This window comes from Pseudophryne corroboree, chromosome 2 (genome assembly GCF_028390025.1).
Source record: "Pseudophryne corroboree isolate aPseCor3 chromosome 2, aPseCor3.hap2, whole genome shotgun sequence".
Taxonomy (NCBI): Eukaryota; Metazoa; Chordata; class Amphibia; order Anura; family Myobatrachidae; genus Pseudophryne; species Pseudophryne corroboree.
Genome location: NC_086445.1, coordinates 462,924,476 through 462,996,564, shown reverse-complemented (window position 1 = coordinate 462,996,564; position 72,089 = coordinate 462,924,476). Strand labels below are relative to the sequence as shown.

At 45.8% G+C, this 72,089-nt stretch overlaps 2 pseudogenes; both read left to right on the top strand.

The window, feature by feature from the left end:
* The first annotated feature begins 12,586 nt into the window (after positions 1-12,586).
* LOC134996698 (gem-associated protein 4-like) lies at positions 12,587-66,819 on the top strand (annotated as a pseudogene).
* A 68-nt stretch (positions 66,820-66,887) lies between these two features.
* LOC134996682 (gem-associated protein 4-like) lies at positions 66,888-68,242 on the top strand (annotated as a pseudogene).
* The last annotated feature ends 3,847 nt before the right edge of the window (positions 68,243-72,089 follow it).

The following is a 72,089-nucleotide window of genomic DNA, read 5'->3' as shown; positions in this document are numbered from 1 at the left end:
CACGCTATAGGCTGCCGACTAACGTAATGATACGCTATCAGTGTAGCGGACGCTCGAGACCACGAGGAGATCACGAGCGGCGCTGACGCTCACAGAGTTAAAACTTTGTAACAATATCCTAAACAATGTACTTATATTGTAAACCTTTGTGCAGTGATAAGGTGTAAATGCAACACAGTGTAACCTTGTTAGTTAGAAAGCTGTATGAGCGATTCTTACGCTCTGAGAACCCTTTAGCAATATAATAAACACTCAAATACCGGTCTACGGGTCTAACACCTTTTAAGGGAATGAATGAACGTTCAATTGCAAAAGAATACACAATACAAGTTATACACTACCAAACTAACATAAAATACCTAACCGAGTTACTACACGTTAAAATACAACAAAGACACAATTACATTTAAGGGGGAAGGAGAGAGAGAATGGCTTACAACAAAATAGGAGATAAATATGGTTGCAGAGAACTTACGCACAAGGGGAACAATCGCAAGCGCCTTTCTGGATATCCAGCTCCCGATTATCAGTGATGAGAACCGTTGAGAAGAGTAGAGAGCTGGCCCAGATCGGCTTGTCTTTATATACACTTACACACAGTACAGTACAATGGTCCCTACATTCTTATTGTTCATTGGACACAGGAATTCGTCTCTGCATTATAACAAAAGGTCATAGGTTGGTTCATACAGGTGGGCTGTGACTATTTCAAACTGCTCAGGTGGGAGGGAAACTGGGTTTCCCGCCGCATGGGTAATAAAGTGCAAATATAGTAAATGTCCATAAACTTCTTATGTCCATAACTATACGCACGAGCGAGTAATCCGCTTCAAACCAACACCGGAATATTGCTAATTATATTCTCTTCCGATGGATACTAAACACCACTGTGTAACCCCTGTCTGACCCTTCGTATCAAACAAAGAGGAATCTCTTTGTCCCCGAACATGCTATATTAACTAAACTTTCAGATTCTATCAAAGGGACCATAATCTACAAAATACATTATATGACTAAATTATGTTATGATTCAATCGCCCGCTAGACGCACACAAACTCTACCGTAAATGTGCATACCGTGCGCCCGCGAGTGCACGCGACCGCGAGTATACGCACGCACGGGAGAGCTCATGCTCGTGCAGCGTGCACACGCACGAGGTGCATATATGGCAATGTGCAGCGTGATATTTTTCTGACTTTGACAGTCCACCCTTTGGCAGTCACCAATAACTGCCACTTCCTAAAACAGTTCAAAAAGAGAAAAATATATGTCATGTATAATACATTTCTATGATTGGGTAGGGGAGAAGAGGAGAAGGTGGGAAAACGGTATGACCTAGTGAGATAGCAGAAGCATGTGTGTATGAATCCATGTTTGGGGGGTCATGTATCATCGTGCCGTACGTGTTTTAAATCAAGCTTCGAGGTATTGCGAAGTATACATTTGAATTCCTTCTTATCCCGTATCAAGGGTCTGTGGATGGGCTGTCAAACTTTACCGAGCTCTTTTCGGCTTTTGGTTGCAACAAAATGGGGGAGCACATTTTAGTTGATGATACATGAATAGGGGGAATTGTGAGTGCTGATATCTGTGCCTATATTCCCTATCGACTATGTGTGTTATTACCTGAAGGTTGTAGAAATGAAGATAAAGAGCAATTATGGTAAATGCAGTCGGAAACTATGTGAGTTTAATGTACATTTGCCGATTGAGGTCTTGTCTGTGTCTTGTCTTGTCTTGTCTCGATGTACATGTTGACTGTAGTCTCCCGATGCTTTTGCTATAAACGGTGTGCAAAAAGCTTTCTCAATGTCCATAGACTTACAAAAAGTGTTGGGCTAGCGTAAAGTTAAAGTTACTAGGGATTTGGGGGTCTATGGCATAGTCCATCAGTTGTCTGTGTAAAAGGTTGTCAAATTCTTCTTCCAAGCGGATGTCTTTGTACCTTGGAGGAAAACAAAGGAGAAACGGGTGAAAGAAACGGACCGTGGAATCACATTTTCATCACAACATTGTCTCAATGGTTGGGTCGTAAATCAAATCAGTTGTTGTTATTACAGTATCTTCACTTCTTAAACTCATCACTCGGGCGCTACGTTTACACTTTGTTAAAACCCGAACGCATCTAAATATCAGACCGACCAATATGATGACACCCAGAATACACAAAAGAAATTTCCCTACATCCATGATAATACCTTGGGTCCATTCTCCTAAACCAGAGAACCAATTTCGTGGGTTCAACCATGTCACCCAACCGGTCAGCTCATTACCCACAGCGGCAAGGGTGAGATTGTGTTTCCTTCGGAACTCCCATTTTAATTGCAAAATATCATCCATCTTTTGATCTATGACCTCGGCCGGGTCCTCTGTGCTGTTTGTAATATACGTGCAGCACTTTATTCCATACTGAGTCGCTAGGGTAACACAATACCCGCCTGTCACAGCTGTGAGATAATTGAGAATCATCCTATGCTGAACCAGTTCTGTTTTATAAGCTTGGAGCTCCCTTCCGGTATACCTGAATGTGTCATCATACATTTCAGTGATATTGTCTATATAAATTTGCAAGCGCAGATATATATTTATAATTTATCACTCCTCTGGCGGTACGAGTGATATCTAACGCGATTAGGAATTGAATCCCGGTGGATTCATGGATCAGGTCAGAGGCCGGATGCTCTGTTCTTTCTATCAGGTGCCGTTTAACGATGTGCTCGTAATGAGTGTGAGTATAAGGAGCTTGGGCACTGCGGTGAATATCCTTCATTTTAGTGTGGGATACGGTCATTACCTCAGGCAGTACTTTTCCAATATAACATAACCCTTCTGAGTTTGGGGCAAGCCACTTATACGCCTTCCTCCCGCATATGAAGTATGCATCATCGGGGAGAACATATGGGACGGAATAGGACATTACCATATTACAAATTTTCCATATGAAATCTCCTAACCCTAATTCTCCCATCTGTTTAGTACACGTATCTGTTTGTACGATATGTGCACAGTATCCTGGTGATACTTCTCCAACTCTCATGATCCTACTTCCTAGGGTATACCTATATCGGAAATATTTTCCACTACCAGCTATGTGGCGTATAAGTTCTGTATCTGTAGGCATTCTATCGGCTCTGTATGAAAAGGTCATGGTTTGGTTGTTCCATGACACTTCCCAATTTCCCGGCTTTCGGGGATTGGAAATGTTAAAACATACTAGGGATCTATCCACATGATATTGGTGGAGCTACCGTCTGTTCTTTATCACGGGACCTCTCTGGATCAGCAACCTTCTTACAATGGGACGAATGAACCCAAGTCTCTCTCTCGGCAACCTTCAATGCTGTCGTGCTAATCAATAAGACTTGGTATGGTCCTTCCCATCTGTCAATAAGGCAACCTGAGCCAACCCACCTTGTAAACCGTGCGGAAGAGACATGTCTGGTTTGAGCAGAATTTAGTAAGGCTGACACCGCATGAGGTGTATGGATTGTGAGGTTGTGTCCTAGCAATACATCTTCGCTTTTCGTTACTAGCAATGCTATCGCAGCGACACTTCGCAAGCATGTGGGGAGGGATCGTGCTACCGTATCTAGCTGAGCGCTGTAGTATGCTACCGGCCTGCTGGCATCACCGTGCTTTTGGGTTAGGACGCCTGCCGCGCAACCAGCACTTTCTGTTCCATACAGCTCAAAGGGTTTCCCATAGTCTGGCATACCTAATGCTGGTGCCTGCGTTAGGCACTGTTTAAGTCTCTCAAATGCCATCTCGGATTCGTCTGTATGCGAAATCCGATCATGTTTGTTTGATGAGACCATCTCCTGCAAAGGTAATGCTAGAATGGAAAAACCTGGGATCCAGTTACGGCAATACCCACACATTCCTAAAAATGTTCTGATCTGTTGCTGAGTTTGTGGCAGTGTCATGTCTCGAATTGCTTGAATTCTATCAGCGGTCAGGTGTCTCAGTCCTTGTGTCAGACAGTGTCCCAGATATTTTACTTTAGTCTGGCATAATTGCAACTTGTCTTTGGAAACCTTGTGTCCTGTGTCTGAAAGATGAAACAGGAGCTGTTTCGTATCTTTCAGGGACGCTTCCAGTGAATCTGAACATAGTAGTAAATCATCCACATACTGGATCAATACTGATCCACTCCCTGGTTGGAAAGACTGTAAACAATCATGCAAAGCCTGTGAAAATATACTTGGACTGTCTATGAAACCTTGTGGTAATCGAGTCCATGTGTATTGGACTCCTCTGTATGTGAATGCAAACAAATATTGGCTGTCAGGGTGCAGAGGTACCGAGAAGAAGGCGGAGCAGAGGTCAATAACAGTGAAAAATTTCGCAGTGGGAGGGATTTGCATAAGGATGACAGCTGGATTTGGCACTACGGGGAACTGACTCTCAACTATTTTGTTAATCCCCCTTAGATCCTGCACTAGCCTGTAACCCCTCCCCCCACTCTTTTTCACAGGGAAGATGGGACTATTGGCAGTGCTGGATGTTCTCACCAGAATGCCCTGTTGTAGCAAGCGCTCTATTACGGGGTATACTCCTAACTCCACCTCTGGCTTCAGAGGGTATTGTGGGATTTTTGGAGCTACTCTACCATCTTTTACTTGCACAACTACTGGAGCTACGTTTGCCATTAATCCAGTGTCTTGTCCATCTTTAGTCCAAAGTGACTCTGGTATTTGGGATGTCATTTCTTCTACCTGGGATGAACTCCTATTTATCATAATGGTATGTGACATTAATTTTGATGGGGAGTCTAGCATGTCTCGTACTTCCTGAGCGTGATTCTCAGGTATGTCTAAGAATACACCTTCAGGAGTACAATAAATGACACACCCCATTTTACACAATAAATCTCTTCCCAGGAGATTAGTCGGTGCCGATGCAGCCAGCAAAAAGGAATGCTTGGTATGCAAGGGCCCTATTGTAATCTCTGCTGGTTTGCTAACAGGGTAGTGCTGTACTACTCCCGTTACTCCCATGGCTGGAATTGTCTTACCAGTGGTTCTCATGCCCACTGTCGAATTTATCACTGATTTGGCCGCCTCCGTATCTACAAGGAAATTTAATGATTTACCAGCTACATCAATTGTGATCTCGGGTTCACTTCCAAGACTTGCAATCAATTTCACTGGCTGCAGATTACAGGTGTGGCCACACCCCTATTGGGTATGGTGACCTCCCTGAATCGCGCTGGCAGCAATTACTTGTGGTGGGGGTAGATGGGAACAATCAGAGATTTGCCAGTCTCTTCTTGGGGGATACCTTTTTGTTTCCCCTGCATGTGGCTCATAGCTCCGCCCTTTCGGTCCTTGATCCCAATGTCTCGTATCAGGTCGTTGTCTAGGGGATTGATATGAATTTTGTATTTGTCTTGCTTTACAATCACGTGACATGTGTTCCTCTCTGTGACAACTATAACATTTTATACCTCTTGACTTACCCACAGGGGTCACAGTTCTGGGCTGAGGTGGCCGGGTAGTGAGGGCCTGTATGCTTACAGCCATTAACTTATCACTCTGTGACTCCCTGTGTCTGATGATATTCCGATCATGCCCTGCAGCAGCCTCTCCCAATGCATCCACCGACATACCTCTCCAATCAGGCCAAGTGGTTTGTATTCTATTCCTTAAAACCTCCTTTAGAGCATCCATTAATACTGAAACAGCTACTTCCCTGTGGTGTACATTAATTTTAATGTCATCTATACCAGTGTACCTAGCCATATCCTGCAGAGCCCGGTGAAAATACTCTGGTGTGGATTCACCTTCTTTTTGTTTTATTGTAAAGATTGTATTCCACTTTACTACTGCAGGAAAATATACCCCTAACTTTAAGTTGATTCTTTTTACATTATCCTGATTATACTCGTCTGTTAGTGGTACTTCCTCATCTAACTTGCAATCAGCAATAAACTTTAACGGATCAACACTGGGGGGTAAACATGCCCTCAAAACTGTCCTCCAATCTTTGTTATTTGGCTCTGCAGAATTTCCTAGCTCCCTAATATACTTTTGACATGCAACTAAGTCTTTCCTAGGATCAGGGAATTCAGACATCATTGATCTTAATTCTGCTCGGGAAAAGGGACAGTGCATGGCGATGTTTCTGACAGGAGTTGCTCCTGAAGCTTCGGTTTTCCCATTTGGCACTGCTATTACCCTAACGGGATTAAGTCCAATAACATCATTCTGAGTAGATTCTACAACATGTGGTGAAATGGTTTCAGCATAGTGTATGGTGCCGTACTTACCAGTCGATACGACCTCACCTGTCCCTCCGCTAGGGGCCTTTGCTACTAATCTTACGGGTTGGGTCGTGCCCACTGCTGTTTCTGATATGGTGGCTGCTAGGGAGAGTGCTGATATTGTTGTGGGCTCATCCTCTTGGTCACAATCCTGGGGAAAGTTCAAAACAGGGTACAACTTGCACGGATTAGTGTTAGCATTAATTACTTTGGTTACATTATCCTTAACTTCTACACATTTAACATAACCCTGAGTGCCATTCTCTGCAACCAATTTCTCTCCAGGTATGTACGGTGGTGGGGGTGCAGTGGCTATCAGTTTCCTGATAGGGTTAGATCCAGTGGCTTGCGCCAACCCCCTTTGTATTTCACCTTCCTGTTGCCACAATGTTAAATAATCATAATGTTTAATACGCCTTTTTGAAGATTTAATCAGGCAAACTCTTCTCCTTAAATTCTGTAACACTTCTGGGTTAAAACTACCTACCCGGGGAAACTTTTCCCCGTCATGCACAGTCATCCTTTCCCATTCATTGCACAACATTTTTGTGTGATGACCATATTTCTCACACATGATATACCTTGCCGACCCGATTGGTCGGTTTACCAAATCAACCTGAACCTGGGTTGATCGCCCCTTACCTGAACAACTGGCCCCCATCTCTGCAGGTGCTGCTTTCACTACCTCTGACTTCAAATAAGGGTCTTCGGCAACCCTTACAAAAACCAAGATGCTCGGGGTAAAGCTGCGGTGGGGGTTTTGCAACGAGGTCCGCCCACTTAACTCCGCCCACGCTGGCCAATACGGCGACCAAAGTTCCCAGAGGTTCCGTACCCAACCTAGGGCACCTAAGTACGTCTACTTGCTCGGGCGTGTGGGAGTGTCTTACCCTCCCCAGCAAGTATCAGTCGCTGGAATGTCCCTGAGTGATCAGGCTACTTCCCTTAAAATAAAAAAAATTACACAAATCACGTTAACAATGTGCAAGTAGCGTTCTTCTGAATTCAAGACACGCTAATGCACACAATCACATGCGGTACAATCGTATCTGCACACAAGCAACTAATCTTATGTGCGGAACGATCAGTGGAATCGAAAATTTCGGCTGCAAATTCCTTCAGCAATGAGCTTCTTTGGCCTATATGGGTCTCGCACCAACCCTCTTCGGTTGTGCTCTCTACTCTTAGTCTGCTGTACCTGAACCTCCTGGTCCTTGACCTCCTGGTCTGTTATGTACAGCAGACTCTACTGCTCATAAATATGTCGAGATTAACAAGGGACGCCTCCCAAGCCACCCCACGCTATCACTCTCGCTGGTGTACCTCTTTCTACTGGCCTATGGTTCCCACTTCCGTAATAAAAGAGAAATCTTATATATACACACTCTTACATTCGAACACTCTTATTTCTGTACAGAATTCCTTTCATTCAGTAATAGTCTAACCCAGAAGAATTACAACAGAGAAAGTCTTTTTTTCTTTTAACTTTAAACTTTTGGATTTGAGATAGATTTGCGTTATTTTCGCGTTACTTCCTTATCGCCTATTAAAACGATACTATCGTGCGGTTTGTATTATTTTGTGGGCGTATCCGTACGCTTCGTTGCGTAATATACGCTCCGTGCGTTGACCCTTGCCTTGCGTACGCCCTGCCCTTGTAAGGACACGTGTACGCAAACCAAGTACGTCCACAGTAACACACTACACGTTTATCAATGTGAATGATCTTTAACAGTAATCCTTCACTGAACACCACTCAAATTTCCCTTGTATTCTAGGCGAGATTGTGTGCGTGCCTTTTACAATTATTCCCTTAAATATTTATCCTTTAACTATTAATAACAACAAATGTCTCAACACGTTATCACTAGTGTGTGGCAATCAGGAGAATGAGGTACGGACAAATAATCCTAAACAAGGAATACAGGTGTGTGTGCTTATGCGTACGTTCGCAAAACAGAAACTAAACAGGTTTTAAAAGACAATAACGTACTGTTCCTACCTTTTGGTTCCGGATTCCTTCAGCATTCCTTACTACGCGAAGCAGACGCTTATCTGGTCAGCACTACGAGGAATATTACCTCCCGCCTTTTGCTGACCGATAATGTTTGCTGAAATTACCTAGTGCAGATATGTGAAGAGCGGGCGAATCCCCAATTGTAAAAGCCTAATATATATCCTATATAAAACACGCTTAAAGGTTAAAAGACACAGTACGCTATTAGAGTAAGTGGTACCGTAAGGGTACGTACTCAGCGTAGCGGACGCTTAGCCGTGGACGAGACGCACGAGCGGCACGTTCGCTCACGGCTTAATGCGTAAAGGCAAGCACGCTATAGGCTGCCGACTAACGTAATGATACGCTATCAGTGTAGCGGACGCTCGAGACCACAAGGAGATCACGAGCGGCGCTGACGCTCACAGAGTTAAAACTTTGTAACAACATCCTAAACAATGTACTTATATTGTAAACCTTTGTGCAGTGATAAGGTGTAAATGCAACACAGTGTAACCTTGTTAGTTAGAAAGCTGTATGAGCGATTCTTACGCTCTGAGAACCCTTTAGCAATATAATAAACACTCAAATACCGGTCTAAGGGTCTAACACCTTTTAAGGGAATGAATGAACGTTCAATTGCAAAAGAATACACAATACAAGTTATACACTACCAAACTAACATAAAATACCTAACCGAGTTACTACACGTTAAAATACAACAAAGACACAATTACATTTAAGGGGGAAGGAGAGAGAGAATGGCTTACAACAAAATAGGAGATAAATATGGTTGCAGAGAACTTACGCACAAGGGGAACAATCGCAAGCGCCTTTCTGGATATCCAGCTCCCGATTATCAGTGATGAGAACCGTTGAGAAGAGTAGAGAGCTGGCCCAGATCGGCTTGTCTTTATATACACTTACACACAGTACAGTACAATGGTCCCTACATTCTTATTGTTCATTGGACACAGGAATTCGTCTCTGCATTATAACAAAAGGTCATAGGTTGGTTCATACAGGTGGGCTGTGACTATTTCAAACTGCTCAGGTGGGAGGGAAACTAGGTTTCCCGCCGCATGGGTAATAAAGTGCAAATATAGTAAATGTCCATAAACTTCTTATGTCCATAACTATACGCACGAGCGAGTAATCCGCTTCAAACCAACACCGGAATATTGCTAATTATATTCTCTTCCGATGGATACTAAACACCACTGTGTAACCCCTGTCTGACCCTTCGTATCAAACAAAGAGGAATCTCTTTGTCCCCGAACATGCTATATTAACTAAACTTTCAGATTCTATCAAAGGGACCATAATCTACAAAATACATTATATGACTAAATTATGTTATGATTCAATCGCCCGCTAGACGCACACAAACTCTACCGTAAATGCGCATACCGCGCGCCCGCGAGTGCACGCGACCGTGAGTATACGCACGCACGGGAGAGCTCAACTCGTGCAGCGTGCACACGCACGAGGTGCATATATGGCAATGTGCAGCGTGATATTTTTCTGACTTTGACAATATCCCCACCAGACTCAGTTTTAGAAATGTGCCCGGACGAGACACAGGACACTAGGAGGAGCTCCTAGAGTGTTTCTCTGAAAGACTTAATGTTAGGTTTTTTATTTTGGGGAGATCTGCTGGCTACAGACTCCCTGCTTCGTGGGCAAGAGGGGAGAGCAGTCTAGACCCACTTCTGATGAGTTCCTGGGCTCTGCTGATGCTGACAGGATGCCTTCAGCACCTGAGGGGAGACGAACGCCGGGCTCTCCTGGATGCTCCCTCCCACAGCTTGCCGTCCCCCCTCTTCAAGCCAGAAGTCAGAAGACAGGTGAGTATAAGAGGAAAATACTTCTCTTCATCTAAAGACGGCATATAAGAGGTACCGCGCACCGGCTTTGCTCAGTGCGCGCCTGGCTCCCGGACAGTACACACCGTGGGTGCAGGGCGCTGGGGGGGCGCCCTGGGGAGCAAGTATATACCTCAAATAAGGCTGGCATATGTCTACAGTGCCCAGGCACTGCCCGCAAACCCCCGCCAGGATAAAAAGAAAAAAAATATAACAAAAAATGCGGGAAGAAGCGCGCCATGTTGGGGGCGGAGCTTCTTCCTCACTACTTACTCGGCGCCATTTCCTCCTCCTCACAGCAGTGCTGGTCCTTCCTCACAGGCAGCAAGGACCAGAGGGGCTAAAAACGAGGGGGGGGGAGCGGCAGTTTTTATTAAATATAAAAATGTATTGTCGCTGAGGTGTGGGCTGGATTGTCCCTCTGTGTTCCCTGACAGACTTTTCTTTAGGTGCTGTCTTATATATGGCTGTATATGATGTGTATGTACATAATGTTTATAACTATATATGTATATATGTTCAATGGAAAAATGTTGGTGCTTGTGTGTCAACATATCTGAAGCCGAAGTTCCTATCAGGAGGAAAATATAGTAGGGACACAATAATGTTATGAGGGTAGCCGGGTCGGCACCGCCGATGGCTCAGGGGTTAACTACTTGCAAAATGTGACTCTCCCATAGTCGGATTTTAATTATGGGATCTATAAAAGATTAGTTTTCTTGCAGATCCAGGACCCCACGAGGTCTCAATAATGTAGTTGCCCAGTTGACTGACACAGGTACCGACACGGGCTCTGTTCATGTGTCGACTATGCTGATTCCAGATTAGATGCTAAAATGGCAGTGCGATTTCAGTACATTGTTGTAATAAAACTGTGTTATATGATAAGGAAAAGAAACCGGTGTTTACATTTCCTCACTCTTCTATACTGAACGCTGTTTTTGCAGTAGTCTGGGACGGGTTCACTACGTCTGGGACAGCCCTGACAGAATAATCTCGATTCCTCGTAGGATTACAGTGAAGTCCCCATTTTTTCCCCTGCTGAGGGAAAACATGGGGATTGCCTCCCAAAGGAGGACAAAAATCTATCTCATTGTAAAATCAAGTGGCTCGGCCAGCCTCTGGTACAGCAGCCCTCAAAGACGCTACGTTACTATACATTATAATGGTACACAACTCAGTCTGATTATACTTTCTGTGTGGGTGGGTAGCGCCATTGAGACGCAGACAGAGAACTGGTTCTCTGATTTGGGATGCCCTGGATAGGGATAGCATCCTCTTGACGCTCGGTTATCTGGGACGCTACAGCGTTCCAATTGAAAACTGCGAGGGACATTGCCCTTTTATTAAAAGGTGCCATGTCAGTCGCTGTTAGGCGTGATTTGGGGGTTCACCAGTAGAATACTGTTGCTACCTCTAGGAATTATAGGGACTTTCTACCATATGAAGGTGGTGTTTTTTGTTTAGATACAAAGGCCGCGGGTAAGCCGTCCCCTGTTTGTTTACGGTAGGTTCCTACGCTACTACAGGTGACACACCACTATCATCTACAGTCCGATATATGCTAGAGAGGACAAAGTTTTTTCCTTCCTTGCTTCTAGGGTAGGAGAAAGAGAGAAAAAAAAAAAAAAGAGTACCCGCCTCCTCGGGTTCCCTGGAGCAGAAGTCCTCCCTGGCTTCTGCCAAATCCACCGCATGACGCCGGGCCCCCCTTTCAGGGGCCCGCACCGGTGGGGACACGTCTACAGCTTTTTCAGTTAGGTCTGGGTTCGCTCGGGTCTAGACCCTTGGGTATTGAGTATTGTGTCCCAAGGGTACAAAGTGGAGTTTCAAGACGTGCCCCCTCGACGTTTTTCATATCAGCCTTACCTGCTTTGCTGCAGGATAGGGCGCTGATCTGCGGTGCAGTACAAAATCGGGTTGTGGTCCCGGTACCCCTAGCGCAACAGCGGCAGGGCTTTTATTCAAGCCTGTTTGTGGTGCCGAAGCCGGACGGCTCGGTAAGACCAATCCTCAACCTGAAATCTCTCAATTTCTTTCTGAGGAAATTCAAATTCAAGATGGAGTCTCTCAGAGCGGTGATCTCCAGTATGGAGGAGGGGGAATTTATGGTTTCATTGGACATAAAGGACGCTTACCTTCATGTACCCATTTATCCTCCTCACCAGAGTTTCCTGAGGTTTGCAATCCAGGATACACATTACCAATTTCAGACGTTGCCGTTTGGTCTATCCGCGGCTCCGAGGATTTTCACCAAAGTAATGGTAGAAATGATGGTTCTCCTGCGCAAGCAGGGTGTTACAATTATCCCGTACTTGGACGATCTCCTGATAAAGGCGAGGTCCAAAGACAAATTGTTACAGGACATTGCAATGTCCCTGTCTGTTATGCAACAGCACAGCTGGCTCCTAAACTTGCCGAAATCACAGTTAGTCCCGACAACACGCTTGGTGTTTTTGGGCATGATACTGGACACGGTCCAGCAGAGGGTGCCTCCCTATGGAGAAAGCTCTGGAAATTCAGAGTTTGGTAAAACTCTTGCTGACACCAAAAACGGTATCCATCCATCAATGCATTCGATTGCTGGGAAAGATGGTAGCGGCATACGAGGCCCTCCAGTTCGGGCGGTTCCATGTCAGGGTGTTTCAGTGAGACCTGTTGGACAAGTGGTCCGGATCCCACCTGCATATGCACCGGAAGATAATTCTATCTCCCAACACCAGGATCTCCCTCCTGTGGTGGCTCAACAGCTCTCACCTCCTTGCAGGACGTCGGTTCGGGATCCAGGACTGGATCTTAGTGACCACGGATGCAAGTCTCCGAGGTTGGGGGGCAGTCACTCTGGGGTGACCTTCCAGGGAAGATGGTCAAGTCAAGAAACTCATCTTCACATCAACGTTCTGGAACTGAGGGCCATTTACAACGGCCTTCTACAAGCGGAACATCTTCTTCTAAATCTGCCGGTTCTGATCCAATCGGACAATGTCACGGCAGTAGCTTACATAAATCGCCAAGGCGGCACAAGAAGCAGAGCAGCAATGGCGGAAACCACAAAGATTCTTCGCTGGGCGGAGAGGCATACAAGCGCTCTGTCGGCAATATTCATTCCGGGAGTGGACAACTGGGAAGCAGACTTCCTCAGCAGACATGACCTGAATCCAGGAGAGTGGAGCCTCCATCAGGAGGTCTTCACGCTGCTAACAAATCGATGGGGGGTTCCCCATATAGACATGATGGCGTCTCGCCTCAACAAGAAACTTCCGAGGTATTGTTCCTGGTCCAGGGACCCTCAGGCAGACGCGGTGGATGCACTGACAACACCCTGGGTGTTCCCCTCAGTGTATGTGTTCCCTCCGGTTCCTCTCATCCCAAAGGTGCTGAGGCTTCTAAAAAGAACAAGCATACCGGCGATCCTTGTGGTCCCGGACTGGCCAAGGAGAACTTGGTACCCGGATCTTCTGACGTTACTGGTCGACGATCCCTGGCCTCTTCCTCTGCACGAGGACCTGCTGCGGCAGGGGCCGTTCGTCTATCAAGACTTACAGCGGCTACATTTGACGGCATGGCGGTTGAACGCCAGATTTTAGCCCAAAAGGGTATTCCCAGTGAAGTCATACCTACTCTTATCCTTGCCAGGAAGGGTGTGTCGTCGAAGCACTATCACCGTATTTGGAGGAAATATATTTCCTGGTGCGAGTCCAAGAAAGCTCCTGTGGAGATATTTGACCTTGGACGTTTTTCTCCATTTTCTACAAAATGGTGTGGATGCGGGCCTTAAATTGGGCTCCATTAAAAGTGCAGATTTCTGCTTTGTCCATTTTCTTTCAGAAACAATTGGCCTCACTTCCTGAGGTGCAGACCTTTGTGAAAGGGGTGTTGCATATCCAACCTCCTTTTGTGCCCCCTGTGGCACCTTGGGACCTTAACGTGGTGTTATCGTTCCTTCAGTCACATTGGTTTGAACCTTTACGTAAAGTGGAGTTGAAATTCCTCACTTGGAAGGTTGTCATTTTATTGGCATTGGCATCCGCTAGGCGAGTGTCAGAGTTGGCGGCCTTGTCTCACAAGAGCCCTTATTTGATCTCCCATGAAGATCGTGCTGAGTTAAGAACTCGGCAACAATTTCTGCCAAAGGTGGTTTCCTCTTTTCATATTAACCAACCTATTGTGGTGCCAGTGGCTACTGGCGCTTTGGCTGAGGATAAGTCTCTGGATATGGTCAGAGCTTTGAAAATCTATGTAGCCAGAACGGCTCCATTGAGGAAAACAGAGGTTCTGTTTATTTTATACGCTCCCAATAAGATTGGATGTCCTGCTTCCAAGCAGACCATTGTCCGCTGGATTTGTCAAATAATTCAGCAGGCTCATTCCAAGGCAGGCTTGCTGTTACCGAAATCGGTGAATGCCCATTCCACTAGGAAGGTGGGCTCCTCCTGGGCGGCTGCCCGGGGTGTCTCGGCATTGCAACTTTGCCGAGCTGCTACTTGGTCGGGGTCAAACATGTTTGCTAAGTTTTACAAGTTTGATACCTTGGCCGATGAAGACCTTAGTTTTGGTCTATCGGTGCTGCAGAGTCATCCGCACTCTCCCGCCCCTTTTTAGAGCTTTGGTATAATCCCCATGGTTCTTTGAGCGTCCCAACATCCTCTAGAACGAAATAGAAAATAGGATTTTGAATACCTACCGGTAAATCCTTTTCTATGAGTCCGTAGAGGATGTTTGGCGCCCGTCCCAGTGCGTACTGTATCTGCAGTGTAGTTCTGGTTAAACACAGTTGGTGTTATGTTTTTTTTTTCCAGCTTCTTGCTGAATCTTGTTCATGTCCGTTGACATGTGTTCAGTTATCTGCCATGTTGTACGGCATGCTTATGGCGTGAGCTGGTGTTGTGCTCACCTTTGTTGTTAAATCCTTTCCTCGAAATGTCCGTCTCGCCGGGCACAGTTCCAAACTGAGTCTGGTGGGGGATATAGAGGGAGGAGCCAGGTCACGCCCCTTTGAAAGTCTTAAAGTGCCCATGTCTCCTGCGGATCCCGTCTATACTCCCATGGTTCTTTGAGCGGCCCAACATCCTCTACGGACTCATAGAAAAGGATTTACCAGTAGGTATTCAAAATCCTATTATATATTTTAGAAACGAATAATCAAAATACATATATATAAAAACGAGTCTAGTACTCAAGGACAGTCATGTGATTTGATTTAAAAGGATATATTGATTTTCTCATAAGAAGCATAAAAAACATGAAAACATCCATAGCCTATAATCAATATTCAATTAAAACCTGTGGTAATGGATCCTGAAACTTGAAAACATGCGCTTTTTTAAGAGTCCTATTTTACCCTGTGTATCAGATCCAATACAATGTAACACAGTCCTTGCTGCAGAGGCTCTTCAGAAAGAAAGTTCCGTCAGTCACAGCTGTGCACAGCTAATTGATACTTTTGCATGCATGTATTTTGTAACTCACTGTGGCTTTCCAAACAAATTACTTTCATCTACTCGTTCCCCCTGGTTCCAAACATAGACAGCTTAATCCCTTCACTTCTTTGCTGTTGTTAATCAATTGGCGACATTTGATTTTTACCGGGATTAGTGGTTTGCTGTTGGTTCCAATGTCACTGGGGTCCATGGTTGTTCTCAGTCAAGGTGGTGGATGGGCTTCTCACTGTGTGTAACGTGTTTCTCCGCCTTTATAGTCTCTGTCGGCGGCTTCCTCAGACACAAAACCACTCTTTCGTGTTTTGGTTTTGGATCAGGATGACTTTTGAAAAAACATAAAAACAGCTAAAATCACAGAATTTGGGGGTAATTTTGCTCCTACGGTATTATTAACCTCAGTAACATCCATTTTCACTCATTTCCAGTCTATTCTGAACACCTCACACCTCACAATATTGTTTTTAGGCCAAAAGGTTGCACCGAGGTGGCTGTATGACTAAGCTAAGCAACACATGTGTGCGGCACAAACATCTGGCCCATCTAGGAGTGGCACTGCAGTTGCAGACAGGATGGCACTTAAAAAACTAGGCCCCAAATAGCACATCATGCAAAGACGTAAAAGAGGTGCAATGAGGTAGCTGTATGACTAAACTAAGGCACACAAGTGTGCGGCACAAACACCTGGCCCATCTAGGAGTGGCACTGCAGTTGCAGACAGGATGGCACTTAAAAAAACTAGGCCCCAAACAGCACATCATGCAAAGAAGTAAAAGAGGTGCAATGAGGTAGCTCTATGACTAAACTAAGGCACACAAGTGTGTGGCACAAACACCTGGCCCATCTAGGTGTGGCACTGCAGTGGCAGACAGGATGGCACTTAAAAACTAGGCTCCAAACAGCACATGATGCAAAGAAGAAAAAGAGGTGGAAGATGGAATTGTCCTTGGGACCTCCCATCCACCCTTATGTTGTATAAATAGGCCAGGCACACTTTAACAAACCAATCATTTCAGTGACAGGGTCTGCCACATGAGTGTGGCTGAAATGACTGGTTTGTTTGGGCCCCCACCAAAAAAAGAAGCAATCAATCTCTCCTTGCACAAACTGGCTCTACAGAGGCAAGATGTCGACCTCATCCTCCGATTCCTCACCATTTTCACTGTGTACATCCTCCTTCTCACAGAGTATTAATACGTCCCCACTGGAATCCACCATCACAGGTCCCTGTGTACTTTCTGGAGGCAATTGCTGGTCAAGGTCTTCCCGGAGGAATTTATCATTCATTTTGATGAACATCATCTTCTCCAAATTTTGTAGAAGTAACTTCCTACGCCGATCGCTGACAAGGTTACCGGCTGCACTAAACACTCTTTCAGAGTACACACTGGAGGGGGAGCAACTTAGGTAAAATAAAGCCAGTTTGTGCAAGGGCATCCAAATTGCCTCTTTTTCCTGCCAGTATACGTACGGACTGTCTGACATGCCTACTTGGATGCTGTCACTCATATAATCCTCCACCATTCTTTCAGTGGTGACAGAATCATATGCAGGGACAGTAGACATGTCAGTAATCGTTGGCAGGTCCTTCAGTCCGGACCAGACGTCAGCATTCGCTCCTGACTGCCCTGCATCACCACCAGTGGGTGGGCTAGGAAATCTTATCCTTTTCCTCACAGCCCCAGTTGCGGGAGAAAATGAAGGAGGAGCTGTTGATGGGTCATGTTCCGCTTGAGTTGACAATTGTCTCACCAGCAGGTCTTTAAACCTCTGCAGACTTGTGTCTGCCGGAAAGAGAGATACAACCTAGGCTTTAAACCTAGGATCGAGCACGGTGGCCAAAATGTAGTGCTCTGATTTAAACAGATTGACCACCCTTGAATCCTGGCAAAGCGAATGAAGGGCTCCATCCACAAGTCCCACATACTTTGCGGAATCGCTCCATCTTAGCTCCTCCTTCAATTTCTCCAGCTGCTTCTGCAATAGCCTGATGAGGGGAATGACCTGACTCAAGCTGGCAGTGTCTGAACTAACTTCACGTGTGGCAAGTTTGAAGGGTTGCAGAACCTTGCACAAGACGGAAATTATTCTCCACTGTGCTTGAGTCAAGTGCATTCCCCCTCTTTTGCCTATATCGTAGGTGGATGTATAGACTTGAATGGCCTTTTGCTGCTCCTCCATCCTCTGAAGAATTTAGAGTGTTGAATTTCACCTCATTACCACCTCTTGCTTCAGGTGATGGCACGGCAGGTTCAGGTGTGTTTGATTGCGCTCCAGTTTTCGTCACGTGGTGGCTGAATGCCGAAAGTGGCCCGCAATTTTTCGGGCCACCGACAGCATCTCTTGCACGCCCCTGTCATTTTTTAAAGAAATTCTGCACCACCAAATTAATTGTATGTGCAAAACATGGGACTTGCCGGAATTTGCCCAGATGTAATGCACGCACAATATTGGTGGCGTTGTCCGATGTCACAAATCCCCAGGAGAGTCTAATTGGGGTAAGCCATTCTGCAATGATGTCCCTCAGTTTCCGTAAGAGGTTGTCAGCGGGGTGCATTTGGAAATTTGCATTTGCATTTGCATATGGAAAGCGGTGATACATTGCATAGCCTGCCTAGGAACGAATTGGCGTTTGCAAGATGCTGCTCCTGGTGCCGCTGCTGTGGAAGGCCATACATCTAACTAAAAAGGTATAAATCTGCACAGGATATGGTATATGCAATATTCATTATTTAACCAACATCAAGCCTATCGAAAAAACAATAAATTCAGCAATAGGTTGGTGGTGCTCCCAGAGAATAGTTCTGTAAACTATGAAAAGGGTGTAGTCTTTTGAGAGAGCAAAAGACAAGAGCAACTATGTATCTTTTCCAGGGCACACTTATGAAAGATGAAAATATGAATATATTAATATTTAACTTTTATTAGGATATACTTAAAAAGAGAGGGAGAAGGCAAACTTTAACGTATATATAATAGTTGCACAAATGCTACAATTATCAGGCGAAGAAATAGGTAAATAGGTGAAAATATGGGTATTACCTTAAGAGAAATTCCTTTGTTTCCCTATAATGGGAAATATTTGTGGAAATAAAGTGGCTCAATTAGGCTCAGCTATATCGTGTCAGAAAGTCACAATTTAATATGAAGGGGAATTGGATATCTGGGTCTGTGCAAAAAACTGGATAAACAGAATTCGATTAGTGTGGAGACCACCAGGGAATACTAGGTACCGTAGGTATTTTATACCCTCACACTAATCAAATTCTGTTTATCCAGTTTGTTGCACAGACCCAGATATCCAATTCCCCTTCATATTAAATTATGACTTTCTGACACGACATAGCTGAGCCTAATTGAGCCACTTTATTCCCACAAATATTTCCCATTAAAGGGAAACAAAGGAATTTCTCTTAAGGGAATACACATATTTTCGCCTATTTACCTATTTCTTCGCCTGATAATTGTAGCATTTGTGCATCTATTATGTATACATTAATGTTTGCCTTCTCCCTATCTTTTTAAGTATATCCTAATAAAAGTTAAATATTAATATATTCATATTTTCATCTTTCATAAGTGTGCCCTGGAAAAGATACATAGTTGCTCTTGTCTATTGCTCTCTCAAAAGACTACACCCTTTTCAAGGCCATACATCTACCCAGTGGGCTGTCACAGTCATATAGTAATTAGTCTGCCCTGTTCCACTTGTCCACATGTCCGTGGTTAAGTGGACAGTGGGTACAACTGCATTTTGTAGGACACTGAGGACACGTTTTCTGACGTCTCTGTACATTCTCGGTATCGCCTGTCTAGTGAAGTGGAACCTAGATGGGATTTGATACCGGGGACACAGTACCTTAAACAATTCTCTAAGTCCCACTGAACTAATGGCGGATACCGGACGCACGTCTAACACCAACATAACTGTCAAGACCTCAGTTATCCGCTTTGCAACAGAATGACTGCTGTCATAGTACATCTTCCACACAAAGAACCGTTGGACAGTCAATTGCTTAGTTGAAGAAGTACAAGTGGTCTTCCGACTTTCCCTCTGGGATGACGATCGACTCCCAGCAGCAACAACAGCAGCGGCAGCAACAGCAGGTGTACCACTCAAGAATCCTCTGGAGGAATCTCGGTTAGGAGAGGACTCCTCAGTCTTGCCAGTGACATGGCCTGCAGGACCACTGACGTCCCTGACTGAGGAGGAAGTTGACGTTGAGGAAGTTGGTGGTGTGGCTTGCAGGAGCTTGGGTACAAGAGGAAGAAGAGATTTAGTTGTCAGTGGACTGCTTACACTCTTACCCAAAGTTTCACAACTTGACACTGACTTCTGATGAATGCGCAGCAGGTGACGTATAAGGGAAGATGTTCCTAGGTGGTTAAAATCCTTACCCCTACTTATTACAGATTGTCAGAGGCAACACACAGCTTGACACCTGTTGTCCGGATTTGTGGAGAAATAATTCTACACCGAAAAGGTGACTTTTTTGGTATTTTGCCCAGGCATCACAATGGGCTTCTTCATCGCATGGACAACAGGTGTCTCCCCCGGTGCCTGATTTAAACAAACCACATCACCATGAGAATCCTCATCATCAACTTCCTCCTCTGCGCCAGCAACACCCATATGCTCATCCTTGTGTACTTCAACAGTGACATCTTCAATTTGAATATCAGAAACTGGACTGTGGGTGCTCCTTCCAGCACTTGCAGGGGGCGTGTTGCGGTACTGCCGTATATGTCCAGCGGTACTGATGTATAAATCAAGTGATCCTGCCATATAATTCCAGTGGTACTGGCATATAAGTCCATTGATCCTGCCGTATAATTCCAGTGACCCTGCCGTATAATTGCAGTGATCCTGCCATATAAATCCAGTGATCCTGCCGTATAATTCCAGTGGTACTGGCGTATAATTGCAGTGATCCTGCCGTATAATTGCAATGTTCCTGCTGTATAAGCAGGCATGGCTGGGCGTTCGCTGGGCAGGTGTATGACGTAAAATCCGGACACGAATAGGCTGAAGTGATCGCAAGCACTGAGTAGGTTCAGAACTACTCTGAAACTGCTCAAACTTTTTTTGCAGAGCTCGGCTGCACAAGCGTTCGCACTTCTGCTAAGCTAAAATACACTCCCCAGTGGGCGGCGGCATAGCGTTTGCACGGCTGCTAAAACTAGCTAGCGAGCGATCAACTCGGAATGACCCTCATTGTTATATAACTCCAGAAAAATAATGGAGAACAAAAATTTGGAGGATAACATAGGAAAAGATCAAGAACCATTTCCTCCTAGTGCTGAAGCTGCTGCCACTAGTCATGACATAGACTATGAAATCCCATCAACGTCACCTCCCATTTATGCGGCAGGATCACTGGATTTATATGGCAGTACCGCTGGACATATATGGCAGTATCAATGGACATACGGCAGGATCACTGGACATATACGGCAGTACCACTGGAATTATACGGCAGTATCACTGTCTTTATACGCCAGCACCACTGGAATTATACGGCAGGTTCACTGGATTTATATGGCAGGATCACTGGAATTATACGGCAGTACCACTGGACATATACGGCAGTATCAATGGACATATACGGCAGGATCACTGGACATATACGGCAGTACCACTGGAATTATACAGCAGGATAACTGGACTTATACGCCAGCACCAGTGGAATTATATGGCAGGATCACTGGATTTATATGGCAGGATCACTGGAATAATACAGCAGGATCGCTGGAATAATACGGAAGGATCACTGGATTTATACGTCAGGATCACTGCAATTATATGGCAGGATCACTGGAATTATATGACAGGATCACTGGATTTATACGCCAGTACCAATGGAATTATACGGCAGGATCACCTGAATTATACGACAGGATCACTGGATTTATACTGAGGATCACTGCAATTATATGACAGGATCACTGAAATTATACGGCAGGATCACTGAATTTATACGCCAGTACCACTGGAATTTTACGGCAGGATCACTGGAATTATACGGCAGGATCACTGCAATTATACGACAGGATCACTGCAATTATACGCCAGTACCAATGGAATTACACGGCAGGATCACTGGACTTATATGGCAGGATCACTGGACTTATACGCCAGGATCACAGGAATTATACGGCAGGATCACTGGAATTATACGGCAGGTTGACTGGATTTATACACCAGTACCACTGGAATTATACGGCAGGATCACTGGATTTATATGGCAAGATCACTTCAATTATACGGCAGGATCACTGGACTTATACGCCAGTAGCACTGGAATTATACGGCAGTATCATTGGAATTATACGGCAGGATCACTGGACTTATACGGCAGTACCGCTGGACATATACGGCAGTATCGATGTACATATACGGCAGTACCACTGGATATATTCGGCAGCACAGGGACACCACCACTGGACTGATGCAGGACAACACAGCACCACTGCAATGGACTGGACTTATACAGCAGCACTGGCCATATGGCAGCAGAGGACACCACCACTTGGACTGGACTGATGCAGCACAACACACCACCACTGGACTGATGCAGGACAACACAGCACCACTGGACTGGACTTATACTGCAGCACTGGCCATATGGCAGCAGAGGACACCTCCACTTGGACTGGACTGATGCAGCACAAGACACTACCACTGTACTGATGCAGGACAACACAGCACCACTGCAATGGACTGGACTTATACAGCAGTACTGGACGTCACATGCAGACGCTCCGAAAACAAATATGTCCACCGACCGCCTGACAGCACACAGGGGTTAATCTTAGATCCAATGCCTCTGCAATCTGATTGCAGATGCATCGGAGGGCGGCCTCACACATGCTGGCGAGCGTTGCCCTGTGCTGGGTGGCCCCAGCATGTGTGGAGATGAACGCAGATCTGGATGCATATCCAGCAATCTGCGTTCATCTCTGAATAACTCCCTTTGTTTCATAGCTATTTACAATTAGGACATTCTCGCAAAAACATTTCCATAATGTATTTCTTATTGTTATTTGAGGAAGGCATGGGCCATTGACGTTTCTATCATAGGTGCAGGGGGGCCCACAACTCGCACACTGCACCCATGCTGTGTTAATACTTACCTCTCCGGAGTCTCACAACTATCGCTGAAGCTGCAGCAGCCACGGCAAAAATCAGTCCCAAAATGGCTGCCATGAGCACTAGGAAATGTCATGTTTCCGGATACTTGCGCATGCGCAGTAGACTCCGGCACATTGCCGAAGCCTATGGTACTGTGGAAAAGAGGGGGCCACCCAAGGTCTGCCCAAGGGCCCACTCCTCTCTTAAAATGCCACTGGCATGGGTGTTAATAATTTGGTGATGGTGGCTACGTTTTCCATTGCCAAACGATGGATCACTCCATGAGTCCCGACTCCCGACCATAAGAAGTTGGAGTGCTCTTGTTAAGTCCACAGTTGTCCATGAATCTTTCCTCTAAAACAGATGACAGTTCCCTCTTAAATTTGATCAGGTTTGGCCTTTATTGGAAAAATCTGAATATGTATTGGAAGAGGAGCTGTCTACTGTGTAGGTTTTGGGTATGTCCCACAGGTACCTCTGTAGTCTGTACAGATATCAGTTGCTTTATTGATGATAAGTGGTATGGGGAGACAATTACGTTGCCAACTGTTGGGATCCCAGCGATCAGGATGCCGACGCCAGAATCCCGACACCCGGGGAAACACCTGGAAAATTAGAAAAAACTGTGGATGCTAATTTTTACACAGATATACAATACAAGCGTGTATTTGCAGGAATCAAACCCTAGCTCATTGGCATGGCGTAGTGGTATCAGCGATGGTTGCCAAGAGAGATATGGAGACAGGTGACTGACACATGCAGTGACATATTGTAATTTGTATGTAATATTTTTTTTTCTTTTAGTGAGCTGTGTAGAACTCTGAACTGTGCTTTTTTTTGTGTACGTTGGAGACGCTGAGCCAATCTTTTTTCAGTGTTTAAATTTCTACTTAATGTAGGGATCATTTTATACAGCATACCAGGGAAACTTTCGGTTGTAAGGTATGCTGTCCCTGGGTGCCTGCCATTTCGGTAATTTTGTACTCCGCCCTGCAGTATTAATGTATTAAAACAGAACTACAATACTATATTTAATGTGCACCGGTCCGCTTGTCAGAGCTTGCTACGTTGTTCAGTATTACATAGTGCCATATCCATCCACTGTTATTCAGCACTGTACTGTAGTTTTTATTAGTGGAACAATCGCCACCCAGTGGTGAAACTCTGTATTGCATGCTGTGGATCCTCTTGTGCCTTATCACGCCTTTATTATTATTATTATTATTTATTTATTATTTATTACCAGTTATTTATATAGCACACACATATTCCGCAGCGCTGTACAGAGAATATTTGCCCATTCACATCAGTCCCTGCCCCAGTGGAGCTTACAATCTATATTCCCTATCACATGTACACACAGACACATTCACGCTAGGGTTAATTTTGCTGGGAGTCAATTGACCTACCAGTATATTTTTGGATTGTGGGAAGAAACCGGAGTACCCGGAGGAAACCCACGCAAGTACGGGGAGAATATACAAACGCTGCACAGTTATTATTATCCTTTATTTATATGGCGCCACAAGGGTTCCGCAGCACCCAATTACAGAGTACATAAATAATCAAACATAAATAATCAAACAGGAAAACAGCAACTTACAGTTGATGACAGTATAGGACAAGTACAGGGTAAATAAACAGTTACATCAGCAGATGACACTGGAATAAGTATCAGGTGGCAGAAGACTGCTGGATGTGGTACAGTTGATTATTAAAGTAAGAAAAGGATAAGCACATGAGGGAAGAGAGCCCTGCTTGTGAGAGCTTACAATCTAAAAGGGAGGGGTAGACAGACAGGGGTGACACAGATGGGGTACATAGAGAATGCGGAACAGAGGGTTAGGATGAGATTTGGCTGGGTTTGGTGAAGAAGTGGGTCTTAAGAGCCCGTTTGAAGTTTTGTAGAGAGGTGGAGAGTCTGAGGGGGAGAGGTAGGGAATTCCAGAGAAGTGGAGCAGCATGTGAAAAATCTTGAAGGTAGGAGTGAGAGGAAGAAATCTGTAGGCAGGAGAGTCGTCATGCATTAGCAGAGCGAAGAGGACAGGTGGGAGTGTAAAGGGAGATAAGATCAGAGATGTAGATGGGAGGGGAGTGGGTGAGGGCTTTGTAAGCAAGTGTGAGAAGCTTGAAATGGATTCTGAAAGTGAAGGGGAGCCAGTGAAGGTCTAGTAAGAGAGGAGAGGTAGACGTAGTTCGTTTGGTGAGGAAAATGAGCCGGGCAGCAGCATTGAGGATAGATTGGAGTGGAAAGAGGTGTTTGTCAGGAATCCCAGTCAGGAGGAGATTACAGTAGTCTAGTCTGGAGATGACCAGTGAGTGGATAAGAGTCTTAGTAGCATCCTGGGTCAGAAAGGGTCTGATCCTGGAAATATTTTTTAGATAAAAACGGCAGGTTTGTGAGAAGTGCTGAATGTGTGGTTTGAAGGAGAAGGAGGAGTCAAGGATTACTCCAAGACAGCGCACTTGGGGGCTAGAGGAGATAGTAGTGCCATCAATAGATAGTGAGATTGTGGGAGGTGAGGTTATGCGGGAGGGAGGGAAGATGATCAGCTCGGTCTTAGACATGTTAAGTTTAAGAAAGTGCTGGGACATCCAAGAAGAGGTAGCAGAGAGACAGTTGGAGATACGAGTGAGGAGAGCAGGGGAGAGGTCTGGAGAGGAAAGATAGATTTGGGTGTCATCAGCATAGAGATGATATTGGAAACCAAAAGAACTAATGAGCTTACCTAGTGAGGACGTATAGAGAGAGAAGAGAAGAGGACCAAGGACAGAACCTTGGGGTACACCTACAGTTAGTGGAAGTGAGGGGGAGGTGGAGTCATGTGAGGAGACAGAGAATGAACGGTCAGAGAGGTAGGAAGAAAGCCAAGAGAGGGCAGTGTCACGCAGACTAATGGAGTGAAGGATTTGCAGTAGGAGAGGATGGTCCACAGTGTCAAAAGCAGCAGAGAGATCAAGTAGAATAAGTAGAGAGTAGTGTCCCTTAGATTTAGCAGCATGGAGGTCGTTGCATACTTTTGTAAGGGCAGTTTCAGTGGAGTGTAGAGGACGGAAGCCAGACTGGATTGTGTCAAGCAGTGAGTGTGAGGAAAGAAAGGAAGTAAGGTGATTGTAGACAATACGCTCAAGGAGTTTGGAGGCAAAAGGGAGGAGAGAGATGGGTCGGTAGTTGGAGAGAGTGTTTGGATCAAGGGTAGGTTTTTTAAGAATAGGAGAGATGAGTGCATGCTTGAAGGCAGAGGGGACAGTGTCTGATGAGAGGGAGAGATTGAGAAGGTGGAAAAGATGTGAACAAGCAGAAGGAGAGAGGTAGTGGAGAAGGCAGGGGGGGGGGGGGGTAGGGTCAAGTGGGGAGGTGGTGAGGGGACAGGAATGAATGAGGACCATGACTTCCTCTCCAGATGCATGGGAGAAAGATGTCAGAGTTGGTGGGAGGGATGGGGAGGAGTGGTAAGGGATGGAAGAGAGCTGGTTACTGATGGTCTGGTGAGATGTGAAGTCCTTACGTATGGAGTCAATTTTGGATGTGAAGTAAGTGGCAAAGTCAAGAGCAGAGAGTGAGGAAGGGAGACAAGGTGGAGGTGGGCTGAGGAGTGAGTTGAGAGTGGCAAAGAGGCCATGACACATGATTAGGTAGACACTGAGTGATGTGGGGAGTATAAGAAAGCCTTGACACAGTGTTTAGTAGGTAGATAGGTTGAGGGAAAGTGGAAGCAGTGTCTGCTCAATGGGTGTAGATTTAGTATGAAATGAATCAGAAGCGTAGATAAAGTGGGTGTTGAAATGTATTTGGACAGTAAGAAATGAAAAGATTGTGAGGTTTAAGAAGCAATGGTAATTCTGTAAGATTTTTTAAGTGTTTGTAGGTAAGATTGCATTGGAGCAGCTGTGCATTAAAAACAAAATTACAATAATACAGATACAAGCATTTGTTGGTGAAATGGATGGTTTATGAAATGTCCAAGTAAGGTAGTTCCGTGCTATTTAATCAGATGCAACAATCTGGAGGTGAGTGATCTGAAGAGTAAGTGACTCACATTTGTTATTAGTTCCTCTGTTTTCTTTGTTTTGTTAGATTGGTGTGCTTCTGTTTTCCTTCTTTTTCACTTCGAATGAACGCTGATGGAACGCTGCTGTTATGTGTCAATTTTATCACGCTTTGATAAAAATGCACGCTTCGAAAATAAATGCACAGCCTTACTTCATCTACCTGTGCTATTTGTATGGCGTGACTAGGACGCCTGTATGGTGCAGGTGCAGCAGCAGCAAGATGAGCATGGCTACATCTGTAGAGGGCTTTTCACATATATTATATGCCAATGTCCATATACTTGTGCACTATAAAAAAATGTATCTGTACTGACTGACTGTATATTTAAAGATGAATTGATTGATTAGACTTTATGGCAATGCAATCAGCAATACTTGGATTCCTTTGTGGAGGAATTAATACTGGCTACATGACTGATACCCCTTTCACACCGAAATCACGAGTCTGATTCAGGATTTTTGAAAACAATTTCAAGGTGTGTTCCATCCTCTTCACACCAAAGCTTGGATCTGAGTTATTCCCATGTTGACGCCCTATCACACTGGACCTGTGCCTCCCACCGTCTGCACTGCCACTGACTCCTTCTGCTGCTGGGTGAGTTACCAGCCGCCTGTTTTAGCGGATGATAGCCAAATAGCAGTTTTTAAAACATAACCCAGGTCAAATAACCTTTCATACTGCCGCTTATCCAAGTTGGACCAGGGTAGAATTCCCAGGGCACACAACCAGGGTTGACCCTGTCACACCAAGACAGGACCCGGTTGTCCCGTCAAAATCCCAGGTAAATGGCTTAGTGTAAAAAGAGTATGAGTCAGCTGACTTTGGAGCTGGTCCATTATATTGCCTACTTTTCCTGAGGAGCTACAGACTGCTACAGATATCGAGGTTGTAATATCATGATGGCTGAGTTGCAAAGCATGTTGTTATCTAGTTCCGTCTCTACACTATCACTTATACCCCTTTTTCATCAGAATCCTGGGTCCGACTCGGTTTTACGGCCGCGATTCCAACTTGGGTCAGACCTTGTTTACACTGCATCTTGGACCCGGGTTTTATATTGGGTCAGCCCCGTTTATACTGAACCCATGTCTGCCCTGCATGTCACTCAACAGATACACCCTTGAGTCAAAACTCTGCATACACAGCCAATCAGCAGCTTTCAAGAATAAACCGTGTCGCACCATGCACACAGCACAGTTACTGTTAGTCATTCCCATGTCCGACCCTGGTAGCTACTAGGGTCGGATTCCCATGTTACTGGACCAGGGTTATTTTTCAAGGACTCTTTTACACCAAACTCTGACCTGGATAGACCTGGAAATAACCTGTGTTATTGCAGCAGTTTAAAAGAGGTATTACACGTACAGATGAGCGATGAGTGTGGCTACATCTGTGCTAATCGACCACTCTCAGAACGCCTAGCCATGCCGAGTTGTAGCCTACATTTGTAGATCCATAGTATTCCCATATTCTAGCTACTAATACTGAATATATTTCTTCTGTGTGGACTTAACAGAATCATTTGTTTCCTTCCTGCCTTTATCCTTCCCCCAGCATATCTATCTGGTTGGCTGCAAAATTTGTAGTACAAATGTACCCCATGATCCTGCAAAAGAAAAGGAATAACCTAGCGGCGGCAAGTAAAAGCCTGAATCGTTGGGTTTTTCTAAATCAAGCCCACAATTGAATATGCCTCATAGTAACATGCGCACTTGTTTACAGTCTAGCAGCTCAATGGAGAACATGTAGTGGGCAGTATGGATTGTGTAATGGTTAGCATTACTGCCGCACAGCACTGAGGTCATGGGTTCAAATCCCACCATGGCCCTAACTGTGTGGAGTTTGTATATTCTCCCCGTACTTGCATGCATTTCCTCCGGGTAATCCGGTTTCCTCCCACAATCCAAAAATATACTGGTAGGTTAATTGGCTCCCAACAAAAATTAACCCTAGCATGAATGTGTGTGCGTGTACTGTACATGTGGTAGGGAATATAGATTGTAAGCTCCAATGTGGCAGGGACTAATGTAAATGGGCAAATATTCTCTGTAAAGCGCTGCGGAATATGTGTGCGCTATATAAATAACTGGTAATAATAATAATAATAATAATAATAATAATGATATGTAGTAGATGCTATAGAGCAGTGTTTTTCAACCACTGTGCCGTGGCACACTAGTATGCCCTGGGCAGTCTCCAGGTGTGCCGCCATAGAAGCAGAGCAAGGCCCGCCAGTGATTTGCCGCTACTGAGCCCTTGGGACGATCAATACTGGTGGGTTTAGTGGTTGCAGAGTCAGTTCTAATTTTGGCCCCGGGCAGTGTTGGGCTCTTCTGGCTTTCTCAGATGTGGCTCAGGCGTTACCTATGGAGAAGCTGCGACATGACATCCTAGGACACGCAACTGCACTATGTATTTACATTATATTTGAGTGTGCCTTGGCAATATTTAGATCTTGTTCATTGTGCCACGAGTTGTAAAAGGTTGAAAATCTCTGCTAAAGAGTATTATGAACGTAAATGGAGACCCTGGCACATGAAAGCCTGCATGACGCAAGCTGTGCTAATCAAGGAAGGACAATGGTTTCCAATTGACTGGTATCCGAATGACATGTCTTCCAAAATGAGATCACTGACAGACAGTAAATTATGTTACTATTTCCATTATGATCTTATCTTCATACAGTGGGGTAAATTTACTAAGGTCCCGATTTTGACCGAGATGCCGTTTTTTCATCAAAGTGTCATCTCGGTAATTTACTAAACTCAAATCACGGCAGTGATGAGGGCATTCGTAATATTTGGAAGTCCTAGGAAAAAAATCACGAATGAATACACCATCGGTCAAAACGCGGCTGTTTAAGTATGAATCTCGGTCATTTACTAAGAAGTGCAAAGCAAAACAAAACAAAACACTGCCGTGAAAAATTACAACTCGTAAAAAAGTGCTTAAAAAAAACAGACCTGCTTTTTTTATTCGTGATTGGATAGGCATGCACGGATCCATGAGATCCGTGCATGTATATCAGTGGGAAGGGGTGGGAAAGTGATTATTTTTTCAAAAAAAATTGCGTGGGGTCCCCCCTCCTAAGCATAACCAGCCTCGGGCTCTTTGAGCCGATCCTGGTTGCAAAAATATGGGGGGGAAAATGACAGGGGTTCCCCCATATTTAAGCAACCAGCATCGGGCTCTGCGCCTGGTCCTGGTTCCAAAAATACGGGGGACAAAAAGAGTAGGGGTCCCCCATATTTCTAAAACCAGCACCGGGCTCCACTAGCTGGACAGATAATGCCACAGCCGGGGGTCACTTTTATATAGTGCCCTGCGGCCGTGGCATCAAAAATCCAACTAGTCACCCCCCCAGCCACCCAAGGGCCAGGGGTGAAGCCCGAGGCTGTCCCCCCCCATCCAATTGGCTGCGGATGGGGGGGCTGATAGCCTTTTGTGATAATGAAAAGATATTGTTTTTAGTAGCAGTACTACTAGGCCCAGCAAGCCTCCCCCGCATGCTGGTACTTGGAGAACCACAAGTACCAGCATGCGGCGGAAAAACGGGCCCGCTGGTACCTGTAGTACTACTACTAAAAAAATACCCAAAAAAAGACAAGACACACACACCTTGAAAGTAAAGATTTATTACATACATGCACACAAACATATACACATACTTACCTTATGTTCACACGCAGGTCGGTCCTCTTCTCCAGTAGAATCCAAGGGGTACCTGTTGAATAAATTACACTCACCAGATCCAGGGTCCCAGGCTCCTCGTCGCATCCATGTGTAATCCACGTACTTGAATAAAATAACAAAACGGATACCCGAGCCACGAACTAAAAGGGGCCCCATGTTTTCACATGGGACTCCTTTCCCCGAATGCCAGAAACCCACTCTGACTGATGTCTAAGTGGGTTTCTTCAGCCAATCAGGGAGCGCCACGTTGTAGCACTCTCCTGATCGGCTGTGTGCTCCTGTCCTGACTGACAGGCGGCACACGGCAGTGTTACAATGTAGCGCCTATGCGCTCCATTGTAACCAATGGTGGGAACTTTCTGCCCTGCGGTTGACCTAAAGTGACGTCACCGCTGAGCAGAAAGTTCCCACCATGGATGCGACAAGGAGCCTGGGACCCTGGATCTGGTGAGTGTAATTTATTCAACAGGTACCCCTTGGATTCTACTGGAGAAGAGGACCGACCTGCGTGTGAACATAAGGTAAGTATGTGTATATGTTTGTGTGCATGTATGTAATAAATCTTTACTTTCAAGGTGTGTGTGTCTTGTCTTTTTTTGGGTATTTTTTTAGTAGTAGTACTACAGGTACCAGCGGGCCCGTTTTTCCGCCGCATGCTGGTACTTGTGGTTCTCCAAGTACCAGCATGCGGGGGAGGCTTGCTGGGCCTTGTAGTACTGCTACTAAAAACAATATCTTTTCATTATCACAAAAGGCTATCAGCCCCCCCATCCGCAGCCAATTGGATGGGGGGGGACAGCCTCGGGCTTCACCCCTGGCCCTTGGGTGGCTGGGGGGGGGGGCCCTTGATTGAAGGGGTCCCCACTCCCCCAGGGTACCCCGGCCAGGGGTGACTAGTTGGATTTTTGATGCCACGGCCGCAGGGCACTATATAAAAGTGACCCCCGGCTGTGGCATTATCTGTCCAGCTAGTGGAGCCCGGTGCTGGTTTTAAAAATACGGGGGACCCCTACTCTTTTTGTCCCCCGTATTTTTGGAACCAGGACCAGGCGCAGAGCCCGATGCTGGTTGCTTAAATATGGGGGAACCCCTGTCATTTTTTCCCCCATATTTTTGCAACCAGGATCGGCTCAAAGAGCCCGAGGCTGGTTATGCTTAGGAGAGGGGACCCCACGCAATTTTTTTTGGGGATTTTACAGTGTTTAATTTAAAAAAAAAAAAAAAAAATGAACCCCAGCACGGATCACACAGATCCGGCCGAGATTCATTGTAAAAAAAGTCGGCAGTGTTTTGCTAATCACTGCCGTAAAAATAAAAAAAAAAACACGAATGACATCGACATCGGAACAAAAGAAAAACCCGAATACGACAGCTTAGTAAATTAGTCGTAATAAATTCAAAAAGTTGCAGTTTTACACTTTCGATGTCATTCGTGATTGAACTTTGACCTGAAACGGGAAAATACGAATGTTAGTAAATTTACCCCAGTATGTCCATATTGGAGCCATCATTTAAAAGAAATGATTGCCACTTTAATACATCAGGTAGACTCACCAGAAATTTGCTGGATACCTGCATCACGCATTTTATTACACATGACAGGGCCATACCTAGGGGTGTGCGAGTAATGCCACTACACAGAGTGCATGGTTTTGTTGGCGGCACCATCCTGAGGATGCTCCGGACGGTTCCGTGCTTACTGGTGGTGGTGGCTCCACCCCTTCCGCATGACATCATGATATCCACTCAAGGGGAGGCACGGGGCGAAAGTGAGTGCTGTTACAGCGCTGACTCAGGAGGCAAACTTAAGTTACTTCTAAAATCAATTTTGGCACAAAGGCAGCCAATGAGGATCCAGCACTGATTTTCAGTTTATAGGTGTCATACATTATGTCTTCTGAAGCTCATAGACAGTTATGAAAGCTCATACTGTAGGCTGATGTTAGTATGTTGCTGAATTGAAACAAACAACTGGGGTACAAAGATAAATACTACTAAAATATAAATTTTAGGCATATCATATGTATTTATTAGTATTTTTTCAATAAATGCAATTAAAGGATCAACAACATAACAGGGCTCTGAAGCACCCTGTACCGACAACACCTCCTAAACACATGGGGCGGGATGCAATGAAGTCCGATTTGAGGCGGTCGAGCGGGATGCCGAACATGGACGTTTTTTTTCTTGAAGGGGCGATCATTTACAAGGCTAAACCAAGCTGTACTCCCGCTACCAGGAGATTTTCCAGTCGGTGGCCAGCGGTGGTAGCAGGTAGCATGCGTACGCGCGCTCCTCCTACCTTTGAATTCTATGGGGACCTGAACGCTGCAGGAGGCCACACTCTGCATTGCGGCAGCGCCAGGGTAAGCTGCTTCCCACAGCAACATTAAAAGTAAACACATCTATATAATAATGTTGTAAATGGTTGTGTCTGTACATACCGTAGACATTTTTTATTTTGGAGAAATGTACTCCTTGGGATTGTGTATGAACTATGCACATACACACAAAAAAAAATACATCAGAATTTTTGTTTGTCCGTTTCGGTGTAATGCTAAAAGTATGGGAAGAATTTGGATCATGTTTTCACTACTGTATAACACCTAGAAAGAAACTGTGGTATGTATTATCTTGATTTGACATCAGGAAGAGGAGCAATAAAGGAAAAACCGCTTGACCTTCGGCACGTGCAGTGTGCAGGCTCTTCGTATATAAATATAAAATTCTGACTATCTGTCTATCTATCTATAATATATACTCATATTGCACACCCCGAACGTAAACAGTTATACACACACACACACACACACACACACACACACACACACACACACACACACACACACACACACACACTGCTCAAAAAAATAAAGGGAACACTAAAATAACACATCCTAGATCTGAATGAATGAAATATTCTTATTCTTATTACATACTTTGTTCTTTACATAGTTGAACAAAATCACACAAAAATTATCGATGGAAATCAATTTATTAACCCATGGAGGTCTGGATTTGGAGTCACACTCAAAATTAAAGTGGAAAAACACACTACAGGCTGATCCAACTTTGATGTAATGTCCTTAAAACAAGTCAAAATGAGGCTCAGTAGTGTGTGTGGCCTCCACGTGCCTGTATGACCTCCCTACAACGCCTGGGCATGCTCCTGATGAGTTGGCGGATGGTCTCCTGAGGGATCTCCCCCCAGACCTGGACTAAAGCATCCGCCAACTCCTGGACAGTCTGTGGTGCAACGTGGCGTTGGTGGATGGAGCGAGACATGATGTCCCAGATGTGCTCAATTGGATTCAGGTCTGGGAAACGGGAGGGCCAGTCCATACCATCAATACTTTCGTCTTGCAGGAATTGCTGACACACTCCAGCCACATGAGGTCTAGCATTGTCTTGCATTAGGAGGAACCCAGGGCCAACCGCACCAGCATATGGTCTCACAAGGGGTCTGAGGATCTCATCTCGGTACCTAATGGCAGTCAGGCTACCTCTGGCGAGCACATGGAGGGCTGTGTGGCCCCCCAAAGAAATGCCACCCCACACCATTACTGACCCACTGCCAAACCGGTCTTGCTGGAGGATGTTGCAGGCAGCAGAATGTTCTCCTTGGCGTCTCCAGACTCTGTCACGTCTGTCACATGTGCTCAGTGAGAACCTGCTTTCATCTGTGAAGAGCACAGGGTGCCAGTGGCGAATTTGCCAATCTTGGTGTTCTCTGTAAGCACAACCCCCACCTGTGGACGTCGGGCCCTCATACCACCCTCATGGAGTCTGTTTCTGATGGTTTGAATAGACACATGCACATTTGTGGCTTGCTGGAGGTCATTTTGCAGGGCTCTGGCAGTGTTCCTCCTGTTCCTCCTTGCACAAAGGCAGAGGTAGCGGTCCTGCTGCTGGGTTGTTGCCCTCATACGGCCTCCTCCACGTCTCCTGATGTACTGGCCTGTCTCCTGGTAGCGCCTCCATGCTCTGGACACTACGCTGACAGACACAGCAAACCTTCTTGCCACAGCTCGCATTGATGTGCCATCCTGGATGAGCTGCACTACCTGAGCCACTTGTGTGGGTTGTTGACTCCGTCTCATACTACCACTAGAGTGAAAGCACCGCCAGCTTTCAAAAGTGACCAAAACATCAGCCAGAAAGCATAGGAGCTGAGAAGTGGTATGTGGTCACCACCTGCAAATGACCCTGATCAAAAGTTTACATACCCTGGAGATTTTGGCCTGATAACATGCACACAAGTTGACACAAATGGGTTTGAATGGCTACTAAAGGTAACCATCCTCTCCTGTGATCTGTTTGCTTGTAATCAGTGTGTGTGTATAAAAGGTCAGTGAGTTTCTGGACTCCTGAAAGACCCTTGCATCTTTCATCCAGTGCTGCACTGACGTGTCTGGATTCTGAGTCATGGGGAAAGCAAAAGAATTGTCAAAGGATCTGCGGGAAAAGGTAATTGAACTGTATAAAACAGGAAAGGGATATAAAAAGATATCCTAGCAATTGAGAATGCCAATCAGCAGTGTTCAAACTCTAATTAAGAAGTGGAAAATGAGGGATTCTGTGGAAAGCAAATCACGGTCAGGTAGACCAACAAAAATTTCAGCCATAACTGCCAGGACAATTGTTTGGGATGCAAAGAAAAATCCACAAATAACTTCAGCTGAAATACAGGACTCTCTGAAAAAAAGTGGTGTGGTTGTTTCAAGATGCACAATAAGGAGGCATTTGAAGAAAAATGGGCTGCATGGTCGAGTCGCCAGAAGAAAGCCATTACTATGCATCCCGCTTACAATACTCCAAACAGCACAAAGACAAGCCTCAAAACTTCTGGAACAAAGTAATTTGGAGTGATGAGACCAAAATTGAACTTTTTGTCCACAACCATAATGTTACATTTGGAGAGGAGTCAACAAGGCCTATGATGAAAGGTACACCATTCCTACTGTGAAACACGGAGGTGGATCGCTGATGTTTTGGGGATGTGTGAGCTACAAAGGCACTGGAAACTTGGTCAAAATTAATGGCAAGATGAATGCAGCATGTTATCAGAAAATACTGGAGGAAAATTTGCACTCATCAGCCCGGAAGCTGCGCATGGGACGTACTTGGACGTTCCAACATGACAATGATCCAAAACACAAGGCCAAGTCGACCTGTCATTGGCTACAGCAGAATAAAGTGAAGGTTCTGGAGTGGCCATCTCAGTCTCCTGACCTCAATATCATTGAGCCACTCTGGGGAGATCTCAAATGTGCAGTTCATGCAAGACAGCCCAAGAATTTACAGGAACTGGAGGCTTTCTGCCAAGAAGAATGGGCAGCTTTACCATTTGAGAAAATAAAGAGCCTCATCCAAAACTACCACAAAAGACTTCAAGCTGTCATTGATGTTAAAGGGGGCAATACACGGTATTAAGAACTGGGGTATGTAAACTTTTGATCAGGGTCATTTGGGTAGTTTCTGTTGTCATTATGATTTATAAAGAGTAAACACAGTTGTTTGACAATAAATGGCTTCACCCAACCACTAACCATGAGTGAAAGAAAAGTTTGTGAGTTATCATTCATATTCTCTGACAAATGGGCAGAAAATCACAAATTCTGCTAGGGTATGTAAACTTATGAGCACAACTGTATATATATAAAACAGCACTGGATAATACAATTGAGTAAGAGCAGATAGCCAGCACACCACCTTTTTATACAAAAAAGTCGATTTAATGTGTATAAAGATTAATTAAGCAATCAAGCCTTAAAACATCATAGCAGCATAATTCAGCAGTACAGGATGTCAGTACAAATAGCTGCATCCCGACAGCCCGTTTTGGATATCGCCTTCATCAAGGGCAGGGGCGGATCCAGAAGAAAATGAAAGGGGGGGCACCATGATAGGGGAACGGTAATAGTTATATTTACATGCACCTAAGGCACGTGTGCTCCCAGATAAGGGGAGTGGTATCACAGGGGGCGTGGCCTCACAGAATACGCCATCAGGTAATGAATGGCTGTAAGAGCGCATCCTGGTTTATTGCCAATGTTTCACCCTGATGAAAAGGCTGATTGGGCCTTGAAATGTTGGTCACCTGTTCCATTAGTTATGGGAGCCGGAAGGCACCCCAGCACAATATAATTATTATAGTTTTTAGTTGGTGTTGGCAGGTGCAGCATACCTTGTTTTGGGCACTGCACTGAGACTCAGACTGCAGGACACGAACTGCCCATCTTTGATTAGCAGAAGCAGCCAGCTGGATCTCCAACAAGCAGCATAAGACATCTGCAGGACAGCCCTGTCACAATCACACGGGCCGCCTTCTCAAAGCTGAGGCTGAGTGTGACTGCACCTAGCATGGTGGTAAAGGAAGTGGAGGAAGAAGCGCTGGGATTATTGTGTGGTGCAGTGCGGGCTGATGAAGTCTTCTGTGCCATCATAAGTAACAGTCTTACTCGATGCTGGCATTTGAACCCAGCGCCTGGGCTGGACTCTGATCGGCTGGCAGTGGGGGAGGTAGGTTGCGGTGTGAGCATGGGGAGGCTGGAGCTGCAACGCCAGCCTCCCCATTGGTTACCACACGGACTTGTTGTTAGAGCCGCGGTGGGTCCTAGTGCCTGCCGGCTCTTTTATCAAATCTGATGGAAATAGCAGTAGTGCTGCTGCTGTTCTCCTTTTTTTAAAATTAAGGAGTCAGAAACGTCGGGGGGGGGGGGGGGGGGTGCACGGGCCCGAGTGACTCCCCCCCTGGATCCGCCTATGATCAAGGGTAAGCCATACAATGAACATGTCACAGGCAGGCTTAATATAGTGATTCACAAACACGTAAGTACACCCACCTGTGAGCACACTTGTACACCTGGGCACCAGCGTTCACCGCCGAACACTTCAAATTAGGGATGGACATCGCATCACAATGGTTTGCAACTATCAATGTTTTCATTGCGATGGACTAAGGGGGTAATTCAGAGTTGATCGCAGCAGCAAATTTGTTAGCAGATGGGCAAAACCGTGTGCACTGCAGTGGTCACTCATTGCACTGCACATGCAGTCTGCCTATAATCACTTCATTGCTTGATCACTGGCATTGCCTGCAAACATGAATTAGGCCCAAAGTACATATTACAAGAAGTGAAACAAGGAGACACGGCACAGCAAAATAGAATCCATCATAACATAATGTAGATCTACTCATCAGAATGATACAGTGCCAAACACCATCCCCTCACAGCCAGCTCAATGGTTAATGATTCTGCCCTTGTTTGTACTAGTTACAAGTTAAGAAACCTGGAACAACTAATGAGAAAGTCAATATTTGCTTTGTAACAAACTGGATTGTGTTTGGACAGGAGTTAATTTCTCATTGTGTATTAAGGCAGACCATCCTACTACTAGCAAAAAACGAAAATGTTTTTTAGTGTTTTGTATAGGCAATGAAAGTTTTATTGTATGGAAAGTGATAATTGGCAACAATTTTAAACCAATTAACAACAATGTACACTTCACAGGATCATCAGTAATTGCGCATCATCATGCCAAATTTCAGTGGTGTAACTAGAGGGTGCAGGGGGTGCAACTGCTATGGGGCCTGGCTAAGGATGGCCTGGCTAGGGATGGCCATCTACCATCAATGATTTTTCCTGAATGTTGCACTATTGGGGGAAATTCATTTGTGGACAGTGTAAATTGCTGTTGTTGCCGTGTTTAAAAGCCAGCAACAGCAGCCCAATTCACACCCCCTTTCGATTAGATATGCGTGCTACCCTATGGGGTAGCGAACACTTTTGAGCAAGATCCCACCACTGTAAAGTGTAGCGGGTGTCATGGGAATTCAACTGCACAAAGAAGTCACCAGCAATGTATTCCCCCCCTAAGTTTACTGTAATAAGGGTCTTATTCAGAGACCCGGGCTCAGCCACGCAGCCGTGTCCATTGGGTCTGCGCACTTGCCACAGTAAATGCGCGCAACCCTTCCCCATGCAGCCACATCCTGGGAAGTATGCGGTGGCAAGGTGATTGACAACAGTGTCTGACAGGGGGCGTAGACACAACGTTTAGTGGATGCTGTCTGGACAACGCAGATGTGTTCAGATCAGAAAAAAATGGTGCCAGACCATCTGCCAGAGCAGCCCCACTGCACAGACAGGGTTCAACCTCAAATTGATGCGTTCTCAATTAAATATCAGCTGCAGATTCTATGGAACAGGCAAGTTCCTCAGCAATGTCCCTCCCATAATACTATCTCACCCAGCGCCCGCGGGCAGCAGTCACCGAGCCTGGGCACGTACTGTAGTTTCTGCACCGATAACAGATTTGCAACATTATGCAGCCAATGTTCATGCAATTCATTCCCTTCTGTAAATAACCATATTGCACACTCAGCAAGGTCTCCCCCAGGTACAGTACTGCAGACTGGCAGTGTAATCCGGGACGGTCATGCATGTACACACTAAAAGGCACAGCATGGCCCAGAGGGGCGCTGCTCTATGTGTGTCTCCATCCAACCAGCAGGCCATGTACGTGACATGTCAGCATCACCCGGGCAGGGTGCACAGATCCCACTATACACACAGCCAGGCAGTTTACTTCCTGGGAGGGGGAAGGGAGAGTGGAGAGCCGACCTCAGTGTGTGACGGAGCTGCTTGTTGGAGAGAACCCGGAAGCACATGTGCAGTAGTGTCTCCCTCTCTTCCTGACACTCTCTCTCTGACACTATCTCCCTCTCTCTCACTCTGTTTCTGATACTCTCTCTCTGATGCCGTCTCTCTCACTGGCACATGCTCTCTCTCTCTGACACTGTCTCTCTCCCTCACTCTCTTCCTGACACCAAGGGCGTAACTAGAACTTTGTGGGCCCCATAGCAAAATCTTGGAAGGCCGCGCCCCACCCGAGTCTCCTGTCTTTGTCACTGCAATGCCCCTTAGGGGCAGGAGAGAGAGGGGAGTGAGAGAGAAAGATGGTGCCAGGGGGAGAGAGAAAGAGAAAGTGGAGTGAGTTAGAGAGGTGAGAGAGAGAAAGTACAAATATACATATAATGCAAATGAGTTCTGGCTCTAGTAAAGAATGAATGAACATACAAAATTTGCTGTAAAAAATCAGACTAATGAGAACACATAAACAAACTGAAAAATTAATTGTGAACACACAAAAGAAACATGCTTCTATCCACAATATAGAGGTAATAGACACTATATATTAACAAAGTTGTTACTATATTAGCCTGATACAAGAAAACACAGCTAGGGTATGTCAGCCTAATGGAAGTGAATCATTAGAGAGGGCTGAAAAACTAATCAGGTCAGATATATTGAGATGTATATCACAAAAAGAAATGTAAACCCGTCACTTCATTCAATCCAGGGCATCAGGCCGTTCTATCCAACATCGAGAGTTTGTTTGATCTGTCACCCCCCAACCCCCGCAGTGGGAGGAACATGGTCAATTATATGGTTGGGAACAGTGGAAAGGTTATGTTTGGATAGGGCAAAATGCCTAGCCACTGGCTGTTCACTTGTGCCAGATAGGAGTGCAGCCCGGATCGCCGAAAGATGCTGGGTCATGTGCACCTTAAACTGGCGTTCCTTCTTGCTCACATAAATCTTTGTGCAAGGGCATGTAATAACATAAACAACAAATTTTCTGGTGTATGTAAGGTGAAAACGAATATTACATTTGATGCCAGGAAAAGGATGAAAGAACACTGGGCCGGTTTGCCTGAAACTGCATGTGGTGCAGTGTGGGCTCCTAAAACGGTCATTCTTTGGCGTGGTTATTTTACCAAGATTGGTAATGTCAGTGTGTACAAGATAATCTTTAAGGTTTTTGCCCCTGCGGTAACTGGGCATGAGTTGTGAACCATGTAATTGGTCCAAATATTTGTCAGTAATAATCAGGGGCCACAATTTTTTGCTTTCTCTATTGATGAAAGGACTCAAGTGATTGTACTTGTTAACCCATAGATGCCTATTCTCCAATTTTTTAGCCTGCTTGGGTAACAACAGCTAATGCTTTAGATTTAAGTCTATACAAAATAGAGGGACCATAACCTCTCTCAAGGAAATTCAAATACATACTGTAGCAGAGGCAGAACTCTGGGAGGCAACGGAGTCATCTGCTGCCGGGCTCCTGCTCTGGGGGGGGCACCTCTCCTCCCATTCTGTGACACCATTGAATTAAGTTAATTGATAGCTGCCGCTATCTCTTCAGTGGCCCGACTTCCTTACTGGTCCCTGCACCTTACAAATCACATACTTTTTATTATACTGTAGATACACATTTTACAGGTGTCATACCCAGGATTAGAAACCACAACCTATTACACTGGAAGCAGGCACCTTACTGATGAAGCTGTTTGCTCCTGTATAGGAAATATGAGAATTGTAACTATATGAAGTCACTTCTCTGACAAGTACATGTAACTTCATATAGTTAGAGAACATGCTTCCTGTACAGGAGCAAATAACTCCATCAGTAAAGTGTCTGCTGTCAGTGTAACAGGACATGGGTTCTAATCCTGGGTATGACTGCTAAGAAATGTGTGATTTAAAATAAAAGACCAATTAAATGTATAAATACAGTATATACATTTTTTTCAGAACACTCCACACACACACACACACACACACACACACACACACACACACACACACACACACACACACACACACACACACACACACACACACGTATATGTATGTATGTATATATATATATATATATATATATACGCACACATATATACATACATACATACATACATACATATATTTATCTTAATATAGGAAACGGGGGCAGCAATATTTTTCTTGCCTCCGGGCAACTGTGACGAACTTACGCCACTGCCCTTCACCACAGGGGTCAAGAAACCTCATTGCTGCAGGTAAGGCTGAGATGATCAGATGGGGATAATGTGCATATAATCATTTACAGTATTGTTTTGAAATGCATGTTAGGTATTGCATTCCCAATGTGTAATGTTGGTGTAAATGGTTGAGATTGGTAATATTTTTATCCTGATGTTTTTAATGTAAAAAATATTTATACAAAATAGGATGGCACTCCCCTGTGCAAATTAACAGACCACGCAACTCAGTGTCGTATCGAGAGAGATCAAGCTTTTTAAAGGTAGTTGCACAAGCCACATCCCCCACAACACTTGTCACACACCCCACATCACTTGTCACGCCCTTGCAGCACTGGCAACACCCCCTGTGGCGGCACTCAATAGGCTTTTCATATATTTCTGCTCCAAGTCCATTTGGACCTGAATCTTGAGGGCATTTACAGGCACCGTTGCTGGAGGAGGCAAGTGGGAAGAATTCTGGCCGCTGTTGTGAGGTGGTGACTGAAAGTAGACTGTGCAGCTCAGGCTCTGGAGACCAGTGCTGGAGGAGGCAAGTGGGATCAGTGCTGGTGCGAGGTGCCAGCTGCCTGCAAATGCCATGGACCAGCGCTGGAGGGGACAAGCAGGAAAGGTAGGTGTGAGTGTGTGTGCGGCTATGGGGGCACTGTGTGTGAAATATACGTTATGGTAAGAACTTACCGTTGATAACGTGATTTCTCTTATGTCCACAGGTATACACAGGATAACATTGGGATATTGTCGAGCGACAGCGAAAATGGCACCAACACGGTCACGAGCTTTCTGGTCTCCCAGGATGCATTGGGGCCTCCACTATATAGTCCCGCCCACTGACTCAGTCAGATCAGTTCTTTCCACAGCGATTTTAGGAAGGAACATTAGGTAGAGACCTGTACAGGCGATAAGAACACACATGCACACCCTTCCATACAAGAAGGAAGAGGTTTAGTGATTGTCTAGATCCTCAAATCAGATGCGTCAGGGTGGGATCCCTGTGGATACCTGTGGACAAAAGAGAAATCACGTTATCAACGGTAAGTTCTTACCATAACGTATATTTCTCTGGCTGGGTCCACAGTATTATCCACAGGATAACATTGGGATTCCCAAAGCCATTTTAGTGGTGGGGACGCTCCTGATTGCACAGGAGGACCTTTCGCCCGAAGTCTGCGTCATGAGAGGCAAAAGTATCCAAGGCATAATGTCTGATGAATATGTTTATGGAAGACCATGTGGCTGCCCTACATATCTGTTCTGCTGAAGCACCCTGTTGTGCTGCCCAAGAAGGACCTACCTTACGTGTAGAGTGTGCAGAGACATTAGCCGGAATAGGGAGATCTGCATGAGAATAAGCTTCTGATATTACCATTCGGAGCCATCTCGCCAGCGTCTGTTTACTAGCAGGCCATCCTCTTCTATGGAATCCGTAGAGGATGAAGAGAGAATCTGTTTTTCTGATGGCACTAGTACGATCTATGTAGATTCTTAAAGCCCGGACCACGTCCAGCGACGCTTCTCCCGTAAATAGTCCCGATATCTGAAAGGCTGGGACTACAATCTCTTCATTAAGGTGAAACTTTGATACCACCTTTGGAAGATAGCTAGATCACGTTCTGAGAACTGCTCTGTCTGGAAAAAACTTAGGAAAGGAGACTTACATGATAATGCTCCCAAATCTGACACTCTTCTGGCTGACGCCATTGCCAGTAAAAAAAGAACTTTAACCGTTAACCACTTCAGATCTGCTCTCTCAAGTGGTTCAAACAGAGGACCCTGGAGAAATTTAAGAACTAAATTCAAATCCCAGGGAGCTGCAGGAGGAACAAATGGAGGTGGAATATGTACTACTCCTTGAAAAAACGTACGTACATCCTGTAAATCAGCAATCTTCTGCTGAAACCATACAGTTAACGCTGAGACTTGAACCCTCAAGGAAGCAACTTTCAACCCTTTATTCAATCCTGCCTGAAGGAAATCCAAAATCCTAGCTACTTTAAAAGATCTCGGATTGACATTTTTTCCAGTACACCAGTGAATATAGGCTTGCCATATTCTATGATACACACGAGCCGAAGAAGGCTTTCTTGCTCTAAGCATAGTTTGGATTACTTGTTTCGAAAATCCTTTAGCCTCTAGGATAGAGGTTTCAACAGCCACACCGTCAAAGATAGGCGATCCAGATGACTGTGACAACAAGGACCCTTTATTAGCAGATCTGGACATTGAGGGAGCAGTATCGGTGCTTCCATGGACATTCTCAACAGATCTGTGTACCAATGCCTTCTTGGCCAAGCTGGAGCTATTAGAATAATTGCTCCTTTTGCCTGTTTTATCTTTCTCACTACATAGTAACATAGTAACATAGTATCTGAGGTTGAAAAAAGACAATTGTCCATCGAGTTCAACCTATTTGTGGTGTCCTATGCATGATGATTTGACTAAAATTTCTGACTGATGCTGCTGTCAGCCATTGCATTTTATCCCTATTTATAGTAACTATAATGCATGACTATGCACCATACCCCTGGATATCCTTATCCAATAGGAATTTATCTAACCCATTCTTAAAGGTGTTGACAGATTCCGCCATTACAACTCCCTCGGGCAGGGAATTCCAAACACGTATTGTCCTTACCGTGAAAAAGCCTTTACGCCGTATTGTGCGGAATCTCCTCTCCTCTAACCTGAGCGAGTGTCCACGAGTCCTCTGTGTTGATCTAACCAAAAACAGGTCCCGCGCAAGCTCTGTGTATTGTCCCCTTATATATTTGTAGATGTTGATCATATCCCCTCTTAGTCTTCGCTTTTCCAATGTAAACATGCCTAGTCTTTCAAGCCTTTCCTTGTATTCCATCGTCTCCATGCCCTTAATTAGTTTGGTCGCCCTCCTCTGTACCTTTTCAAGCTCCAGGATATCCTTTTTGTAGTACGGTGCCCAGAACTGTACACAGTATTCAAGGTGTGGCCTCACTAGTGATTTATATAACAGGAGAATAATACTCTCGTCCCTAGCATCAATACCCCGTTTTATGCATGCTAATATCTTATTAGCCTTCTTTGCTGCAGTCCTACTTTGGGTACTACTGCTTAGCTTGCTATCTATGAGGACACCTAAGTCCTTTTCCAGTACAGAATCCCCTAATTTTACCCCATTTAGTAGGTAGGTGTAATTTTTGTTCTTGTTACCACAGTGCATTACCTTACACTTGTCTGTGTTGAAGCCCATTCTCCATTTGGCTGCCCATGCTTCTAATTTAACTAAGTCGTTCTGAAGAGACTTGGCATCCTCCTCTGTATTTATAGCCTTACACAATTTGGTATCATCTGCAAAAATTGACACCATGCTCTCTAGACCTTCTGTTAGGTCGTTAATGAAAATATTGAACAATAGCGGTCCTAATACTGAGCCTTGCGGCACACCACTTAGCACTTCAGTCCAAGTTGAAAAAGATCCATTAACCACAACGCGCTGCTTCCTATTATCTAACCAGTTTTTGACCCAAGTGCATATTGTGCTTCCTAGCCCTGATTCTTGTAGCTTGTATATGAGTCTCATGTGTGGTACAGTATCGAACGCTTTGGCAAAGTCTAAAAAGATTACATCCACGTCTTTACCCTGATCTAGGTTTGCGCTTACTGTTTCATAAAAGCCAAGTAAGTTGGTTTGACAGGATCTGTCCTTCATAAACCCATGTTGATTCCTTTTAATGACCTTATTGGTTTCAAGGAACTTCTGAATACTATCTCTTAGAATACCTTCCAATACTTTCCCCACTATAGATGTAAGACTAACTGGTCTATAATTACCTGGTTCAGCTTTACTTCCCTTTTTGAATATAGGCACTACTTCCGCTATACGCCAGTCTTTGGGAACCATACCTGATATAACTGAATCCTCAAAGATCAAAGATAGCTGTTTTGCCAGTTCAGAGTGAAGCTCCATTAGAACCCTTGGATGAATACCATCGGGCCCTGGTGATTTATTAATCTTTAAATGTTTTAATCGGTCACAGACTACTTCCTCGCTTAAATAAGTACCTATCAGTGTGATATTGTCATTATTGAGATTGTGTGTCAGTCCCTGAATTGGGTCCTCTCTAGTGAATACTGTTGAAAAAAACTCATTTAGTGTGTCCGCTATGTCATTATCATTTTTGCTTAAGACTCCCAACTTGTCTTTCAAAGGGCCTATACTCTCCTTTTTTAATCTCTTGCTATTAATGTATTTAAAGAATTTTTTGGGATTCGCTTTGCTTTCCTTTGCTACTAGTTTTTCAGTTTCTACTTTAGCTGCTCTTATTTCCTTTTTGCAATTTTTGTTACATTCCTTATAGTGCTAAAATGACTCTGCTTCCCCGTCAGATTTGTATTTTTTAAATGCTCGCCTTTTCTTGCCCATAAGTTCCTTATTCTTTTTGTTATCTCTTGGTAACAGAGATATTGGAGGGAACAGATATGCCAGCTGAAACCTCCATTCTACTGACAGTGCGTCTACCAGGACCGCTCCTGGGTCCCTTGTTCTTGATCCGTACCTCGGAACTTTGTTGTTTAGACAAGACGCCATAAGGTCTATCTCCAGTAGACCCCATCTGTTCACCAGTGTCTGAAACACTTCTGGGTGTAGTGACCATTCGGTTTCCTGAATGGAGTGCCGACTGAGAAAATCTGCTTCCCAATTTAGTACACCCGGGACAAATGCTGCTGACAATGCCGGGAGATGGAGTTCCGCCCATTTTAGAATGGGAGTTACTTCCTCCATCAGACTCTTGCTGTGAGTTCCTCCTTGATGATTGAGGTATGCTACTGCCGTCGCATTGTCTGAGCGGATCTGGACTGGTCTTCCTTGTAGATTGTCCTTTGCCTGAACTAGAGCCAAGTAAACGGCCCTTATCTCCAACAGATTTATCGGCAGGCGACTTTCCCTTGCGGTCCATTTTCCCTGGAACCATAGGCTTCCGAGTACCGCCCCCCCCAGCCCTGCAGGCTGGCATCTGTTGTCAGGACTTGCAACTCTTTTATCCAAAAGGGTCTCCCCTTGTTTAAATGGTCTGTCTGTAGCCACCACGCTAGAGACCTTTTTACCTTAACTGGAATCTTTATCATCTGTTTCTTTATCGTCTGATGATTTCCGTTCCATTTGGTCAGAATAAGGTGCTGCAATGGCCTGGAGTGGAATTGCGCATATTCCACCATGTCGAAGGTTGATACCATCAGACCCAACAGTCGCATTGCTGCATGGACTGACATTGTCTGGGCTTGTAACGCTTCCTGAGCCATGACCTGCACCTTGACTATCTTTCTCTCTGGTAAGAGAATTTTCTGTAGGTCTGAATCCAATATGGCACCCAAATGAACCATCCGCTGTGACGGATTCAGGGACGACTTCTCCCAATTTATGAGCCACCCGTGTCTCTGTAAACAAACTATCGTCTGTTGAAGATGGCTCAACAGTAAATCTTGCGACTGTGCTAAGATTAACAGGTCGTCGAGGTATGGGAATATTCTTATCCCCTGATTGCGCAGACAAGCTGCCATAACCACCATGATCTTGGTAAACACCCTGGGTGCTGTAGCTAGCCCGAAAGGCAGAGCTTGGAACTGGAAATGTTCCTGGAGGATGGCAAACCTTAGGTAACACTGATGTGACAGTGCTATAGGCACATGTAGGTAAGCATCCCGTACATCCAGAGATACCATGTAATCTCCCGGTTCCATAGCCAACATTATGGAGCGTAACGTCTCCATGTGGAACTTCGGGATCCATATGTATTTGTTCAACATTTTCAGATTTAGAATTGGTCGATATGACCCATTTGGTTCCTGGATTAGAAATAGATTGGAGTAATACCCCTGTCCCTTTTGTGATGGAGGTACTGGGACAATCACACCTGACTGCAGTAATTTTTGGACTGCTTCTTGCAGGGCATTGGCCTTCGACTCTATACGAGACGGGCTGGTGCAAAAAAATCTTTGAGGAGGCTGCCTCCTGAATGGGAACCCATACCCCTGAGATACTACCTTCTGCACCCAGGCATCTGCTGTTGACTGTTGCCATATGTGTGCAAATTGAAGGAGTCGGCCCCCAACCCTGGAATCCTCCAGGCGGAGGCCCGTCTCTTCAGGCTGAGGGTTTCTGTTCAGGTTTGGAAGTTGGCTTCTTGCTAGCCCACTGCTTCCTACCCCTGGATTTAAACTGGGGTTGTTTAGGCTCCTCTTTTGCTTTCGCTTTGCCAACGAAAAGAGCGAAATTTTAAACCCTTGGACTTAGGGTTATAGGTAGCCGGAAATCTGACCTTTTTCGATTCAGCCTCTGATTCTAGGATATCCGATAAAGGTTTTCCAAATAATATATTACCCACAAAAGGCAATGCTTCCAATTCTTTCTTGGATCCCGCATCTGCCTTCCAGGTACGTAGCCAAATTGCTCGACGAGCGACTACTGTCAAGGCTGAAGCTTTAGAAGCAACTGTACCTACATCAATTGCTGCTTCTTCCACATACTGGGCAGATTGTCTTAAACGGCAAAAATGATCCTCTTGCTCCCTAGTAGGAGAAGGGATGCTATTCTCTAGTTCCTCTATCCATTCGCCCATTGCCTTTGCTACCCAGGCCGAAGCCATAGCAGGTCTTACCACTGCTCCTACTAGAGAAAAAATATTTTTCAAAAGGCTATCTACCCTTCTGTCTGTGACATCATTTAGTGAGGTAGATGACAGTGGTAACGCAGATTTATGCACGAGTCGCAGAACATGTGCATCTACTTTTGGAGGAACTTCTCTTTTCGAACAATCCACAGCTGGAAATGGATAATAGGAATCCCATCTTTTAGGAATCTTATACTTTTTACTGGGCGCTGCCCAAGACTCATCCATCATTTCCGTCAGCTCATCTGACGCTGGGAATTCAGCTTTCACTGATTTTGTTCGTTTAAATACTGGTGCTTTAGATTTTAACACTGTCTTGGCTGGCTCTTCCAACGAGAGGACAGCCTTTACAACATTAATAAGTTCAGCTACATCATCTGAACTAAAACTCCGCGACTGATCATCATACGGAGTCGAATCTATTGTCTCCTCGTCCGATGTATCGTCTTGTGTAGTCTCCCATATAGACGTATCTGTCTTAGTCTTAACTGTCTCTTGGTTGCTTGTAGAGGCTACTGGAACCAAGCCGTAGGAAGGGAGCTGCATGTATGGGTTCATAGTGTAACCTAACCCTTGAGGTGTTAGGCGCCGGGGTCCGCTTGTCTGCACGGCCCGGCGCCTAGCAACTAGAGACGCCGTGCGCGTACAGCCGCCGGCTCCCTAGCAACGCTAGACGCCGGGCGCGCTGAGCCGCACGGACCCTAGCAATGGGGACGCCACTGGCGGACCGCGTTCCCCGTTGCTAGGCTTTAGGAAATTAAGATATTCACCTGCTCTCTGGCCGTGCAGCAAGGCAGCTGCACGGCATTTATTCTAATCAGCCTTTAGCAGCTGATTGGAGGACTCCTTGTTAAATACACTCCCAGGGCTTCTCACAGACGCCGGTAATAGCTTCCTGCATGCTGCCTTTCTTTGCTGAGAGTCTGTTTCCAGTCCTGCTGTATCCGGTCATTCCAGTCCTCAGAAGTCCGGTATTCGGGAGTTGTCATCTCATCCCAAGAGGTCGTTTGGTTCCCTGGAGTCCTGACTGATCACCGTTTTATATCCAGTGGTGTTCGTGAGTTGCGGCTCTGCCGTGTGTTGTGGCTCAGCCGCTTTACCTTTTATATTTTGTGTTTGGAGCATTTGCGGAGGGTTCCGCTTCCACAAGTTCTCTCTGGTACTCGGCGGTGCCGGGTAGGAGAATTGGACAAGTGGATATTTTGGTTGTCCTTTTCCCTGGCGGTTTCTCCACACATATTATAGTTTTGAGTTTGCTTAGCCCCTGGCCTGGTTGTTTAGTTAGAGGGCCTCTTGTTATCACCCTGTCTCGGGTTTCCCTTTGTCTCTCATTAAGACCGGGGGGCATCGAAGTTGGGCAGACATAATCCGCCCTTCAAACGCGGCTGCCAAGGGCTCAAGAAACCATAGTCTCGCAGGGGATTTCTGACAACACGGGTGAGACAACAGAGTTAGGGCGCCAGGGGCTATTTTCCTGTCCTGCTCCCTTCCCCAGCATTCCGTTCCAGTGCTCCGGTCCTTGCCATAAGATCTCCTCTGACCAGAGTGCTGGAATCATAACATTATTACCGGCCATACCAAAACTTAAAATTAAACGGGGTTTAATTTTTTCTCATTCAGTTTTGTGAGAGTTTATCGGCCTCATGAATCCAACAGGTTTAGGGCCAAATCCTGGTCAGCTCTTAGTCAGCCAGATTCAAGAACTTACTCAGATGGTTCAGGATCTTTCTCTTCGGGTGAAGTCGCAGGAAGATCTTTTGCGAGCTTCCCCAGGGGTAGTCCCTGAACCAAAGATGCATTTGCCTGATCGTTTTTCTGGTGATAGAAAAGAGTTTTTTAATTTTAAAGAATCCTGTAAACTTTATTTTCGTTTAAGACCGACTTCCTCGGGTACTGAATCTCAGCGGGTCGGGATTATTATTTCTTTGCTCCAGGGGGATCCTCAGACCTGGGCATTTGGTTTAAGAGCAGAGGATCCGGCATTGCTGTCAGTTGACGCTTTTTTTGAGTCTTTAGGGCTCTTGTATGATGACCCTGATAGAGAGGCGTCCGCTGAAAGTCAGTTGCGCGCTCTCAGACAGGGTAGAAATCCTGCGGAGGTTTATTGTACGGAGTTTCGCCGTTGGTCGAACGACTGTGGCTGGAATGACCCAGCCCTGCGCAGTCAGTTTCGCCTCGGCTTATCAGAGTCTATAAAAGACAGTCTCCTTCAGTACCCCGCTCCTGAGACTCTCGATAAACTCATGGAACTTTCTATTAAGATTGATCGTCGTCTCAGAGAGCGGAGGGCTGAAAAAGGAGCACCTGTAAGGTCAAGTCCGTGTGTATATTCCATTCCTGAAGACGTAGAGGAGCCCATGCAGATGGGTCTCTCCCGGCTGTCTCCTGAAGAAAGAGCCAGAAGGCAAAATTCTGGTCTTTGTCTGTACTGTGGGGGTAAGGGACATTTTGCTCGTAATTGTCCGAACAAGTCGGGAAACGCTTTGACCAGGTGAATTGTGAGGGGGTTCACCTAGGTCTGCAGCTTATCTCCTCGAATAACTCCCTTTTAGTCCCAGTTAAAGTTTCCTTTGGCAGCCTCAGTTCTTCGGTGTCGGCTTTTGTTGACAGTGGAGCTGCAGGAAACTTTATGGATTTAACTTGGGCTAAGGCCTTAGGCATTCCTCAGTTACCTTTGGGTAGGTGTGTCACCATGCATGGCTTAGATGGGAGTCCGCTGTCTAATGGGATTATTTCTCTCCATACACCCCCTGTACTACTTACAGTAGGAGCTCTACATTCCGAGAAAATCGAGTTCTTTCTTACACATTGCCCAGCAGTTCCAGTTGTTCTGGGTCACCCTTGGCTGGCCTTTCATAATCCCACCATTGATTGGCGGTCGGGGGAGATTTCACAATGGGGTACTTTTTGTGATAAGGAATGTATCACGCTTCCAGTCAGAGTAGCAGCTATCATTCCAGAACTCATTCCGGTGGAATACCAGGAGTTTGCTGATGTTTTCTCCAAAGGCAATGCGGACATTCTGCCTCCCCATCGGCCTTATGATTGTGCTATTGAGTTAATTCCTGGTGCCGCATTGCCAAAGGGAAGATTATATGCATTATCCGGGCCAGAAACTGCGGCTATGAATGATTATGTAAAGGAGAGCCTTGAGAAAGGATTTATTAGACCATCAAAATCTCCTTTAAGTGCAGGCTTTTTCTTTGTGGAGAAAAAGGATGGCTCGCTTAGACCTTGCATTGATTTTAGAGCACTGAATAAGATCTCAGTTAAAAACACCTACCCTTTGCCGTTGATTTCTGTACTCTTTGATCAGTTACGTTCTGCTGTGATTTTTTCTAAAATTGACCTTAGAGGAGCGTACAACCTCATCCGAATTAAATCTGGAGATGAGTGGAAAACGGCCTTCAGTACTCAGTCGGGTCACTACGAATACCTGGTGATGCCGTTCGGCCTGTCCAATGCTCCGGCAGTTTTTCAAGACCTCATTAACGATGTGCTCCGTGACTTCCTAGGGAAATTCGTGGTCGCTTACTTAGACGACATCCTGATTTTTTCTGAATCAATGGAACAACATGTTACCCAGGTGCGTCTGGTTCTTCAAAAGTTACGTGAGAATCATTTATATGCCAAGCTGGAGAAGTGTGAGTTTCATGTCACGGAAGTATCTTTTTTAGGGTACATAATTTCCCCTCAGGGATTTTCCATGGAACCAAAGAAACTCCAGGCCATCCTTAGTTGGGCGCAACCCACCAATTTAAAAGCAATTCAGCGCTTTTTAGGGTTTGCGAATTATTATAGGAGGTTCATTCATTCTTTTTCTGACCTGGTTGCTCCCATTGTAGCTCTGACAAAGAAAGGAGCGGATCCTACCAACTGGTCGCGTGAAGCTGAGTTGTCCTTCCGGGCCTTGAAACAAGCCTTTGTCTCGGCTCCAGTCCTCAGACATCCTAGTCCGGAATTGCCCTTTGTGGTGGAGGTTGATGCCTCGGAGGTTGGAGTGAGGGCTATCCTTTCTCAAAAGGATCCGGAGTCTCTGGAGTTACATCCTTGTGCCTTTATGTCCAGGAAATTCTCCTCCGCTGAATCCAACTATGACGTTGGTAATCGGGAGTTACTGGCGGTAAAGTGGGCTTTCGAGGAGTGGAGGCATTGGCTGGAGGGAGCAAAACATACTATTTCGGTATTGACTGACCATAAGAACCTGCAATACATTGAATCGGCTAAGCGGCTTAATGCCCGGCAGGCACGTTGGGCATTATTTTTTACGCGTTTCAAATTTATAATCACTTTCAGGCCTGGTTCCAAGAATACTAAGGCTGATGTCCTGTCACATAGCTTTCTTCCGGTTCACAATAACAATCCTGTTACCCCCATACTTCCATCTTCGGTCATCTGGGCGGGCCTCACACAAGATTTATTTACCCAGTTAAAACAGCTTCAACACCAAGCTCCTAGAATTACTCCTGCTGGTCGTCTTTACGTCCCTGAGTTTTTGAGAGCTACTGTTTTAACGGAATTCCATGATAACAAAGTTTCAGGGCATCCAGGAGTCTCTAAGACATTGGAGTTAGTCTCTCGCTCAGTATGGTGGCCTTATCTTTCTAAAGACGTCAAGGAATTTGTTTATTCATGTCAGGTTTGTGCACAGCATAAGGTTCCCAGTTCCTTGCCCATCGGGCAACTTATGCCCTTAAATGTTCCTCTCAGGCCGTGGTCTCATATTTCCATGGATTTTGTGGTTGACCTTCCCCTTTCAGCCGGATTCCGAGTCATATGGGTGGTAGTGGACCGTTTTAGTAAAATGGCTCATTTTATTGCTCTTCCCCGATTGCCTTCTGCCCAAGGGTTGGCAGTTTTGTTTCTCCGCCATGTATTCAGGCTTCATGGGTTGCCTACTGATATTGTTTCTGATCGGGGTCCACAATTCATCGCACAATTCTGGAAATGTTTTTGTGCCTCATTGAAGATGAAATTGTCGTTAACATCCGGTTACCACCCACAATCCAACGGGCAAACCGAACGAGTTAACCAATCATTGAAACAATATTTGCGCTTGTATTCAGCCAAACTCCAGAATGATTGGTCCGAGTTTCTTCCGTTGGCTGAATTTGCTTACAATAATTCTTGTCATTCCTCCACTAAAGAGTCTCCATTCTTTTCAGTTTTTGGTTTTCACCCCAGAGCTAATTCTTTTTTTCATCATTCCTCAGTCTCCTCGCTAACATTAACCTCCCATCTCAGAGCCATTTGGAAAAAGGTGCACCTTGCTCTCAGAAAAGCGGCCTTTCAAGAGAAGAAATTTTCTGACAGGCTCCGACGTCCTTGCACTTTTAAGGTGGGAGATAGGGTGTGGTTGTCGACTCGCAACATCAGGCTTCGACAATCCTCGGCTAGACTGGGACCCAAATTTATTGGGCCATTTCTTATTATTAAAAGAGTCAACCCAGTTGCCTTTCGGTTACGTTTACCAAGATCTCTCAGGATTGGAAATACGTTTCATTGTTCCCTGTTGAAACAATACGTTTCTTCCAGTAGATTTCCTCTGAAGATCTCTCAGGGTAGATCTCCAGTGGATGTACAGGGACAACAGGAGTTCTTGGTAGAGAAGGTTCTCGATTCCAAATTGTCCCGGGGTCGGCTGTATTTTCTTGTTCACTGGAAAGGCTATGGTCCGGAGGAAAGGTCTTGGGTCCTGGATAAGGATCTTCATGCCCCGAGGCTCAAGAGGGCATTTTTTCGGGAATTTCCTCAGAAACCTGGCTTTAGGGGTTCCTTGACCCCTCCTCAAGGGGGGGGTACTGTTAGGCGCCGGGGTCCACTTGTCTGCGCGGCCCGGCGCCTAGCAACTAGAGATGCCGTGCGCGTACAGCCGCCGGTTCCCTAGCAACGCTAGACGCCGGGCGCGCTGAGCCGCACGGACCCTAGCAACGGGGACGCCACTGGCGGACCGCGTTCCCCGTTGCTAGGCTTTAGGAAATTAAGATATTCACCTGCTCTCTGGCCGTGCAGCAAGGCAGCTGCACGGCATTTATTCTAATCAGCCTTTAGCAGCTGATTGGAGGACTCCTTGTTAAATACACTCCCAGGGCTTCTCACAGACGCCGGTAATAGCTTCCTGCATGCTGCCTTTCTTTGCTGAGAGTCTGTTTCCAGTCCTGCTGTATCCGGTCATTCCAGTCCTCAGAAGTCCGGTATTCGGGAGTTGTCATCTCATCCCAAGAGGTCGTTTGGTTCCCTGGAGTCCTGACTGATCACCGTTTTATATCCAGTGGTGTTCGTGAGTTGCGGCTCTGCCGTGTGTTGCGGCTCAGCCGCTTTACCTTTTATATTTTGTGTTTGGAGCATTTGCGGAGGGTTCCGCTTCCACAAGTTCTCTCTGGTACTCGGCGGTGCTGGGTAGGAGAATTGGACAAGTGGATATTTTGGTTGTCCTTTTCCCTGGCGGTTTCTCCGCACATATTATAGTTTTGAGTTTGCTTAGCCCCTGGCCTGGTTGTTTAGTTAGAGGGCCTCTTGTTATCACCCTGTCTCGGGTTTCCCTTTGTCTCTCATTAAGACCGGGGGGCATCGAAGTTGGGCAGACATAATCCGCCCTTCAAACGCGGCTGCCAAGGGCTCAAGAAACCATAGTCTCGCAGGGGATTTCTGACAACACGGGTGAGACAACAGAGTTAGGGCGCCAGGGGTTATTTTCCTGTCCTGCTCCCTTCCCCAGCATTCCGTTCCAGTGCTCCGGTCCTTGCCATAAGATCTCCTCTGACCAGAGTGCTGGAATCATAACAGAGGTGGTGCTACTGTAGTTAACTTGTCCGCTATAGAAGATAGAGTCTTTGCGAACATATTCCATGGTGGCTCTGTTGGTGGTTGAACCAACTCCTGTTTTTTACTTCGCTGAAAAGCAAAACAGTTTGCACACAAACCCTCATAAGTGACCAATTGATTCATATCAATTACCCCTGACTTACAAGATAAGCATGTTAGGGCTATGGGAGTGCTTGATAAATTCTCCTCATCACTTTTGACGCTCACAGACATGGTAATAATCTGTTATTGACTACACAATTTTGTGACTGAAAAACACCCTATATGTCAGTATATAGAAGTGAGATCAATCTGACCACAGTGCACCTGATTTGAGGGTCAGAACAGGACTGACATTACACAGAAAAGTCAGCACACATACTAGCAGTCAGTCACATGTTAAAGCATTAGACATTGTCATATGAGAATACAACCTCCATAACAACTTATACATAAGTAAGAAAATTGTACTTCTGTTTTAACTGGCTCTTTTTTCAACATAACATGCAGAAAACACAGTAATATACAGGTCTCATATGCAATATGTACTAAAAATTAACAATGCATACTAAGAAGTAGAGAGAATTTTTAGTACTGTATACCCTGCCTCTGGAGAGCGGGATACAGGGAGACTTACCACACTTCCATATCCAAGCAAATACGCTCGTAAGACGCTGAGTGGATTCAGACGCTACTGGTGTACACTGCCGCTCTTGATAACTGATAATGGACACGGACGCTCACCAACGGACACGGACGCTGAGCGACTTCCACGTGTATGCAGACACTAAGGCCTGCGACTCGGTCTGGCGGATTTTATCTCCAGTGTACACAACCGCAGCGTCTAAGCTGCGACCGAGTACCCTCGTGGTAGTGTCTGAGCCGGAAGTGAGGTCATTCAGTTCATGAAACGAGAGACACACGGGAACTGGGCATGAACTCGGAGGAGGGATGGCCTGGAGAGCGTCTGAATCCCCCCGTTGACTTAAACTCCCAGGATCGCGGCCTCTACCTAGTCCTGGCGCCTACGATCCCCAGAGCTGTTCGGCGCATCAACACACTGTTTGTAGTCTCCACCAAATCAGTGTAGCTGTGTCCTGACCTCTCTAGTAAGAGGAAGTCCATAGACTCACCGTCTCCCCATGCTCCGGCCACAGCCTGGTTACGTCTGCTGGACCAGCTAGAACATCCGACACAGACGCCCGTCGAGACAGCACTGATACCCGAAGGTAAGCGTTGTTGCGACCCGGTGGGGAGTTGTTGGAGCGACTCTTTCTAATATGCGTTTAAGACGCTATTAAGAGAAGTCGCTCTAAAAAAACAATATAGTAAGTCTATAAAAAATAAAATAATAAAAGCTTTAGGCTGCTTTATTCACAGCAGCCCTGTGACCATGCGGCTTCCTGCCGCACCAAGCAAAAAACTTATCTGACTGAGTCAGTGGGCGGGACTATATAGTGGAGGCCCCAATGCATCCTGGGAGGCCAGAAAGTTCGTGACCGTGTTGGTGCCATTTTCGCTGTCGCTCGACAATATCCCAATGTTATCCTGTGGATAATCCTGTGGACCCAGCCAGAGAAATTGGGTATAGTTGAGGGAGGGGGGCCCCAAACTGATATCTTTCATGAGCTCTAAATCCGGCTCTGCATTACAGAGGTGTCGGAAGTAGTGGTTGTCTGTGAGCAAGTGAACCTAACTGCAGGAACAATGGGCCGGGGGCTGCTACAGGTCCAGTGGTCTCCTCTCAGGGATCTGTTCTTCTGACGTGGAGCTGCAGAGCACTGTGTGTAAGTGTCTGGGGCTGGTATGCACCACTTCAGGGGTGGCTGTGCTGTGGGGAAGGAATTGTCATGTAACTTGGGGACAATGTATTAGAAATGATGAAGGGGGGCACCTCTGACTGTTTCGCCTCCGGGTGCCTGGTTTGAACTTACGCCACTGTACTGTAGTATCAACTTGTTGTAAACCAGCCTCTCTATTACTGGAGATGCGTAATCAGGGCTGTTTCTAGACAATTTGGCTCCCAGTGCGAGCTCTAAAAAATGCGCCCCCTACCCCAAAGACATAAGAAAAATTATTTTTTTCATGCTCCCTGTGAGGGACGTGGCCTCGCTAAAATGGGTGTGGCCTCACTTAATAGATGAGGCTTTGCAGGAAAAGATGACCTTACACCCCAGTTTTTGACCCTTCAACAACAGACCTCAGCCACCACTGGAAAAAATAAACATTCCAACATATTAAGCCCCATACAGTAATGGCCTTTGCACCATATTATGCCACACACCGCAGTGCCCGTGATACATTATGTTCTTCAGTAAAGCTTCTAATTACTTTTAAATTACCTGCTCATTACCAGGGGTTTTCACGTACTGGGTGTCTTGCTCGTTTCCAGGGGTTTCATGCTCTGGGTGTCATGCTCATTGCCAGGGGTTTCATGCGTTGGGTGTCACACTCGATGCCAGGGGTTTCATGCGTTGGTTGTCATGCTTGTTGCCAGGGGTTTCATGCACTGGGTGTCATGCTCGTTGCCAGGAGTTTAATGTGCTGGGTGTCATGCTCATTTCCAGGTGTTTCATGCTCTGGCATCCATTCTCATTGCCAAGGGGAATGCTCGTTGCTAAGGGGAATGCTCATTGCCAAGGGGATGTAAGTATACTGGCTGGCGGGCGCATAGGTTTCTCGCTCCCCCTCTTCCCTCTTCCTTAATACTACTCTGCTTGGGGGGGCAGAGTTCTGTGGAATGACGCGGTTGCATTGTGATGTCATGATGCAACCGCATCATTCTGCGAAACTCCGCCCCCAAGTGTAGAAGTATGGTAGAGGGAGGAGGGAGAACAGAGCCACAAAGTGCTGCGGGGGGTGCCCCGTGCAATCGCACGGCTCACTTGTTGCAAAAAACGGCACTGTGCGTAATGCTCTCAAAAACTGGGAATAGCCAGGAAGGGCATCTTTGAGTGGTTTAAGATGTGCACTAGATGGAAGCAAAAAGTTGTTCCTATCTGTATATGTATGTGTGTTTAAATGCTCCTCTTTAAACGTGCTGATGTTCAATACTGCGAAATACGGACATATCTTAAGAAAGACCTGAAACGTGCACTGTGCAAACATGTGTTATGCACACCAGTGCCTGCAGGAAAGTACTGGTGTCAGAACTGCTATGCACTCCAGTGTCTGCAGTAATGTACTGGTGTTAGAACTGTAATGCAAAACAGATGGACTCACAGACAAACTGGGGGATATGACATAATGTACACAGAAGGTGATAGGGTAACAAAATACACACAAAGTGAACAGAGAAGCCCAGAGGCTAAGGAACTGGGTATCTCCCTTGTATTAGAACTGCTCAGATGGAAAAGCAAGATGTTGTGTTTTAATACGTAGAGAACCCGAAATGCTGTTGCTAAGGGCAACAGCAAAACCCTAAAGGGTTACCAACGGGTGTGGCAGTAAACTCCTTGGTCAGAGATGGAATGATAGACACAAGGAGAATCTCCACAATCCTAATTCTCACTTGCAGTGCACAGGTTTTAGCTTACTGCCACTAAACTGACCCCTGACACCTAGCACAGTGAGACAGGATTAGACAGGCAAGTCTTAGAATACAGCCGCAAACTTGCTAAGTTCACAGAGTAGTAACAGAACCCCAGCAAGCTAAACGACTGACTCCAGTCTTACTGCTAGGTCTGGATTGGCAGAGTGTAATACCAAATCCCCAGGCCTATTTGCAGTAAGCAACAAACAAATACAAAGCTACACAGTACTGGCTAACTTTCATGAACTGACTAACCAACAAAGATTCAGCAGCATCTGCTTACCCTGAAAAGAGGCCTTATAAAGCAGGTGCTGTCCACGCCCCACTCAGACCTCACAGACTGTGAGCACAAAAACCAGCACCGGATCCCCTGCCGTGCACAGAGCCTATAACCACTGCACAGCAAAAGACCCGAACCGGAGTATCAGCTGCGCTCAGGTTACTCCACTAGCACTTGTCTCCCGGTTGCCATGACGACGTGGCAGCACAGGGCAGGAGACCCTAACAGTACCCCCCCTCTGACGAGGGGTCAAAGAACCCCTACCACCGGGTTTATCGGGGAACTGCGAGAAGAAAGAGCGTATCAGTCTGGGGGCATGAAGATCACAACTGCGCACCCACGACCGCTCCTCCGGGCCATACCCCTTCCAGTGCACCAAAAATGACAGCCGACCCCGAACCACCTTGGAGTCAAGAATCCTTTCAACAACAAACTCCCTCTGGCCACGTATCAGAAGAGGGGAAGGTCTTCCACTGGAAGAAGGATTACTAATCGCCCGTTTTAAAAGGGAACAATGAAATGTTTTATTGATACCCAAAGATCGGGGCAGATCTAACTGAAATGCCACCGGATTGATAACCCTGGTGATCTTATAAGGGCCGATGAACCGGGGCCCTAACTTATGAGATGGCTGTCTCAACTTCAAATTCTTGGTAGACAACCAGACGAAGTCTCCTAATTTGAAGCTGCAGGGTCTTTTCCGCTTATCAAAAACCCTTTTGGTCACTAATGACACAGACACAAGGGCTTTCTTCACTTTCCGCCAAATACCTCTAAGGACCGAAACCACAGAGGAACCACCAGGCGTGGAGTCCAGGGGGTCAAAAGAATTGGCCTTAGGATGATGCCCATACACACAAAGGAAGGGAGAGATCCCTGTAGCAGAGTGAGCCGCGTTGTTATAGGCAAACTCCGCCATGGACAGATGAGCAACCCAGTCAGTCTGACACTTGGAGACATAACACCTGAGGAACTGCTCCAAGGACTGGTTCACCCTTTCAGTCTGCCCATTAGACTGCGGATGGTAGCCTGACGACAAGCTGACAGAAATCTGGAGATCGGAACAAAATGCCCTCCAGAATTTGGCCACAAACTGGGATCCGCGGTCAGAGACCACATCAAGTGGCAACCCGTGGAGACGCACAACATGCAGCATAAATAATTCAGACAGGCGTCTGGCTGATGGCAGCCCAACCAGTGGAGCGAAGTGCGCCATCTTCGAAAACCTGTCAACGACAACCCAGATGGCTGTCATCCCCGAGGATTTGGGCAAGTCCACCACAAAATCCATTGAAATGTGGGTCCATGGCTTAGATGGGATAGAGAGTGGATGTAATGGGCCAACAGGAACCCCTCTAGGAGTCTTATTTCGGGCACAGATGTCACATGCCCGAACCCACTGATCCACATCCTTAGCCACCGAGGGCCACCACACCGCCCTAGATAGCAACTCCCGAGTTCTGGCAATACCCGGGTGACCTGCCGACTTCTTGGCATGGAATTCCAGGAACACTCGCTGTCTTAACCTAGGAGGCACAAACAAAAGACCTACCGGAAGGTCTGGAGGAGCCTGCTCCTGTGCTCTAAGGACTAATGATAAGAGGTCCTGGGTAATGCCCACTTTAATACATGATGGGGAAACAATGGGCAACGGCTCCTCTGTGGTCTCCTGGATTGGAGCAAAACTCCGCGAGAGCGCATCAGCCTTGATGTTTTTTGACCCAGGGCGATATGTTATCAAAAAATTAAAGCGAGCAAAAAACAAAGCCCATCGTGCCTGCCTGGCATTGAGACGCTTCGCTGACTCTAAATATGCCAGATTCTTATGGTCAGTGAGAATTGAGACCACAAACTTAGCCCCCTCAAGCCAGTGTCTCCACTCCTCGAGTGCATCCTTAATAGCCAACAATTCCCGGTTACCCACGTCATAATTCATCTCGGCAGGCGAAAATTTACGGGAAAAGTAAGCACAGGGATGAAGGCGATTATCAGACACTCCCATCTGAGAAAGCACTGCCCCAATACCCATCTCAGAGGCATCCACCTCCACCACAAAAGGACGCTCTGGATCTGGGTGTCGCAGCACCTTGGCCGAAACAAATGCCCTTTTGAGACGGGCAAAAGCCGCTTTAGCCTCACAAGACCAGTGAGCAACATCTGCCCCTTTCTTAGTGAGTGCCACCAAGGGCGCCACTATAGACGAAAATCCAGCGATAAATCGTCTATAAAAATTCGCAAAGCCCAGGAAACGCTGAAGCGCCTTCAAACTAGTGGGCTGCACCCAATCCAGGACTGCCTGTACCTTGGAACCCTCCATTTGGAAACCTTCTGGGGAGATAATATATCCTAGAAATGCGATTTGCTGAACTTCAAATTCGCACTTCTCCAGCTTCGCCCCAAGCCGGTGGTCTCTGAGTTTCTGGAGGACTAAGCGTACATGCTTCCGATGTTCCTCCAGGGAATGGGAGAAGATTAGGATGTCATCTAAGTATACAACTAAGAATCTATCCAAATATTCCCTGAGCACATCATTCATGAAATCCTGGAAGACTGCCGGGGCATTACAGAGCCCAAAAGGCATCACCAAATATTCATAATGCCCTGAGTGGGTATTAAAGGCAGTCTTCCATTCATCCCCCTCTCTTATTCGGATTAGATTGTACGCACCGCGTAGGTCAATCTTAGAAAAAATGGTGGCAGTACGAAGCTGGTCAAACAAGACCGAAATGAGAGGCAGTGGGTATGAGTTTTTAATCGTGATACGGTTCAATTCCCTGAAGTCGATGCAGGGTCGCAACGAACCGTCCTTTTTACCCACGAAGAAGAACCCCGACCCAACTGGAGACTGTGAAGGTCTGATAAATCCCTTAGCCAAGTTCTCCTGAATGTACTCTGCCATAGCCTGAGTCTCAGGACGTCACAGGGAGTACAACCTGCTCTTGGGAAGCTTAGCATTTGGCAACAAATCAATGGCACAGTCATAGGGGCGATGGGGAGGTAGTACCTCTGCAACTTTTTTGGAGAACACGTCCGCAAAATCTGCATAACACCCTGGCAATCCTGGCAAACTTAGCTGCGAGAGCCTGACTGGAAGGCTCAAGCAACTCCTGAAACAATCAGTACCCCAACTAAGAATCTCCCCAGAGACCCAGTCAAATTGAGGATTGTGGGCCCTTAACCAGGGTAACCCCAACACCAATGGGGCAAAAGTACAGACAGTCACATAAAAGGACAATTTTTCAGAGTGTGTGGCTCCAATAAACAAAGAAATCTGGCTAGTGCAAGAGGTAATTTTACCTTGGGATAATGGTTCCCCGTTTAACCCACAAATCTTAATTTCCGATGCCAAGGGTACTAAGGGAACAGAGTGTTTCAGGGCGAATTGGCGGTCCATAAAAACCCCGTCGGCCCCACTGTCCACAAAGGCCTCAGTCTTGACAGTTTGACCGAGGATCTTCAAGGTCACCGGAATGATAAAAGTCTTCTTGGGAAATTCTGACTTCTGGCCTGACAGGATATTTCCCATCACCCTCAGGCCCTGAAGTTTTCCGGCTTTTCTGGGCATGATACTACCACATGACCTTTATTCCCACAGTACAAACACAACCCCTGCTGTCTCCTCCGCGTCTTCTCACGCGAGGAGAGGCGGGTAGCCCCAATCTGCATAGGCTCCTCAGAAAATTCCTCAGAGTCTGAGGTTCCCTTGGGAAGGAAGGAAATCTCAGTCTCCCTTTCAAGCCTACGCTCTCTCAGCCGTCTATCCACCCGGATGGATAACTGCATGAGCTGATCCAAGCTATCAGGCAAGGGATATTGTACCAGTTGGTCCTTTATCTGGTTAGAAAGACCTCTTCGGTACTGGTGTCTCAGGGCTGGGTCATTCCACTGGGTATCATGGGCCAACCTCCGAAACTCCGTACAGTAAACCTCAACTGGCCTTCGCCCTTGCTTAAGGATCGAAATCTGAGCCTCGGCTGAGGCCGTCTTGTCAGGGTCATCATACAACATGCCCAGTGCCGTAAAAAAAGCATCAACACTTTTAAGCGACGGACAGTCAGGCTGCAACCCATATGCCCAGACCTGTGGGTCTCCTTGTAGCAAGGAAATCACTATGCCCACCCGCTGAATCTCCGACCCAGAAGACTGAGCCCTAAGCCGGAAGTATAGCTTGCAGCTCTCCTTGAAACAAAAGAACTGCGAGCGATCTCCAGAAAAACGATCCGGGAGATTTACTTTCGGCTCCTTAACCCCTGCAGGTGCTGCTGCTGCGGGAGCTCCGCCAGCAGCCTGGGAGGTGTGCATTTTAATGGACAAATCATTAAATTGTCGAGTCAGGACCTGCACCTGATCGACCACCTGTTGCAACGTATTTTGAGGGGTATGCTCCATATTCCCACAAAATTTCAACAGGAGTATTAGGCTGCTGAATATGTTATGCACACCAGTGCCTGCAGGAAAGTACTGGTGTCAGAACTGCTATGCACTCCAGTGTCTGCAGTAATGTACTGGTGTTAGAACTGTAATGCAAAACAGATGGACTCACAGACAAACTGGGGGATATGACATAATGTACACAGAAGGTGATAGGGTAACAAAATACACACAAAGTGAACAGAGAAGCCCAGAGGCTAAGGAACTGGGTATCTCCCTTGTATTAGAACTGCTCAGATGGAAAAGCAAGATGTTGTGTTTTAATACGTAGAGAACCCGAAATGCTGTTGCTAAGGGCAACAGCAAAACCCTAAAGGGTTACCAACGGGTGTGGCAGTAAACTCCTTGGTCAGAGATGGAATGATAGACACAAGGAGAATCTCCACAATCCTAATTCTCACTTGCAGTGCACAGGTTTTAGCTTACTGCCACTAAACTGACCCCTGACACCTAGCACAGTGAGACAGGATTAGACAGGCAAGTCTTAGAATACAGCCGCAAACTTGCTAAGTTCACAGAGTAGTAACAGAACCCCAGCAAGCTAAACGACTGACTCCAGTCTTACTGCTAGGTCTGGATTGGCAGAGTGTAATACCAAATCCCCAGGCCTATTTGCAGTAAGCAACAAACAAATACAAAGCTACACAGTACTGGCTAACTTTCATGAACTGACTAACCAACAAAGATTCAGCAGCATCTGCTTACCCTGAAAAGAGGCCTTATAAAGCAGGTGCTGTCCACGCCCCACTCAGACCTCACAGACTGTGAGCACAAAAACCAGCACCGGATCCCCTGCCGTGCACAGAGCCTATAACCACTGCACAGCAAAAGACCCGAACCGGAGTATCAGCTGCGCTCAGGTTACTCCACTAGCACTTGTCTCCCGGTTGCCATGACGACGTGGCAGCACAGGGCAGGAGACCCTAACAACATGAAACGTAGTTTCTTTGTTAATTGCTAAATTTTGCCCGAGCCAGCTGCAAAGGCATACCCCCACAATGGGTCACATAGAAACAACAGGCATGTTATTATTATACACATGAGATATTGGCATGCCACATCTAGCCGCCACACACTGCACACTCCCCAGCACAGTTGCACTGAGGACACAATGCATGCTAGGAATGAGGATGAAGCACAATGATAGCAACCACACCCCTACTGTATACGGCTGAGACACTTAGCATTGCTCACCCCATGACAATTTAGAAAGAAATATAATTTTTCATGTCTCTATGTTATGAGGCATTTTGGGGTCAATCACACTCTCCAAGCAGTCTGCTTGCTCCATATAGCTGGTTGGCTGTGAGTGAGTGATGCAAGTTCTTATAACAGGCGGGAGGACGCGGCTGGCACACGGCTGTCAGCCTCCATACTGTGTGTTGCCAATTGTCCAGGAGAACCCAACGGGTGTAAGAGACCTGGGAAATTTCCGGGTTGACCCCTTTCAGACATAAGCCTGGTGTGCGCTACTCTCATGTCACATGTCATATACACACACACACACATCTTACACATACACATGTCACACTCAAACACGTCTTATACACACACACACACACACGTCACACACCAGGCACCAGACCTCACCACAACAGGCCGCATCTCTGTTCCTTGGCTGCGCCGCTGCTTCCACTACTCACTGCAGCACGGACTACAGCAGCCCCCTCCATTCACTGCGGCCCCCTCCAGGCAGCCCCACCCCTTCCAGGCGGTCCAGCACCAATCAAAGGCATTTGGGTGCAAGCTGGGAGTAAATTCCCGGGTCGCACCATTCAGACCTAAGCCGTGTTGTCTAACCTGGTCCATTGCAGGGTCGGCGACCAGGGAACGTGTTCCCAGATTGGGGCCTTTCAGACATACCAAAATCCCGGGCTGATGCTTGTTCATGAGCAAAAACCCAGGATTTTGGAGGATGTCTAAAAGTGGTATCAGAAGAATTTTTCACTTGAACAAGCTAAAGGTATTAGTAGTATTAATATCTAGCTGATAAAATGGGAGTTTAATTACAGGTGGATTTTGAAGAGTAACCTGTGATGCTGCACTGGTTATGGCAGGATGTAGCTTGAGGCAGCATAGTCTTTTGTGCCTTTTTTTACTGACACCTCCATGCAGATGCACTGATTGTTGCAAGAGTCACATGTGAAAAATCTTATTTTTTTCAAGAATTTGTATATGCTATAAACAAATCCATACCGTGTACATCCTGTGGGATTTCATACATTATTTATAGTAAGATAAATGTTTTGCATGTGTTAAATTATGGTATGTTTCTGTGGTGCAGGAATTTGGAACGTATGTGAACAAACAGTGGTTCTTCAAGGAGCGCTACTGCTAGCTGAAAAGCTTAGCCTACACAAAGCATTGCAGAAAATGAATACCCCTTTCAGACAGAACATGAAATTACCGGGTGAAGCATTTCCACCCGGTAATTTCATGAAACACATGGGTCTTTTTTCTGTGTGAAAGGGTCGACCCGGGTTGAAATCCCTGGGACTTCGACCCTGGAATCTACCAGGGTTGGAGACACGGGAATTTCGACATGGGTTGACCCTTTCACACAGACAAAATACCCGTGTTGATCTGCAAATTACCGGGTCGAAATTCGGTAATTTGCATGTCTGTGTGAAAGGGGGGGGGGGGGGGGGGGGTGTCAGGCAGGTCCCGGCAAAACGACCAGGCATTGAAATGCTGGGTAATTACCGGGACTTTCAGACTTTTCTGTCTGAAAAAGGTATAAGAAGTCTGACTGGCCTCTTATTGAAAAACCAATCACCGATGCTTTAAAAGAAGTCAGCTCAGGTACTCAGCCTCAAAGCCACGAATGGAAGAAAAGAGCCATTGCTATGTTTTGGACCAAAATTCTTTCATGTCGTTCGCTATTGTCCCTGAATGACATTGAGAGGAAATGGAAAGAGGATATGCTCTTTTCAGTGGAAAACACGATACCAAAAATAAATCACACTGGGGGTCATTCCGAGTTGTTCGCTCGCAAGCTGCTTTTAGCAGCTTTGCACACGCTAAGCCACCGCCTAATGGGAGTGAATCTTAGCATAGTAAAATTGCGAACGAAAGATTAGCAGAATTGTGAATAGACACTTCTCAGCAGTTTCTGAGTAGCTCCAGACTAACTCTGCCACTGCGATCAGTTCAGTGCTTGTCGTTCCTGGTTTGACGTCACAAACACACCCAGCGTTCGCCCAGACACTCCTCCGTTTCTCCAGCCACTCCCGCGTTTTTCCCAGAAACGGCAGCGTTTTTTCACACACTCCCATAAAACGTCCAGTTTCCGCCCAGAAACACCCACTTCCTGTCAATCACATTACGATCACCAGAACGAAGAAAAAACCTTGTAATGCCGTGAGTAAAATTCCTAACTGCATAGCAAATTTACTTGGCGCAGTCGCACTGCGGACATTGCGCATGCGCATTAGCGACTATTCGCTCCGTTGCGACAAAAAAATAACGAGCGAACAACTCGGAATGACCCCCACTGTTCTCTACGAACTGCTCAAAGCCACAAAAGCAGCAGATATATTTGCAGAACTGCTCTTGGCACTGCCAACAGAATTTTGGGTGGAAGAAGCATCCTTAATGCTAAACCATGTTACTGATGACTTTCTTCTTGGATGTCTGGTGGGAGATAATGAAAGATAGTAAAAACAGGCAGGATGAGATGGTTACGAGGTTTGCAGCCCTTGCGTGTCAGTACTTGTCAAAGTCTAATGATGACATTTGCCAGAGCTCTAAGCCATTTAATCCTGACCCTGAGCAAGCTCCTCTTCCAGCTGATAGCCTCCTCACAGTGGTTTTAGATTAACTTCATAAATTTATAGTGTAATCAATAACAGCCAGCTGAAGCGCTACACCATAGCAAACTTTGCAGACATGTTTTTGTAATGCCAGAGCCAAAGATCTAAAGGTGGCTACACACTTGGCCAGGCATTCCCAACCGCGGTCCTCAAGGCACACTAACAGTGCAGCTTTTAGTGATATCCAGGCTTGAACACCGGTGACTTAATTAGTACCTCAGTTATTTTGATTTAACCATCTGTGCTAAAGCCTGGATATCACTAAAACCTGCACTGTTGGTGTGCCTTGAGGACCGCGGTTGGGAACGCCTGCACTAGGCGATGTGCTCGGTGAGCGACATCGCCTAGTGTTTCCCTCCCGGGGCGGGCTACCTGACGGTGGGCATACACTCTGTGCAATATCACTAATGATGTCGCACAGTGACGTCATGCTGTGGCCGTCCAGAGCATGAAGCTTTGGATGATGAGTCCAAATTGAGCTGCATGCATTGCTGAGGCCGAGGGTTATTAAACAACCTGCTGGGCCACGCATTGCTTTGCGGCGGCGGCATATACGCTGGACAATATAGTAAACAATATCTTTCTGGAGGGGGAAATTGAGCGATATAGTTCACTATATATCGCTCAGTGTGTATGCATCTTTAGTCCCCAAAGCAGCCTCTGAGAAATGGTTATGGAAGCAGACATGATTGTGCAAGGTGGTAACACCGCTTCCGGGTTTAGATTACTATGAGGAGCTCAACCTTTTAGTTTAAATATTTTGAAAGAGTTGCTTCTTCACTGGGGAATGGTGTTGCACAATTATATGAATGACAATGGGGTCTATTCATGAAGCAGTGAAAAGAGTGGAGAAGTGAGCCTCTGGAGAAGTTGCAACCAATCAGCTGCTCCGTACAATTGTATAGTATGCAAATTATAAAGGTTACTTCAATGCTGATTGGTTGCCATAGGCAACTTCTCCAATGGCTCACTTCTCCACACTTTTCACTGCTTCATGAATAGACACCTATGAACTGTAGCAATTGGATATGAATGTTACAGAATGACTGGAAGCCTTGCATCCTTGTATGAAAACTTGAATACATTAAAAGCTGCGGAGACGTTACCTGAGGAAGAGAGAGGGATGCACTAGAATTGGCAGACTGTATCACCAGCCTTCTGGAGAAAGCAGACAATGTTCAGATAAAGAGGACAACGAATGACACCTACGTGATGGCTGCAGTTACTATAAACATGATTGATGCTAAGATTGGCTGCTATAAAGAGTTATGTTCAGTAATTTCCTCAGAAATTTGTTGGACCTTTTCTAATGACTGGATAAATTGACTTAAAAAGAACAAAGATCTTTTTCAGGAACCAGACCTAACATTTAATTTGTTGGAAACCCCAGTTAAAGCTACATCTGATCAAAACAATATTAATATCCATTAAATAAAGGTATTGGCTTCACTTTCTGCATTGAGCTTTAGGTGTTCTAATAGTGCAGAAACACCTGTCTCCTCACAATGCTTGATGGAGAGCTGATGGGGAAAGCTGTCCTCTGATAAAGAAGAGATTCAATTCTTATATTTACTGGTTATCAAATTAATTATTCTGAAACTGTAGATGGCAATGATACCGTCTCCCTACTACAGTCAGCAGAAATAGCAAGGATATTTGTTCTTCCATATATACTAGAAAATTTAGATTAATGTATTAATGTAGAGTTTTGCCTGCACTGGGTTCTGTCATGCTCACCGTTTCCACTCATTGCGCAGTAGTCAATTATTTTCACCCCTTCCACACCTGTTCTGTTTCTGCTGATGAGTGTGGTATAATCATTTCAGCTCGCTACCCCTGCGGTAGCGAGGGCTAAACCTGATTACTATGGGCATGATATGTGCTTTAACGGGGATCACTTTAGAAAGCGTGATAAATCATTTGAATACCGCCCATTATGTCTCTTTGTAAGCTTCTCAATAGCCACAGTAGGTGCTGGCAGCATTCAGATAAACCACACTGCCTTACTACTGGGGGCAAAACTACAGGGAGCTATATTACTGGGGGCTAAACTACTGGGGGCTAAACTACTGGGGGCATAACTACTGGGGGCATAACTACTGGGGCTAAACTACATGGGGCTATATTACTGGGGGGCAAAACTACAGGGCTAAACTACTGGGGGCTAAACTACTGGGGAATAACTACCGGGGCTAAACTACTGGGGGCTAAACTACTAGGGGCTAAACTACAGGGGGGCTAAACTACAGGAGGGCATAACTACGGCGGCTAAATTACAGGGGGCTAAACTACTGGGGCTAAACTACAGGGGGCTAAACTACAGGGGGAATAACTACAGGGGGAATAACTATGGGGGCTAAACTACTGGGGGCTAAACTACAGGGGGGGCTAAACTAGAGGGGGGCTAAACTACAGGGGGCATAAACTACGGTGGCTAAATTACAGGGGGCTAAACTACTGGGGGCATAACTACAGGGGCTAAACTACAGGGGACATTACCACTGGGGGCTAAACTACAGTGGGGCTAAACTACTGGGGGCATAACTACGGTGGCTAAACTATAGGGGGCTAAACTACAGGGGGCAATACCACCAGGGACATTACCACTGGAGGCTAAACTACTGGGGGCATTACTACTGGGGGCATAACTACTGGGGGAATTACCACTGGGGGCTAAACTACAGTGGGGCTAAACTACAGTGGGGCTAAACTACTTGGGCATAACTACGGTGGCTAAACTACAGGGGGCTAAACTACAGGGGCAATACCACCTGGGACATTACCACTGGAGGCTAAACTACTGGGGGCTAAACTACTGGGGGCATTACCACTGGGGGCTAAACTACTGGGGGCATGACTACTGGGGGCATAACCACGGGGGGGCTAATCTAATAGGGGCATAAATACTGGGGGCATTACCATTGGGGCTAAACTACAGGAGGTTAAACTACTGGGGGCATAACTACAGGCAGCACTACTACAGGGGTATTACTACTGGGGGCAATACTACACAGGGGCATTACTACTTGGTGCACTACTATGAGAGCATTATATAAGGGGTATCACTCCTGGGAACATAAGGGGCACTACTACTGGGGGCATTCCATAAGCGGCACCACTACTATGGGCTCTACATAAGGGGCACTACCACTGTGGGCACTACCACTACAGTGGACACTGCATAAGGGGCACTACTACTGTGGACATTGTATAAGGGGCACTACTGCTATGGGCATTATGTGTATTAAGGATGCTACTACTGTGGGCATTATGTGTATTAGGGGGTGCTACTACTGTGGGCTTTGTGTATAAGGGGCAGTAATGTGTGTCATAACATGAATAAGGGAATCCACTATGTGGTGTAATGTTAATAATATTATGCTACTGTGCGGCATCATTTTAATTGGGGATACTTTTGTGTAAATACGCCCCTTTCTTTTTGAGACCATGTCCCTTTTTTGGGGCGAACACCTACGGCGCATGCAATCCCTTTATTTCATGGGCATAGGGAAGGATAGGGGGAGGGGGGGGGAAGTTCCACCACCTCTCTAGAACCACTTTAAGCACTGCTTGGAGCAAATCCCTGTTCTGGCTATGCAGAAAGATGGAGCATTTAGATTGGGTTGTACATTTGAGACTAAAGCCAATATTTGGAAAACACTTTAAAAACGAAGTCCCTGCTTCTTTGTTTGATGTTTGCAAACTGTCAGGGAATGAGTTGACAGAACTTGACCTTCCGGAGTATGGTCCTGGCACGGAGCTCTAGCTTGGATGGAATGTTGTTGTATCTCTGTAGAGATAAAGGATCAATATGTCAACACAGAGATCCCGATGAGGTCAATCTCTTCAGCAAGGGTTTATTAGTGTCTATGGTACAAGTCCTGCCATGATGTAGTTCAATGGAATGCAGGCTTCTCAGTCAAGTTGTGAGGAGTCTCCTGCAAAGACAACTTCTTCATGTGACATACACTCTGGAATATGTGCAGTATATGCCTCTCCTTAACCTCCGTACTTTTGCCTACAACCTGCAGTTCTCTGTCCTCCTGCTCTGATGTTTCCAACTCCTCTGCAGCTCAAGCTGTTCTAACTGGCTCACCTTGATGTACAAAAACATGTGGCCAGGCTTTATAGTGGCTGAATTTCTGCCTCACTGGATGTTGTGATAAAGCAGCCGGTAGACCACAATTTACAACAAGCCAAAGATTTAAAAAAAAAGGTGACTATGGGGGTCATTCCGAGCTGATCAATCGCTGCCGATTTTCGCAGGTGAAAAAGCGGCATTTATGTGCATGCGTATGGGCCGCAATGCGCACGCGCGTCGTACGGGTACAAAGCCCGCTGTGGTTGTGCACAAGTTCTAGCGAAGTTTTTCTTCGCACTGACGGCTGCAAGAAGATTGACAGGAAGGGGGCGTTACTGGGTGTCAACTGACTGTTTTCAGGGAGTGTTTGCAAAAACGCAGGCGTGTCTGAAAAAATGCAGGCATGGCTGGGCGTTCGCTGGGCGGGTGTATGACGTCAAATCCGGACACGAATAGGCTGAAGTGATCGCAGGCGCTGAGTAGGTTCAGAGCTACTCTGAAACTGCACAAACTGTTTTTGTAGAGCTCGGCTGCACAAGCGTTTGCACTTCTGCTAAGCTAAAATACACTCCCCAGTGGGCGGCGGCATAGCGTTTGCACAGCTGCTAAAACTAGCTAGCGATCAACTCGGAATGGCCCCCTATCTCCAAAAGATTTTATTTATTTATAATTAGGTATTCTGCCATGTCCTCCATATAATAGCAATGATGCCAGAAAATACGTGTGAACCTCTTTTCTACTTGTCCTTGGAAATTCTCTCTCTGTGTGAGACACTGAGCGCAAATGACACATCCAAAAATCGCTTACTCAGACAAGCCAACGAGAGACACTTCTTGTAGTCCATTACTGAGCAACATTAATTAATTGAGTCATTAATGAGCAACATCGGGCTACACTCATGCAGAAAATTAACAAACTTTAATGACTTGTTTACAAATGTAGAAACATTTTGTGTTCTCTTAAATTAGCCATGAAAAGGAACAAGTCATACAACTTGCACTGTTTTTAATAGTATGACATATATATATGAGACAAATAAAATCTCTGGTATAACAGTTATGGCTTATGAAATGCATGGGTATACTGTATTATATCTATGTATTAAATAAGTGGCTATCACCAGCTCAGCAAGACCAGAAACTGAGCCTGATCCTCCAGCGACATTGCTTTGAGTATACATTTGGAACTTGTGAGAAA